At 38.3% G+C, this 60948-nt stretch overlaps 1 protein-coding gene across 1 annotated transcript; it reads left to right on the top strand.

The window, feature by feature from the left end:
- Positions 1-53281: 53281 nt before the first annotated feature.
- LOC140874470 (uncharacterized) lies at positions 53282-55357 on the top strand. Its single transcript, XM_073277761.1, has 4 exons — positions 53282-53594; positions 53714-53771; positions 53938-54290; positions 54702-55357. Exons 1-4 carry the CDS (start codon positions 53282-53284, stop codon positions 55355-55357), a joined length of 1380 nt encoding a protein of 459 aa, XP_073133862.1.
- Positions 55358-60948: the final 5591 nt, after the last annotated feature.

Here is a 60948-nt window from a genome sequence, read left to right on the forward strand (position 1 = left end):
ATTTTTAGTGATGGACTGTAGATGCTGGGACATCTAGGACATTTATTAAGGTACGAAAGTACTATTTGATATATCCTGACTGAGTATGCATGTATTATGTGTTGTAATATTTATATGACATGATTTTATCTGTATATATTATGTCACGTTATGCATGATCATCTTGAGCTTGTACCCTTGTAATATCCTGTAGTAGGGTTCTTACCCTATCTTTTTAGTGGATGGTTGGACACTTGAACTCGTGTAATGTCACCGTTATTCCAGTGTCGGCTATGGGAGTCACCTCCTCGTATGACAGAGCAGAGTGCTACATACCTAGTGCCCAATTTTGTTCTTGACCAGAGATTCTTGAACTTGAGTCTTGGTAACCCGTACACTTGCATACATGCACATATAATATTGTATACTCATACTCTCGTACTGAGCGTAGTTTGCTCACGTCCATGTTTCTGTGTTTATTGGACACCCCATTCGACGAGACAGTTGCAGGTAGTTCTTCCGGGGAATTGGAGTTTAGGTGGTGACCAAGGCAGGATAGCAGGGTTAGCCACTAGGTTTTACTTCACTTGTATTAAGATCATTCGATTGGGTTGTATTTATTTGGATTTCTTTATCGATTGTATTCTGCCTGTTTAGTAATTTGAATTGTTTCCGCAGTTAATCTGATTGTGTTTATTATAGTTTAATTGCATGCTTAAGTTTTTGATTAGTAGGTGATCACGAAGCGGGTCATTACATGACGAGAATCCTGAAGTATAGAGGGAAGAAGAGGAGAAAACTTCTCATAGTACCCACATTCAGTACACTTCATTAACAATGTGTTTGTCAGACATAATTATCATAGCTGAACAACGAAGCTTGCTACAACCTCCGCACCCAATGAAAGAAAATCCAAAACGTCAAAGATCTGAGAAATATTGTTTTCCATAAAGATCAGGGACACACAATAGAATATTGCCACAATTTACGAGCTGAAATATAGAAGTTGATTGATCAAGGACAATTGAGAGACTTTGTTGGTAAAGATAACCAACAACGAGATTACATGCATCCTGAAGATCTTTGGGACGAACACATGTCAACTGGAGGAGTAATTGCAATGATAACTAAGGGGACAGCTCGTTATAACATGACGAGTAACAGAAAATATATTTTCATAGCACAAGAATGCAGCGTGGTCCAAGAAGATTCCATGGAGAGCAAGAGTCCCAACAACTAGAACCCCATCGAATAAATTATACTCCATCTCTAAGTGGAATCGATGATGAAGCTATTCAATCAAAAACCGTTCAGCTACAGAAGTGAAAGTCTGGAAAGATAATTATAGAATTTTGCCTTAGTAATTTCATGTTTTTCCTAAATGTTTTTCTTTGGCTTTATTTATTTCAGGTTTTTCTCATACTCTCAATGTAGCCTCCGTTATTATGAGTTCAATGAAAATTCCAGTCTACATTCTCATCAAATTCCTAGCGTGCATAAAAATATTAACTCTCATATGCAATTCTTAACTAAAGAGTCATATAGACCCGTGAAGTCGGTAGTAGTTATCCATGCATAATAGGCCAAACAGCTCATGTAGGAAAACTAAACTACTGACTTTGTAAGAGGTCACGACAATAAAATTAAGTCTCGGGATACCTTACCACCCAAGAGGTAGGATTAGGACTTCTTGTGAGACAAAATATCGGAGCCTTATCAACTCCAAATTCCAATCACGTTAGGCATCGGGATGTTACTCGTAAATCAACATAATACACATCGAATCATAACAAGAGTTCATAGAAGGCAACCCTGTTGGTGATTTTTTATGTAAATTGATCGACCCCCTAAACTGATAGTATCAAGGAACTGAACTAATCGAATTGCTTTGTCAAAATAAAGTGACCAAATTAAAAATTGATCAAAAGATCTACTGGATAGTAAACTGCTCAAAGGCACGACTGCAAAGCTACAGCAGTTCACCGAGTCACATTGTTTATCTTTCGAGACTCCGTAGCTAAATTGTTTCTACATTTATCTACTCTTAGTTTACCTCCATGTCACTTAGACTACCTCTAAACAGTAAAACTGAAGATCATACCCAGAGAATATTCAAGTTGTCATCCAGTTTACCTAAACGGATAAAGTTATCAGTACACTGACATTTTTGCAAGAGAACGCCGCATATTCAGAGAGTAATTTTTGCAATAAAATGTTGACATGGCACATACAAACAGTGCAACGGGAAGAATTTGAGGATTTCAGTGTATATTTAAAATTATAACGTTTGCACCCAAGCCTATAAATAGGAATCTTGATCAGTTGAGGAACCTCTTTGGAATAATTGAATACTCACGTATTATCTGTTGTTTTGCAAGCAAGCTCTCAAATCTTTTCAAGATAAACTGATCAATAAACTCGAAACACACTTTCTTAGTTCTTATTCAATCATCTAAGGATCAATTTGTGCATTTGTAATCGAGTTGTAATACTCTTGAATTTCATTCGGTCTAGGACTTTCTTTGTGTTGTGACTAGGAGTTCTAAGATACGCGATTGTGCATAAGTCCTAGTCTTGGAGCGGGGTTTTGAAAGTTGATTGTAAAATTCAAAGTCTTCAAGTTCTATCTGAGAAGGAGGAATAAGGGGTGACGTATGAGTTTTGAAATCTCTGAACATCCAGAAACACTTGTTGTGTCATACTTTCAGTTTACCTCTTTCACTTAATTTTCGCACTCACTTTCACACATAGTGTTCAGGATCTGTTCATTGACATATTTTTGCACATTTCACATGTTTGTCAACTTACATAAACATCAAGATAGTAGGAATTCAGTCACTAAACCGACTGAATTCTATTTGTTTTGGTTGAGAAATTTTTTAGGTGTATTAACCCCCCCCCCTTTTCTACATTCAACTGATCTTATCAAGTGGTATCAGAGCGCAGGATCTTTATTGTCTCTGAACACTATTTTCAAAATGTCGTCATTCAGTAAAATTCCCATGTTCTACAAAGAAGATTTTGATGACTGTAAAATTAGAATGAAAGCTCACTTATCAGCATTAGATGATGACACGTTCTATGTCATCATCGATGGTCCCATTACCATCACTAAAGCCAACACTGCAATTGCAATCACAAGAGGAGCTCCGCAATTTATTGAGAGACCAAAGAATTAATGGACCACAAAAGACAAGAATAAAGCCAATATTGTAGTAGCTCGGTCCCATTTTACAAGATTAATTGACTGAATATGATTAAGGAAGAGATTAAGGTATTTAATTGGATTTAATTAAAGAAATTGGAAAATTGAACTCGGGTGAGATCGGAGCATCCGTCCTCAGAACGGACCGTCCGAACCCAACTCCAGCTGTCCAATGAGGTGTCAACTTTGGATCAACACGTGGCAACGATCGGACTGTCCGATGATTTCACTGGACAGATGTCACGAGATTGCGATATGTGGCAGAGGCATGCAGATCGGACCGTCTGTTCCTGCAATCGGAGCGTCCGATCGAGCTCTATAAATAGGGCATTCGAGATCTCATTTTCTTTGCCAGTTCACAAGTTCTTCTCTTGACTTCTTAGTAGATTTTAGGGTTTCCATCCTTCCTATAGCTCTTTCTCCTAACTGAGATTAGGGAGTATGCTATAGCTTATTTAAGTTTTTTAGAGCAAGAATTTAATGCATGAGAATTTTGTATTGTAGTGCGGATTATAGGCTTGGAGTTAGAGCTTTTATATCTTGCCTAGTATCTAAGGTACGAAAGTACTGTTCGAGAGACCCTGACTGAGTGTGCATGTATTATGTGTTGCATTGTTTATATGGCATGATTTTATATGCATATATTATGTCACGTTATGATGCTTCATGCATGAACATATTGAGCCTGTATTCTTGAGATATTCAGTAGTAGGGTTCTCACCCTATATGTAGTGGATGGTTGGACACATGGGCTCGTGATCAGGTCACCATTAACCACATTAGGTATATGAGCCACCTCCTGGTGTGACGACACAAAGTTCTATATAACTGAAGGCCGGTTTGAGTCAGTGAGCAGGATTTCTTGACCTTGTGTCTTGGTTTTTGTACACTTGCATACATGCACATATAATTTTTGTATACTCATACTCTCGTACTGAGTGTTTTATGCTCACGTCCTTATACTATTTTTGGGACACCCTATTCCACGGGGCAGGTTTGCGACTGGATGAGGCGGGTGGTTCCGTGAGAGATTAGGCTGCGGGTTGACAATAGTTGAAGATGTATGTGTTCTGTCTAATCTTCCAGTATTTATGATAATTGGGTTTATACATTACCTTCGATTTGTTTGTATAACTTAAGTATTCACAGATTCCTTTACTTGGAATTGTATTTGGTTATGTTTTCCGCTATTTATTCTGACTTTTATTTAATTAATTTAAATGCATGTGTAAGCTCTTGATTAGTAGGTGATCACGGTACGGGTCACTACATTTATGATATCAGAGCATGCATAGAAATCTAGGGATCTAGAATTTTCCTTAGGAATTAACCTTTTGATCATCATGTATATGGCGGGATATGATGATGAAAGTAGCCATGGTAGCGTGGGTGGACACTGGGGCATTGAGGACGATCGTGAGCATGTCGGGGCCATCATCACCATAGCCATGATAATCGTAGATGCTTCAGTATGCATTGATTCATGCATATGACCCCTAAGCCATTGGTTGGAGGTGAGTCTCTAGAAGATGCAGAGAATTGGATAGAGCGCATGGAGAACTGTTTTTGGGAATTTCGCTGCACAGAGGATCAGAATTTGGAGACTCCTAATTTCCTACTGGAGGTTCGTGCTCGGAAATGGTGGAGGTCTACATCTACACCCTTCATCACGGAACGAGGAGTAGCTACTTGGACAGACTTTCGCACAGATTTTCATAAGATGTATTTTCCTCCCGCACTCCGACAAGAGAAGGCGAGAGAATTGCTGGGATTGAAGCAGGGATCAATGTCAATTGAAGAGTACCAGCAGAAGATCATTGAGTTGTTGCCCTACTGTCCTCATATTTCTGACAGCACTGAGGCAAAGTATAGTCTGTTTTTTCAAGGTCTTAATCTAGAAATCCATGATCGTGTATCTATTGGTAATGACACGACTTATTATGGCAAAGTATAGTCTGTTTTTTAAAGGTCTTCTCCTTCCTCCGGAATGGACAAGATTGGAAGCTCCGAACCCATATCGGAAGTTCCGAACCTTGCAAATCGGAAGCACCGAAAAGATCTTGATTACTTTGGAACTAAGGCAGGATGGGAAGCTCCGATCCTGGAACGGAAGCTCCGATCCTCAGCTGCCAGCAATGTGCGATGACTCAGCCATGAGTTTTGACAAGTGTTAAACGTAGAGCAAATCGGAAGCTCCGATCGCCGGATTGGAAGTCCCAATCCTGACGTGTCACGCATGCACACAACGAGCTGAATCGGAAGCTCCGATCCCGAAATTGGAAGCTCCGATCGTGGCCGGGAGTTTTGCCTATAAATAGGGCTCATTCGGATTCATTTTGATTACGAATTTCGATTTTCCTTCTTCATTTATATAGTGTGAGATATACACTTGAGGACCCTATCGGTTATTATAGAAGTTCTGGAATAACCAAGGTGTGGTTATAGTCATTTAGGACTAGCGACTCCAAAGGGCTTACTACGGATGAAGGTATGGTCCGGAAATCTATTTAAGTTTTAGAAGTATGTATTATCTTAGTTAAGGCTTATAGAACTTGTGTAGTGATACGATGAACTTTTAATTATAGGCTTAGAACCTAGGATCCTACTAGACTTGAACTAGCCTAGAGGTACGTACACATTGACTGAGATTGCCAACGAGTATACATATTTATGTGTTGCATTTATTTGGCATTATTATATGGCATGATATATGATTTACCGCTTTTCATATTCATATGTCATTTGTATATACACGTTGAGCCTATACCTTTTTATACCTGATTATAGAGCCGCTCAGCTCTATACTTGTTAGTCTGTCACTGAGAGTACCGCTACGGCGGGAACATTTATGTCTAACTACTCTAGTGCATTAGACGAGTGTGGTTGTACCCAGAGGTTGATCCGCGAGGTTACAACACTCATGTGTAGCCTGTACTGAGCATGAATTATCAGATGACCCTTTACCAGTCATCACGGTTGCATGCATCATATACATATGTTTACTCATGTTTATGTATTGGGCGTTAGCGCTCACGTCCTAGTTGTTATCTTGGACACCCTATTCCACGGGGCTGGTCGCAGGATGGACGGAGCCGGTAGTTCAAGGCAGGACTAGGGAGCAGGAGCCTTGAAGAGTTATTTATACAACATGATTCGATATAGTTGTATAATGTTTACTTCTAGTTGTTTCGATATGGTTGTATCACTACTGATAAATAAGCTTGAAACTTTTTGATAAGTGTATTTTATACACTTAATTTATATATGATTTTAATTGTTAAATATTTGTTTCGAATAGATTTATGTGGGTATTTTGTTGTTTTTGTGCTTGCAGTGAGTTATGTAATTTTTTGGAGAAAAGAAGAATTATTGAATTAATTTGGAAAAAGGAAATTAAAAGAATTAAAAGAAAAGAGAAAAGAAAAGTAAAGAAAAGAATAAGAGAAGAAAGAAAGGAACGATCAGATCATGTGAGGAACAGTTGATGGGCTTTCCTTTAATGGGCCACAAAAGATTAGCGCTAAAGTTTAGCGCTTGAGAAGAGTGCAAACGCGCGTCTATTTTGTTGAAGTGAGAGATTTTTGGCAGACCTTTATACGCGCCTGCCTGGATTGTAAAGCGCCTGCGCGTCGCCAATTCTGAACTTGAAAATTTTTATCGGAATGAAAGTTTCTATTTTCTTGGGCTTTTTCACATGCGATATAAAAGGGAATTTTTCATCTGACTTGAGGGGAGCCGCCACAACTGATTAACAATTACATCAGATATTTTGATCGTGAGATTTCTGGGATTTTCTGGAGCTTAATTGAAGAACAAAGACGGAGTTTGATAGTCCGGACACGGCGTCGACGACGAATTTGTTTCTTTATCTTTTATTTATTTCATTCTGAATATGTCTGGATTTTTGAACATGATTTATTGTTTTCAGAATTTTATTATGAACTAGTTTTTTTGAGTCTAGAGGTCGGATGGAACCTGGTGTAGACACTTTCATGAATTCTTGATTTTATTGAATTGAGTTTCTTCTAGATTAATTGTTTTTCTAGAATTGATTGTCTTTTCAATTATCTGATCAATAATTGATTTGTTATATTTATTTGAAATCTTGCACTCGGGAGAGGAGATTTTGAATAGGACCATTGGAAAATACACTGTTAATTATTTATATTGCTCGGGAGAGTATAATTTTAACAGAGCTTTTAAAAAGAACATTGTTTTGAATTGATCACTGCAAGTAGATTCTTAATAGGGATATTGAAATTGAATTGTAGTTGATATAGTTTATTCGGCACTCGGGAGAGGGAATAATACACTTAAGTGTTCTTGACTATTAATTCCTTGAAATTCATGAAGATTAATTAATTAGGATTGATTGTTGTTGAAACCAGGTGAAATCTATACCTCTAGACCATTTTTCTCTGATTGATATTTATCTGAAAGTTGTGTGCGTGCTATCAAAAACATCTTAATTATTTATTTTTATGCAAAATTCTGAGTTATTGATTTTCTAGATAAAGTTTGGACTATTTTAATTACAAGCACTAAATATTTTCATTTTACTCCCTGTGGGATCGATATCTGATTTAATCACTATATTAAAACTTGACACTCGTACACTTGCGAGGAATTTTCACTACACTTTTTTACTAAGCTGATATGTAAATTATGAGTTTTGTTTCCACACGTTTTTCTCTGATTAGTATTATTGCTTTAATTAATCTTAATGCATAATATTAGTTGCCAGTTAGTAAGTGATTCAATGCAGGGTCACTACATTTTTGGTATCAGAGCATGCTTAGATTTTGGGAAATTAGTACTTGGGATTTAGTCTAGTCTTGAGTAATTTTTGCGCATTTGAGAATTTAATGTGAAAATCTTTTCAGATAATGGCCGAAGGAGGTAATAAAAGCCATGGTAGTGTTGGCCAGGGAGGTGGTCATCGTCACCATCGCCATCATCATGAGTATCGACATCGTCCTCACGAGGGTAGACGTCCCTATACTATTAATAAGTTTATGAAGATAGGACCGAAACCCTTGTTGCGAGGTGAGAATCCTGAGGAGGTGAGGAATTGGATGGCCAGGATCGAAAGTACTTTTCGTGCTTTTGAGTGTATTGAGGAGCAGAAGATGGAGGTTCTAAAGTTTGTTCTAGATGGACGTTCACGATTATGGTGGATGCCAAGGCAGCTCAGGCGCGTACTAAGAAAGGATGGGTGACTTGGGAGGATTTCCGCCAGCAGTTTCAAAAATTATATTTTCCTCCAGCTGTCCTTCAGGCACGATCTATGGAGTTTCTTACGCTGAGGCAGAGATCTATGACTATTGATGAGTATCATCAGAGATTCATTGATTTGCTACCTTATAGTCCCCATATCAATGAGAGTGATGCGTCCAAGTATGATATATTTCGGCAAGGATTGAATAAGGATATCTTTTCACAGGTTGTTGTCTGTGATGATCCGACATCTTACGAGACTCTGGTTAACTGGTGTCGTCAAGTGGAGAACAGCAATAGGCAGGCACTGTTGATGATGCCAGGACAGCCTAGTGGATCTCTTGGGCCTAGAGCTCAATTTTTTGTACAGTCTGGTGTTGGAGAACGAGGCGATCAGATCAATTAGGATTGATACCCGGTGCAGCGGAAGTTTAAAATTTTTGTATGGAACAATTCCATAATAGGTATCAACCTTACGATTAAATTGTGTGTGTGTAAAAATTAAATAACAATTATAAAATTTTTACCTTTAATCTCGAATCGAGATTTTGGACACCAACAGATTGCTCTGCTCTTGTTTTATATCCCTGGAACTGATGGACGAACTGTTCTTCAATCAGGTCCACGAACGGATATTTAATCCCTCTGATAGATTGCACTAGAAAATCTATCAGAAGTTTCTACGAAGAGATTAACGAATTTGATCCGTTAAACCAGACTGCAAATTCAAAATTCACAGGCTGGGTTTTTCGAGCAGAGAGGGGAGAGGGGGGCGGCGGCCACTAGGTTTCAAAACCTTAGTTAATTTCGAAAATTATGCCTGTTCTCTCTAATTTCTGTACTGCAATAACTTATTTATAATGTAGGCCACTAACAGCTTAGGGCCCATTAGTCATAAGTTCAAGCCCGACAAGCAAAGCCCGCATGTTCAGAAATTAATATAAAATTCATCGTGACTCCGATTGATAAACCGATTTCACCAATGTGCACAGAAACCATTTCTGCACCTTTTAAAGTCAAGATAAATTTTTCTGAATCCGAATTCAGTGATTTCCAAAAATGCCCATCCCTATGTCATTTTAGGAAATCTTACTCCTCTACTCATAATTAAGAAGTCCAACTCCTTTGTTCATTAAATTTAACTCTTTAAATTTAACTATCTCAATGGGGATTAAAAATCCATTACTCTGTGTGACCCTCAATGGTTCAGGGATACAGCTAGCCGTGGGCTCACAACTCCTTGTGACTCGGAACAACAATTTCCGACTTGCCCATCGAATCATGGTAAGAGCGTCTAGCAACATCGCCCCATGATTCCCTAGGTATCACTGATAGTGCCTACAAGAACCAATAGATTTTGTTTAGCGTACAGTACGGTCCCTTCATCCAAATATCCCGATCGAATCAACAACCATTGGTATATCGAGAGTCGCTCGAGATTCGATAACTATGCAATACATCTTGAAGATCAAATAGTGACATCGCATGTGCTACTAAGAAACCATTTCTTAAATAACATCATGTACTCTGGCCAGAGATTCGTCACACTAATATCTCCTCAGATCGCATAGGATATCCACACTCGCAAGTATGTGGTGAATCCTTGACAACAATGCATCGACTCCTATATGTGTTGTAACTGTACCCAATCCCGACACCTGATGACCCCAATAGAGTCGGTAAACGAGTCAAAGCACAGTACTAGCATATAGAGTCTCAATGATGTTTCAAGTAATAAGGACTAATGGTGTACAACCAAAACCGCGGACTTTATCCACTCGATAAGTGATAACCACTTGGAAAGTCCGGATAGGGTAGTTCGATCATTCATCATATGAATATCCATTTGCATGCTTCGAACATCTCTATGTTTCTTACCAATGAAACGTGGTACTCTGCATCGCAAATGCTAGTCTCAAACTCGAGCGATCCTTATCCTTATTATCGGACGGCTCAATCGACTAGGAACAGTTTAGAATATACAGTGACTATAAGATGTGTTTCATGATAGACATCTCCATGTTCTACCACATCTTACATACACTATAGTATATTCAAGGTCTTTATCAAAACAACAATGGTATATCACAATATAACAATATGAAGAAAGATAAAGTCATTGCCATTAATAAAAGTGTAAATTATATTAAACAAAAGATTGTTTATACAAAGAGTCATCAAAGCCCTTAGCCACAAGTTGGCTCACTGGGCACCTACTCTTTCATCTGGTACTACGTCTTCTTCTACTACTACTTCTTCTGGATCTCGTGGCTCACGAGGTATGTTTCGGTTAGGAAAGAAGAAGAAGAAAGATGAGTTTTGCAGTCACTATGGTGGGAAGCATTCTGCAGCTTCTTGTAGGAAGGCTTCTGGTGCTTGTTTTATTTGCGGTGAGCAGGGACATCTGCGAAGGGATTGTCCTGGGCGTACGGGAGCTGCGAGTGGATCGGGATCACAGATGGGATCTCAGGCTTCTACTCATCCACGTCAGCAGTCAGCACCACCTAGTTCTTCTAGTTTTCGTCCACACACACAGGGGCAGGTATTTGATCTGTCTCAGGAGCAGGATACCGAGGGAAGCGATCTCATGTTGGTAGGTACCTTTCTGTTATGTGGTATTCCTGCACTTGTTTTAATTGATACTGGAGCATCGAATTCCTTTATTTCTAGTCGCTTTGTTAAGAGACATAGATTACCATTTGTATCATTAGACCTGGATTTAGTTGTATCTACTCCACTGGAGCAGGAGGTAGTAACTAAGCATCTAGTTATGGGTTTTCTTCTAGAGTTTGAGGGTCATGTGTTGTCTGCTAATCTGATGATTTTAGCGATGCCAGATTTTGATTGTATTTTGGGAATAGATATGCTGACTTTGTATCACACAACTGTGGATTGTTATCAGCGTCTGGTACAGTTTTATCCGGTTGAGGGTGATAACTGGTAATTTTATGGTGAGGGAGCACGGCCTCCAATGCCACTTGTATCGGCTCTAAAGACATGTCATGTCTTAGAGTCAGGTGGGGAGGGCTACCTTATTTATGCATTTGATATGTTCACGAGTAGTTTGGGTATTGATCAGTTTCCGATTGTCAGCGAGTTTCCTGATGTATTCCCTGATGAGATTCCTGGTTTTCCTCCGGTTCCAGAGGTTGAATTTGGTATTGATCTAGTACCAGGAACAACGCCTATATCCCGAGCACCTTATCGTCTGGCACCGTCAGAGATGAGGGAATTGAAACAGCAGTTGCAGGATCTGCTTGATAAGGGATATATTCGTCCGAGTATTTCTCCATGGGGAGCACCTGTGTTATTCGTCAAGTTGAAGGATGGATCGATGCGATTGTGTATTGACTACAGGCAGTTGAATCGTGTCACCATCAAGAATAAGTATCCTTTGCCATGAATTGATGATCTGTTCAATCAATTACAGGGTACTTCTGTCTATTCCAAGATAGATATGAGATCTGGATACCATCAGATGTGGGTACGAGACTCAGATATTTCTATGACTGCTTTTAGGACCAGATACGGGCATTATGAATTTCTGGTGATTCCATTCGGTTTGACAAATGCACCAGCAGTCTTTATGAATCTGATGAATCAAGTATTTCGAGAATATCTAGATAGATTTGTCATTGTCTTCATTGATGATATTCTTGTTTATTCTCATGACAGGGATGAGCATGCACAACATCTGAGGATTGTATTACAGACGTTACGAGATAAGAAGCTGTATGCGAAATTGAGCAAGTGCAAGTTTTGGCTTGATTGGGTAGTGTTTCTCGGTCATGTGGTTTCTAGTGAAGGAATATCGGTTGATCCAAGTAAGATAAAGGCAGTGCTGAACTGGTATCGTCTGATGACGGTTGCTGAGATTCGAAGTTTCTTGGGTCTAGCGGGTTATTACCGTCGGTTCATCGAGAATTTTACGCAGTTGGCCAGGCCTTTGACTCAGCTTACACGGAAAGATGTTGCTTTCACATGGTCCTCGAATTATGAGGAATCATTTCATGAGTTGTGTAGACGTCTTACTACTGCACCTGTGCTAGATCTACCTTCTAGATCAGGAGGTTATATGGTTTATACTGATGCTTCTGGTCGGGGGTTAGGATGTGTTTTGACACAGCATGGACATGTTATTGCCTATGCTTCTCGACAGTTGAAGACGCATGAGAATAATTATCCAGTGCATGATCTCGGGTTAGCCGCCATTGTATTTGCGCTCAAGATTTGGAGGCATTATCTTTATGGCAAGAAATTTGAGATATTTACGGATCACAAGAGTCTGAAATATTTATTCACTCAGGCGGAGTTGAATATGCGACAGAGACGCTGGATGGATTTACTGAAGGACTATGACTGTTAAATTAATTATCATCCAGGTTCTGCTAATCTTACTGCTGATGCCTTGAGTCGGCAGGTGAGACTTTCTGCACTTCAGACTAGTGAAATATCTCATATGGTTCAGGAATGCTGTTCACTGAGTTTTACACTCAAACATAAGAAAGGAAGAAATGGGATTCATTTGTATACTATTTTATCTGAGCCATCTTTGTATTATCGGATAAGAGATGCTCAGATATCTGATATTAAGACTCAGCATTTGACACGTCTATCCAATGGATTTAATACATATGGATTCCATTTTCAGACATATGGATTATTGTGCTTATCGAATCGAGTGGTTGTACCTAATGATGTGGAGCTCAGGAATGATTTTCTTTCTTAAGCTCACAGAAGTCGATTATCAGTTCATCCTAGAAGCATGAAGATGTATAAGGATTTGCGAACTAGATTCTGATGGAAAGGGATGAAGCGGACTGTATATCAATTTGTTTCACGTTGTCTGGTTTGTCAACAAGTCAAGGCTGAACACCGACGACTAGGTGGTTTATTGCAGAATCTTGAGATTCCCGAATGGAAGTGGGAGCACGTGACTATGGATTTTGTCACCCACTTGCCTATGAATCCACGTCAGTGTGATGCTATCTGGGTTGTTGTTGACCGTTTGACGAAATCAACACATTTCATTTCTTACAACTGGGAGTATTCTTATGATCGCATGGCATGCTTATACATCTAGGAGATAGTGTGATTGCATGGGATTCCAGTGAGCATAGTCAGTGATAGAGACCCGCGGTTTACCTCACGTTTTTGGGATAGTTTTCAACAGGCGTTGGGTACCACTCTGAGTTTGAGCACTGCATATCATTCGGATACTGATGGGCAGTCAGTCAGAGAGGATGATTCGTACGTTGGAGGATATGTTATATTCTTATGTTATGGAATTTGGTTTATCTTCGCAGGATCAGTTACCTTTGATTGAATTTGCCTACAATAACAATTATCATCGCAGTATTGATATGACACCTTTTGAGGCATTGTATGGCCGAAGATATCGTACTCCGCTATTCTGGGATGAAGTCGGGGAATGGCAAGTTGAGGGTCCCGAGTTGGTGCAGCAGATTGTAGACAAGGTAGATTTGATCAAGAGGAGGATTAAAGCTACTCAAGATCGGCAAGCCAGTTATGCAAATATTCACCGTAGGTCATTGCATTTTGAGCCTGGTGAATATGTTTTAATGCGAGTGTCACCTTTCAGGAAGGTGATGAGGTTCGGTGTGAAAGGCAAGTTGTCACCTCGTTTCATTGGGTCTTTCCAGATACTGGAAAAGATCGGAGATGTTGCATATCGTTTGACATTACCAACATATATTTCCAGTATATATGATATTTTTCATATGTCGTTACTTTGACAGTATATAGCTGATGAGTCACATATTTCCAGCCTACTGACGTTCAGCTAGAGCCAGATTTGTCATATGTTGAACGACCACTCCATATCCTAGACAGGAAGGAGAAAGTTCTTTGTAACAAGACTATACCACTTGTGATGGTACAGTGGCAGCATCGAGGAGTAGAAGAAGAAACTTGGGAAATAGAGAGCCGTATGCAAGCTGAATATCCGGAGTTGTTTGCTTTGTACTTTTGATTACCATATATGATATAATTACAGTTATTTTAATAAAACATGGTTTGATGTTTCATATTGTTATCTTAATTTGTCTTTAAATTTTATTTCGCGGACGAAATATCTAAAGGTGGGGAGAATGTAGTAACCCAGATTCTATTTTAATATAATAATATGATAATCATGATTAAGAGTTAAGAATTGGACTTCCAAGCATGGACAAGATCGGAAGCTCCAAACCCAGATCGGAAGTTCCGAACCCTGTAGATCGGAAGCACCTGAAAGAGCTTGATTACTTCGAAACTAAGGCACGATCGGAAGCTCCGATCCTCAGCTGCCAGCAATGTGCGATGACTCAGCCACGAGTTTTGACAAGTGTCAAACGTAGAGCATATCGGAAGCTCTGATCGTCGGATCGGAAGTTTCGATCCTGACGTGTCATGCATGCACACAACGAGCTGGATCGGAAGCTCCGATCCCAAAATCGGAAGCTTCGATTGTGGCTGGGAGTTTTCCTATAAATAGGGCTCATTCGGATTCATTTTGAATTACGAATTCCCAGTTTCCTTCTTCAGTTATATAGTGTGAGATATACACTTGAGGGTCCTATCGGTTATTATAGAAGTTCTGAAATAACCAAGGTGTGGTTATAGTCATCCGGGACTAGCGACTCCAAAGGACTTACTACGAACAAAGGTATGGTCCGGAAATCTATTTAAGTTTTGGAAGTATTTATTAGCTTAGTTAAGGCTTATAGAACTTGTGTAGTGATACGGTGAACTTTTGATTATAGTCTTGGAACCTAGGATCCTACTAGACTTGAACTAGCCTAGAGGTACGTACACATTGACTGAGATTGCCAGCGAGTATACATGTTTATGTGTTGCATTTATTTGGCATTATTATATGGCATGATATATGATTTACCGCTTTTCATATTCATATGTCATGTGCATATACATGTTGAGCATATACCTTGTTATACCTGATTATAGAGCTGCTCAGCTCTATACTTGTTAGTCTGTCACTGAGAGTACCGATACGGCGGGGAAATTTATGTCTAACTACTCTAGTGTATTAGACAAGTGTGGTTGTACCCAGAGGTTGATCCGCGAGGTTACAGCACTCATGTGGCGCCTGTACTGAGCATGACTTATCAGATGACCATTTACCAGTCATCACGGTTGCATGAATCATATACATATGTTTACTCATGTTTATGTACTGGGCGTTAGCGCTCACGTCCTTGTTGTTATCTTGGACACCCTATTCCATGGGGCAGGTCGTAGGATGGACGAAGCTGGTAGTTCAAGGAAGGACTAGGGAGCAGGAGCCTTGAAGAGTTATTTATACTGCAGGATTCGATATATCTGTATAATGTTTACTTCTAGTTGTTTTGATATGGTTGTACCACTACTGATAAATAAGCTTGAAACTTTTGTACTTAGCTGATTTGTAAATTATGGGTTCTGTTTCCGCACATTTTTCTCTGATTAGTATTATTGCTTTAATTAAGCTTAATGCATGCTATTAGTTTCCAGTTAGTAGGTGATTCAATGCAGGGTCACTACAGGGGGAGCGATGCGTTTTGGAAGGAATGGTCAATGTAACCATTGTGGTAAGAATCATCCGACTGACAAGTGTCGTAAGGATGCAGGGGCATGTTTCCAATGCGGGGAGATTGACCATATGAAGAAATATTGTCCACATGCTAGGGGAGCTGGTTCTAGTTCTCAGGCCACCGTAAAGAAGAGACCACCAGGGCAATCTGCTGGAGGATCCAATCTGCAACCTCGTACTTCTGCTCAGGTGTTTGCATTAAGAAATGATCGTGCAATGGAGGATAATGAGAGGGTTATCGCAGGTACGTTTCTATTATTTGGTATACCTGTTTTTGTTCTTATTGATACTGTTTCATCTCAGTCCTTCATATCTGCTCGATATGTCAAGCATCATAAGTTAACATACATTAACCTAGACGTAGTACTTTTTGTTTCTACACCGACGGGTAAGTCTGTGTTGACTAAGCGTCTAGTGTTGGGTTGTCCCTTGGAGTTTGAGGGTAATGTTTTTTAGCGAATCTCATGGTATTAGCAATGAAGGACTTCGATTACAGTTTGGGAATTGACATGTTGACCACGTACCGAGCTTCAGTGGATTGTTATCAGAAACTTGTACAGTTTTACCCAGTTTGTGGTGACAACTGGTTTTTCTATGGTGAGGGAGCGCGACCTCCGATGCCTCTGGTATCCACTTTGAGAGCCTGTCAAGCTTTGAAGTTTGGCGGGGAAGGCTGCCTCATCTATGCAGTTGATTTGTCCACTGAGAGTGTTGGTATTAGGGGTCTCCAAGTTGTTAATGAATTTTTGGATTTTTTTCTTGATGAGAATTTGGATTTTTCCTCCTGTCAGGGAATTTGAATTTGGCATTGAGTTAATACCAGGGACTTCGCCTATTTCGCGAGCACCATATCGTCTGGCTCTGTCAGAGATACGTGAGTTGAAGAATCAGTTGCAGAATTTCTTGGATAAAATATACATTCGTCCTAGTGTATCTCCGTGAGGAGCTCCTGTTCTCTTTGTGAAGAAGAAATATGGGTCTATGCGACTGTGTATTGATTACTGACAATTGAATCGTGTTACCATCAAGAATAAGTATCATTTTCCGCGTATTGATGACTTGTTTGATCAGTTGCAGGGTACTTCTGTTTACTCCAAGATTGACTTGAGATCTGGATATCACCAGATGCAAGTTCGAGATCAGGATATAGCCAATACAACATTCAGAACCAGGTATGGGCATTATGAGTTTTTAGTGATACCATTTGGTTTGACTAATTCACCGGCTGTATTCATGGATTTGATGAATTGAGTATTTCGAGAATTTTTGGACAGATTTGTAGTTGTCTTCATTGATGACATCTTGGTGTATTCACATGACGTGAATGAGCATGCGTATCATCTGAGACTTGTATTATTGCAGACTCTTCGGGAGAAGCAATTGTATGCAAAATTGTGTAAGTGTGAATTTTGAATTTATCGTGTGGTATTTCTTGGTCATATAATATCCAGCAAGGGAGTTTCAGTTGATCTGAACCCCAGGATCGGACCATCCGAAGTGCATGAGTCCGGAAGCATAGTTTGGGATCGGAGGATCTGTGGAGATCGGAGGATCCGACCGTGTCTGGATAAGTGGATATGGATTTTATTTGACAACCTATGGAGATCGGACGATCCGAAGATTGAGATTGGACGATCCGATCATATTACATAAGCAGTTACGTTACAGCAAGGACACTTGTTTGGAAGGGGTTGAAGGGGGAGATTGGACCATCCGATCTGCGCCTATATATAGGGGCCAAGAGCAACCCATTTTTCTTGCATAATTTCCTTTCCTCTCTCCTTCTAGCTCGGTTTTAGGGCTTTATAGGTGTCCTATTGGACTTCGGGAGTGGCGGAGCGCTACGGGGATAGTAGCGGAGCTGTGCCTAAATTTGAGGTAGTCGCCATCAGGGAGCTGACAATGGACACAGGTATATCATTGGATTCATATAGAGATTAAGGAGTATGTAATAGCTTAGTTAAGGCTTTTAGAGTATTATAAGTGATATTGTGGGGACCTCGGGTGCTAATCTCATCTTAAGGGGAAAATATAAGTTAAACATAATTAAATCTTTATCATCAACCAAACATGGAAGGAAAAAAAAATTAAAAACAAAATTTTTTTTTATAAGAGTGGCTCGCTCGAGCGGGCGCATGGTGCGCTCAAGCGAGCACCACTCGGGTGAAAGTCCACCATGGCTCGCTCGAGCGCATCGAGCTGAGCTCTTCCCGGACTGCTTAAATTCTGATCTTTAGCCGATCTTTCTTGTTTTGTTGATGTGAATTCATCTATACATGCCAAATATGATGTACAAATGAAGAACACATCAAAAACACAAATTAAACATGTATTGCTACCACAATCTTTCCAGAGTTGGTACTAAATCATATAGATATGCTAGATACAAGAAGAACCAAGTGTTCTACAAGATGTATTCATCTACAAAGGGAGTTCCAACTAAAAGCAATACTGTAGTGACCTTTACCGAGATCACCTACTAAATAGAACTTAGGCATGCAATTAACTTAATCAAGCAATAAACCAGAATTAAGCTGCGGAAACAAAAACAATATACAATCCCAAGGAAAGGAATCTGCAAATACCCAAATAGTTATACAACCAAATCGAACGCTGTATCAACTTAATACAAAAGAATAAACCTAGACGAAGTTCCAGTTGGCCAACAACTGCCTAACCCCTCTTGGATCCACCCGCCTCGTCCAATCGCAAACTTGCCCCATGGAATAGGGTGTCCAGAAACACAGAGTACGAGATGTGAGCATAAAACGCTCAATACAAGAGTATGAGTATACATGCATGCAAATGTACCGTCTACTGACTGGAGGTCAAGAATCAGATAACAAAGACAGACCGGGCCCTGGTATGTAGCACGCTGTGCCGTCGCTTCAGGAGGTGGCTCACATACCGAAATACCAGTGGATACGTGTAAGGCCCGAAAATATTAAGTTCTTAATTACGGGATTTAAGATTTAAATTACGAATAAAAGTGAAAAGATGAATTTAAGAATATGGAAATTAGAGATTTCAATTTCGGGTCAGAAATATTTAATTTGAGGATTTTCGGATTTTAAGATTTTAATATCCGGAATTCTTAAATTAAAAGATTAAAATATTTATGGAATTTAAGATGTGAATTCCAAGATGATAAATATCAAGGATTTAATTTGAGGATGAAATCCGAGCAAGGACCCATTTGCAAATATTGAGCAATTCAAGGACTAAAATGCGATAAGGTTCGAAATGATTTAATTTTAATCCAAGAATATTTAATTTGAGAATATTTAGAGTTTAGAATTAAATTCTAATATTCTTAAATTATTTAGGATTGAAATTGAATTAAATCGCTTGTCCGGGGACTGAATTGCAATTAGGCCAAAGTTCAGGGACCAAACTACAAATTCCTTGAAACTTGGCTATATAAAACGTGTAATCTGATCAGATTTCAGCTAAAATCCAGAAGCAAACGTGAGAGGAAGAAGAAAGGGGTTCCAAGCCAAATTTTGATCTTTCAACTCCGATATCTTTTGATCCGCCCGGTAGAATTTCCGATTAAGCATATAATTGCGATCACAACTCCGAGTGCTACGTTTTGACGTAAGTTTTATCAAGTTCTACCATTTTTGAATTTTATGATGTTGTTAGAATTAAGATTTGATTGTATAAACATGTTTTAACATATACGACGATAGCATATTTAAGACGGATCGTGAAAAGATCGTCGTTTGAACATGTTTTAGAATTTAGAAAGATTTTTCAGAAATCTGATTTTTAGGGGATGACATTCACGTGTTATGCTGCTGGAATTGATGATGTTTTGTTGTTAAGATGATGATCATATTGATATTTAAGCTTTTGGAAAGACCGAAATCGTACCGTTACGCCGCTGGTTCAAGATTTTTAATTGTTATGCATTCTAAATGTCTAGAGCTCATCTTTAAGTTTATTGTGAATGAATTGAATATGAGATTATGTTTAGAATGAAGATATAATGATATTTGAATCGAAAGACTTATCGGACTCGGATGGTTGCGACGTCGGTTTGAATTATGATCGTATTAGCAAGATTTGAATTGTATAAGCTTTAAAGAATCATCGATTCAGATTGGAATTGATGTTTAGATATGTTATAATCTATTTCAGATTTGAATTTAAGATTATCGAAGTTGAATCGACGTGTTCGAGTTCGAATGACTTGAAGTGTTTGAAGTTGAATCAAAAATACCTTCAAGTAGCATTGATTGAAATGAGCAGAATTGTATGACTGATTTGGCTAGCATAACACGTGTTCGAGTTCGAGTTATCCTGAAATCACATACTTAGTTATTTAAGTGCTCTTATGTGATTTACTTGCTTTTGTTGCTATGAATATTGACCTATGTGTTCAAGATGTTTATCAGTATTTATTTGATTAATGCATACAGATTATGTTGCATTCATCTTGAACCCTACCTTGAATAGCACAGAGGGCAGAATGGCCTAGAGTGCATATGACGTTTGGAGGGCTGTAGTTGAGTGGCATGGAATGTAGACTTAATTCCAGATCCAGAAGACTCACTATAGTTGCACAAAAGTCAGGGGAAATGAAGTATTCAACTTCACCTCGATTGGGTGAGTGAGTGTTTGTTGAAGATTTTATTCCCCGGGATCCCAAGAACTAAGCTTATTGATATCAGATTTGATAGCCTATTCCTTGGCACATGCATTGCATTTATGCATTAACCTAGAGTTTTCTATAATTTAGAATATGCAGTTATAAATGCTAGCATGTTGTGATATGCCATTCTAGATATGCATGTTTTATTATGCTTTATATGCTATTGCTTTAGATGAATCGTTATGTGTAAGAATTTAAGAGTCGATGATGATTCTATGATCTACATGTTATTACATGTTTTATGATTTTAAAGTTTTATGGCATATAGATTCCATATGCGTTAATGATGTATATGCATGTCTTTCATACTGAGATTTATTCTCACCGGAGTTATCCGGCTGTTGCTTTGTTTGTATGTGTGCATTGCATCAGGTTGGGGCGTGATCAAGCTAGAGTTGGCTTGGATAGCTTGAGAAGAGAGATAGCATGTGGTGATTCGGGTTTTAAGCAGATGACATGTAATTATGATTTGGTAACATGTTAGAAAGCAAGAACCTTTGTATAGGTTGTTTTTGTCAAGTATTGATTTATACTTGAGAGTTCATATATTCTAGATCACTTGATATTAGTTTGAATGCATGTAAATTATCTAAAAGCATGTTTAGAAGTTTATATGAAGTGTGTATGAGTTTTGGAATCACATTGTACAACAAAGATTCATTTTATTTTTCTGGACAGGGTGCCCGCTCGATCGGGTGAACTCCACCGATCGAGCGCGGCCTGTGAATTTCCAAAGCAGAGAAGTGAGTTTTTGGGCTCGCTCTATCGGGTGATTTCCACCGATCGAGCGAGACCAATATGGATTCAGACCCGAGAGCTGTACTTTCTTGCCCGCTCGATCGGGTGAATTTACCCGATCGAGCGAGGTGATGGTTTTAAAAAAAAAAAAAAATTGGCTCTTGGTTTATTATTCATGTATTGTTTGATTAATTGTTAATTAATCGTTAATTGCCCTAAGATGAGATTAGCAACCCGGGTCCCCACAACAGGTGGTATCAAAGCATAAAGTCTTGGACTTAGAAAGAAGTTGAGCGGGGGTAGATTGAGTCGCATGCATTTATAGTATGGCATGAGTATGCTTTACTTGATTTACAGAATTGTATGCGACTATGATTGCTTGATTGAACACTACTTGCTTTATTGAGATAAGAATTACATGCTTATATGCTGATATGCATACTTGAGTTATTGAATTCATTAGAATAAGTGAATTCGTTGTAAGCATGTATTATGTGAAAAGCATGACAATTTGCAAGCATGTGTTCTATTCAGAAGCATGAGAGTATATGTATGACATTTATAATCTCTGCCATATATATTGCCATATATATTGCTTCTGTTATCGAATAAGACAGACTATGCAGATAGCATGAGAACCTCAGACAGAACAGAACCGCAGATAGAACAGAACAGTGTTAAGGTATGTTTTTGAGCCGATTGCACTGAGGAGTATGTTAGTTGAACAACTTCAAAGCTATGAATCATCAACTCAGAAAGATACAAAATATTCTATGTCTAGAAAGGAGTTGATTTGAAGAGCTGGATCAGTTGTTCAAGAGAAGCATATTCAGATGAACATAGAACCAGCCTGATTTTATATCAACTCCAGGACTTAGCAGGAAGTTGATGAAGTTACCAGAAGTAGTACTGAAATTGTTTGGCAGGTAAGTAAAGAGAATTGTTTCTTTCCGTATATGCTAAAGAAGATAGAACAGCAGAGCAGAATAGAAGTATAAGTTGATTTCAAGCCAGAGAAGAACGAAAGCATGAACCGGTAGTACGAGGCAGAGTTGAATTTTTATTCATGCATCAGTCATTGTGAAAACCTATGATCATCACCTTCCCTATAACTTCCATAGCAGTATAGTTATGAAGCAAGAGATAGTGATAATAATAGCAAGATCGATTCAGTCTAAATGCCAGCAGATGAAGACATATAAGCATAGCTTCCTTAGCTGAAACAGATCGAGAGAATATGTGAATGACAGATAAGGTCATAGGCAATGCAAGTACAGAAAATAAGGCTCAAGTTGTATCAGATAAGAATATGACAGGTAAGTGAGTTAATTCTAGTTAACCGCTTATATCATAGCATACATTCATAGATCAGTGATTTGTTATGCTATAATCCGTATCTGATGAGCCTTTATTTAATAGTATTTTATGAGATTTTGCCTTTGAGTAGAAGAAATGCATTTGAATGATTAGACCGAGACGATGAAATACAGACTTGAAGAAATAAGATTGAATATGCTAATATCAGACTTAAGATATTAAGCTAGAATGCATTATAGATATTAATGCAATACCTGAGTATCAGATAAGAATTGATTGATTCTGTGCAGTGATTAAGTTAGATCAGCAATATCAATGAGTAGAGATCTATTTGATATGATTTTCAGAAATAAATTTCTATTATGTCGGTACTGTTGATATCACGATGACCGTGGAAGAATGTCAGTAGAAGTCTAGTCGATATATTGAACTAGTACAGAATTAACCTAGAATTGACAGATATGTCAGTGGTTAGAATGTACAGAAATAGTTCAATGCCATATTTCGACCTTTCTACGACATGAATGAAGTTCTATATAGAGTGGTGTCTAGTACAAAAGTATTATGGCAACTCGTATAGAAGAGCATTACGTGAACTGAAGAACTTCAGAAACAGCTAGCAGATTGCGTATAAAAGAGTTATGTAGTACCGAAATGATGATTAATTCTATGACAATGAGTTAAGTCGAAAAGAGTATATTCGACTATTGTCAGCTGAGAATTAAGAATTAATAAATGAACTCATATCAATAGAGAATAAGAAAAATCAGTTACAGTTGAGCTTTTTCTTCAATTTTGCTGAAGCTATTACATCATAGAAATCGTGATTCTTGAATTTCTTGATATCGATTCTGAGGTTTTTGTATTCGACCTCGATCGAGTTTGATGGACTCTTATTTTTTTTACTAGAGTCTGATTTGATTCATTCTTCTTGAGTTTTATGATGCAAGTGAGTTGGTATCACTTAGCAGATTTTATCATTCAGAATATGTAATTTTGGATGATCTTGATTTGAGCAAGTTCCTTTGAGCTGAGATTTGAGAATTTTGATTATTTGATGTATTTATTCAGTTTATCTTGAAGTATTTGGCTCGTAACTGATAGAAATTCAGATTCATAATACTAGCAAGATTTATGGGTTTTAGATAATTGCTGGATTTATTGGGTACAGATCTGTACTTGTGGTATGTTTATGCTTGACAGATACTTAAACGATCAGAATTGTTGCGATCCAAGTTAAACTCGAATTGTTTGGAAAGATGAAAGCAACATTAATTTTAAATCAAGCAATATAATATTGATTGAGAATGCAAGATTAAGATATGAGATAAGACAGCAGAGCAGAACAGATGAATGTTTGTAGTGATTAATCGTTTGATTATGCCAGATATTCTAGATATGGAATATCAGATTCTGAAAGAGGCATATGACAAAATATTTAATATTTATTCAGTTGTCTAAACATGTATGACTTACATATAGTCATTACTTGGAAATCAGTATTGGTGAAAGAATTGAAAGCAGATACGACATAATTAGCAGTACCAATACGAAAATTCCAGTAAAAGAAGCTGAAAAGAAGAACTCATGTGGTTTATGTAACAGATTAGTTACATAAGAGTTGAAATCAGATCAACTTTGTGAACGACTTTAGTTCGAATCTGCTCGAATTGTCATGATTTTGAAATTTAGATTGTAGTAGATTTTGACAGATTCATGAATATGTTGTATTAGACATGATACAAACATAAAAAGATACTGGTTATGCATTTAGCAAGATGATCAGATTACAGGAATTATTGAAATCTATTGTCGAGATAGAGACTTTAGATTTGTTTTCTAGATTGTGGCATTGATTGTCAGATGTTCTGAGTGTTTGGTTGTATGATATTTCATTATACCATCCTCTGATTAGTGGATTATCAGATGTGATTATCTAGATTTCCGAGGATATTCTCAGAACGATAGTACTAGATTCGGTACTAATTGATTGATTATTTACCACTTGATTACTATGATTCCTGTGACAGCTATTTGATAGATATAAAGACAGTATTTTGATGATTGATTGATCAGAAACACAGAATTGTCTTTATATTGAAATAAAATTTCAGAAATATCAGCTATCAGACCAGCTATGAGTCACGAAATGATAGCGAATGTGAAGATGGATTTGAACAGAATAAGAACAGAACAGCATAGACAGAATGAGCAAATGAGTAACAGATAGAAATGTGAAGCCTGAACAGAATGATCAGTTAAGAATTTCTTTTCCAAGCATCAATAGGTTCATAAAGAGATTTCAGAATTGATTCCTATGAGTATTTGATCTAGCTTATGGAGTCATACTCGAATTGTCAGATAGATGAATTATTATCCATATGCATTGGCTGAAGAATATCAGCTAGAATATGTAAGCCAATAAGATTGGAAGCAAGGCAGACTAACCTAAGCAGAGGTAGATCACGAGAAAGAGCAACTTAGATATAATTTGACTCAGTGATTATATGTATTGCCAAAGCAATCAGAAAGAAGATTAAGATACGATAGAAGAGAAGATATCAGAATAGATATCGAAAGTTCAGAGAATTGAAGTCAGTATTACTTCAGTCAGCTATACAGCTTACGAGAATCAGCAGTAAGATCGAATGCGATTTCGAGGACGAAATCATTCCTTAGAGGGGAGGAATTGTAAGGCCCGAAAATATTAAGTTCTTAATTACGGGATTTAAGATTTAAATTCCGAATAAAAGTAAAAAGATGAATTTAAGAATATGGAAATTAGAGATTTCAATTTCGGGTCAGAAATATTTAATTTGAGGATTTTCGGATTTTAAGATTTTAATATCCGGAATTCTTAAATTAAAAGATTAAAATATTTATGGAATTTAAGATGTGAATTCCAAGATGATAAATATCAAGGATTTAATTTGAGAATGAAATCCGAGCAAGGACCCATTTGCAAATATTGAGCATTCAAGGACTAAAATGCGATAAGGTCTGAAATGATTTAATTTTAATCCTAGAATATTTAATTTGAGAATATTTAGAGTTTAGAATTAAATTCTAATATTCTTAAATTATTTAGGATTGAAATTGAATTAAATCGCTTGTCCGGGGACTGAATTGCAATTAGGACAAAGTTCAGGGACCAAACTGCAAATTCCTTGCAACTTGGCTATATAAAACGTGTAATCTGATCAGATTTCAGCTAAAATCCAGAAGCAAACGTGAGAGGAAGAAGAAAGGGGTTCCAAGCCAAATTTTGATCTTTCAACTCCGATATCTTTTGATCCGCCCGGTAGAATTTCCGATTAAGCATATAATTGCGATCACAGCTCCGAGTGCTACGTTTTGACGTAAGTTTTATCAAGTTCTACCATGTTTGAATTTTATGATGTTGTTAAAATTAAGATTTGATTGTATAAACATGTTTTAACATATACGACGATAGCATATTTAAGACGTATCGTGAAAAGATCGTCGTTTGAACATGTTTTAGAATTTAGAAAGATTTTTCAGAAATCTGATTTTTATGGGATGACATTCACGTGTTATGCTGCTGGAATTGATGATGTTTTGTTGTTAAGATGATGATCATATTGATGTTTAAGCTTTTGGAAAGACCGAAATCGTACCGTTACGCCGCTGGTTCAAGATTTTGAATTGTTATGCATTCTAAATGTCTGGAGCTCATCTTCAAGTTTATTGTGAATGAATTGAATATGAGATTATGTTTAGAATGAAGATATAATGATATTTGAATCGAAAGACTTATCGGACTCGGATAGTTGCGACGTCGGTTTGAATTATGATCGTATTAGCAAGATTTGAATTGTATAAGCTTTAAAGAATCATCGATTCAGATTGGAATTGATGTTTAGATATGTTATAATCTATTTCAGATTTGAATTTAGGATTATCGAAGTTGAATCGACGTGTTCGAGTTCGAATGACTTGAAGTGTTTGAAGTTGAATCAAAAATACCTTCAAGTAGCATTGATTGAAATGAGCAGAATTGTATGACTGATTTGGCTAGCTTTGAGATACTCAGCATTGGAAACAGATTCAAGATGTTTGAATCGCGATAAAAGGTATGATTTGACATTATTCTTGCCAGGTAGAACAACTCGAGAACGTGGTGATTTTTGAGTTATCCTGAAATCACATACTTAGTTATTTAAGTGCTCTTATGTGATTTACTTGCTTTTGTTGCTATGAATATTGACCTATGTGTTCAAGATGTTTATCAGTATTTATTTGATTAATGCATACAGATTATGTTGCATTCATCTTGAACCCTACCTTGAATAGCACAGAGGGCAGAATGGCCTAGAGTGCATATGACGTTTGGAGGTCTGTAGTTGAGTGGCACGGAATGTAGACTTACTTCCAGAGCCAGAAGACTCACTATAGTTGGACCAAAGTCAGGGGAAATGAAGTATTCAACTTCACCTCGATTGGGTGAGTGGGTGTTTGTTGAATATTTTATTCCCCGGGATCCCAAGTACTAAGCTTATTGATATCAGATTTGATAGCCTATTCCTTGGCACATGCATTGCATTTATGCATTAACCTAGAGTTTTCTATGGTTTAGAATATGCAGTTATAAATGCTAGCATGTTGTGATATGCCATTCTAGATATGAATGTTTTATTATGCTTTATATGCTATTTCTTTAGATGAATCGTTATGTGTAAGAATTTAAGAGTCGATGATGATTCTATGATCTACATGTTATTACATGTTTTATGATTTTAGAGTTTTATGGCATATAGATTCCATATGCGTTAATGATGTATATGCATGTCTTTCATACTGAGATTTATTCTCACCGGAGTTATCCGGCTGTTGCTTTGTTTGTATGTGTGCATTGCATCAGGTTGGGGCAAGATCAAGCTAGAGTTGGCTTGGATAGCTTGAGAAGAGAGATAGCATGTGGTGATTCGGGTTTTAAGCAAATGATATGTAATTATGATTTGGTAACATGTTAGAAAGCAAGAACCTTTGTATAGGTTGTTTTTGTCAAGTATTGATTTATACTTGAGAGTTCATGTATTCTAGATCACTTGATATTAGTTTGAATGCATGTAAATTATCTAGAAGCATGTTTAGAAGTTTATATAAAGTGTGTATGAGTTTTGGAATCACATTGTACAACAAAGATTCATTTTATTTTTCTGGACAGGGTGCCCGCTCGATCGGGTAAACTCCACCGATCGAGCGCGGCCTGTGAATTTCCAAAGCAGAGAAGTGAGTTTTTGGGCTCGCTCGATCGGGTGATTTCCACCGATCGAGCGAGACCAATATGGATTCAAACCCGAGAGCTGTACTTTCTTTCCCGCTCGATCGGGTGAATTTACCCGATCGAGCGAGGTGATGGTTTTAAAAAAAAATAAATAAATTTGGCTCTTGGTTTATTATTCATGTATTGTTTGATTAATTATTAATTAATCGTTAATTGCCCTAAGATGAGATTAGAAACCCGGGTTCCCACTATACATGAGACCCAAATCGATGGAATTCCATCCACTAACAGGATAGGGTAAACCCTACTAACAGACATCTCAAAGAGATAGCTCAAGATGCAAATGTATGCAGCATAAAATCATGACATATAAATCATGTAGTCACATAATACATTCATACTCAGTCAGGATGTAGTGACCCATACCGAGATCAACTACTAAACAGAACTTAGGCATGCAATTAACTTAATCAAACAGTGAACCAAAAATAAGCTGCGGAAACAATAAACAATAATACAATCCCAAGGAAAGGAATCTGCAAATACCCAAATAATTATATAACCAAATCGAATGCTGTATCAACCCAATACAAAAGAATAAACCTAAAAGATTCTCCAGCTTGCCAACCACTGTCTAGCCCCTCTTGGATCCACCAACCTCGTCCAATCGCAAACATGCCCCATGGAATAGGGTGTCCAGAAACACAGAGTACGAGACGTGAGCATAAAACGCTCAGCACGAGAGTATGGGTATACATGCATGCAAGTGTACCGTCTACTGACTAGAGGTCAAGAATCAGATAACAAAGACAGATCGGGCCCTGGTATGTAGCACGTTGTGCCGTCGCTTCAGGAGGTGGCTTATATACCAAAATACCAGTGGATACGCGGGACCCAAATCGATGGAAGTCCATCCACTAACAGGATAGGGTAAAACCCGACTAACAGACATCTCAAAAGAAATAGCTCAAGATGCAAATGTATGCAGCATAAAATCATGGCATATAAATCATGCAGTCACATAATACATGCATACTCATTCAGGATATCACGAATAGTACTTTCGTACCTCAAATACTAGGCGCGCTTTACCAGCTCTAGGTCTACGCCTATAATCCGCACTACACTGCCAAATGATACTAATATCATTATAGTGCTCTAAAAGCCTTAACTAAACTATTTCTTACTCCTAAATATTTTTAGGAAGTAAAAGCTATACCTTCGTCCGTTGTTATCCCTTTGTTGTCGATTGCCTCAGAACTAGGCCACAGCTCCGCTACGATGCCTGGATCGCTATGCCACTTCCGGATTCCCAATGGGACGCGTAGAATGCCCTAGATCTAAGCTAGAAGGCTGAAGAAACGAGAAAGAAAAGGTGCTTGGTGTGCTCAAATTTGAATCTCGGCACCCCTATTTATAGGCCACGAACGGAACGTCCGTTCCTCATCGTTGCGTCCGTTCTGCCTGACGAACATTGCTTCCGTTCACCTTCGTTGCTTCCGATGTCCCATGAAGTGCGTAAGCAATGACGCATTTCAGATGGTACGAACGTTGCGTCCGATCCCCGAACGTTGCGTCCGTTCCTTCTGACCCTCTGGACCATTTCTGATCATTTCGGGTCCAATCCCGGACTCCGTTAATCCATTAAGAGTTCCCTTAATCATGTTAATTGGATTAATTAGCAATTACTCACTAAAACTGGGTTCGGGCTAGTGCATTCTCCCCCACTTAAGATATTTCATCCTTGAAATCAGATCTTAAGTACTGAATGTAAAACAAGATGCATAAACATTCTTTATTCAAATTAAACGTTTACAGAGTTTACAATTGAATACAACTCGAAAAGGATATCAAAATAAATCAGGATGTTCTGTACACATCCTACTTTCCAGCTCCCAAGTGGCTTCTTCAGTGCCTCGGCACTGCCACTGAACTAAAACCAAAGGAATGACTTTATTCCGTAAGACCTTATCCTTATGATCCAGGATACGAATAGGTCTCTCAACATAAGTCAAATCCTTATCCACCTGAACCTCAGACGGCTGCAGAATATGAGACGGATCTGCCACATACCATCGTAACAGAGATACGTGGAACACGTCATGAATACTAGACAGATACGGTGGCAAAGCCAGATGATAAGCCAAATCGCCAATTCTCTCTAAGATCTCAAACGGACCGATAAACCTGGGAGACAATTTGCCCTTGAGGCCAAATCTGAGAATCCTGCGGAAAGGTGACACTCTCAGAAACACTTTCTCCCCAACATCAAACTGCAGAGGCCTACGCTTAGTATTAGCATAGCTGGCCTGACGATCCTGTGCAGTCTTAACCCGTTTCTTTATCTGATCAATAACATCTGCTTCCTGTTGGATAAACTCCGGTCCCTTAGCCTGTCTCTCCCCCACTTATTCCCAGAAGAGTGGAGTACGACAACGTCGCCCGTACAACGCCTCAAAAGGTGCCATCCCAATGCTAGTATGATAGTTGTTGTTGTACGCGAACTCAATCAATGACAAATGATCCTGCCAGGCTGAACCAAAGTCCATAGTGCACGCTCGAAGCATATCCTCCAAAGTACGGATAGTGCGCTCTGACTGACCATCTGTCTCCGGATGATAAGCAGTACTCAAACTGAGAGTAGTGCCCATTGCACACTGAACATTCCCCCAGAACCTAGAAGTAAATCTGGGGTCTTGATCGCTGACAATGCTCACACGCACTCCATGAAGTCAAACGATCTCCTGAATGTACAACCGCGCCATACGATCTACAGAGTACTCTCGACTATAGGCAATGAAATGCGCTGACTTGGTAAGTCGGTCCACCACAACCCAGATAGCATCACAATTCCTCAAGGATACCGGCAAATAGGTCACAAAATCCATCGTGATAAGCTTTTATTTTCACTCAGGAATAGGCAGACTATGAAGCAAACCTCCAGGTCGTCGGTATTCTGCCTTGACCTGCTGACAAACCAAGCATCTCAAAACATACTGATACACGTTGCGTTTCATACCCTTCCACCAAAACCGAGTATGTAGATCTTTGTACATCTTGTTGCTACCCGGATGAATACTCAACTTAGTGTGATGTGCCTGAGACAAAATCTCCTCTCGAAACTCTACATCATCCGGAATCACAAGCCTACCAGACAAAACAAAGAAAACCATCTAATTGATAGTGAAATCAAGACATGCTACCCTCGTTAGCTAGACGAGCCAAACGCTGGGTCTTTGAATCAGACATCTGAGCATCCCGAATCTGCGAATACAAAGCTGGCTCAGATAATATCGCAAACATCTGGATACTCTTCATACCTTTCTTGTTCTTGAAGGTATACCCTGAAGAACAACAATCACCGATCGCACTAGACATAGAACAAATCTGAAGTGCGGATAAGTCGCACCTTGCGACTCAAGGCATCAGTGGTGAGATTAGCGGCTCCCGAATGGTACTTAATCTCGCAATCATAGTCCTTAAGCAAGTACATCCAACGTCTCTGCCTCATGTTCAACTCTTCCTGAGTAAAAAATACTTGAGACTCTTGTGGTCGGTGAAGATCTCAAATTTCTCGCCATACAGATAATGACGCCAGATCTTCAAAGCGAATACAATAGCTGCCAACTCCAAATCATGAACTGGATAATTGTCCTCGTGCAACTTCAGCTGTCTAGAAGCGTATGCAATCACATGCCCATTCTGGGTCAGGACACAACCTAACCTCTGAAGAGAAGCATCTGTGTAAACCACGTACCCTCCAGATCCTGACGGTAATGCCAACACCGGCGCAGAAGTCAACCGTCGTCGAAGCTCACAAAAATTCTCCTCACACTCTGAGGACCAGTCGAAATCAACACCCTTACGGGTAAGCTGCGTCAACGGTCAATCTAGCTGAGAGAAGTTCAGAATGAAGCAACAATAATATCCTGCTAGACCCAGAAAACTACGGATCTCAGCAACCGTCGTCGGACGCGACCAATTAAGCACAACCTCAATCTTGCTCGGATCAACAGAAATCCCCTCCCTGGATATGATATGGCCAAGAAAGACCACTCGATCCATCCAGAACTCACACTTACTCAACTTGGTGTACAACTGCTCATCTCGAAGAGTCTGCAGTACCAATCGCAAGTGTGAAACATGCTCGTCCGCATTACGCGAATACACCAAGATGTCGTCAATGAAGACCACGAAAAATTTGTCCAAAAACTCCCTAAAGACACTGTTCATCAGATCCATAAATATATCCGGCACGTTAGTCAATCCAAATGGCATCACTAGAAACTCGTAATGCCCATAGCGAGTACGGAATGCAGTCTTGGCTATGTCCTGATCTCGGACTCTCATCTGATGATACCCAGATCTCAAGTCAATCTTGGAGTAAACCGAAGTACCCTGCAGCTGATCAAACAAGTCATCAATACAAGGAAAAGGATTCTTGTTCTTCATAGTAACTCGATTCAGCTGTCGGTAGTCAATGCACAACCGCATTGACCCATCCCTCTTCTTCACAAAAAGAACAGGAACTCCCCAAAGAGATACACTAGGACGAATGTACCCCTTGTCCAAAAGATCCTGCAACTGATACTTCAACTCTCGCATCTCTGACGGAGCCAGACGATACGGTGCTCGAGAAATAGGCGAAGTACCCGGCATCAACTCTATGCCAAACTCGACTTCCCTAGCAGGAGGAAAACCCGGAATCTCATCTGGAAATAAATCTAGGAATTCATCAACAACAGGAATACTCTCTATCCCAATACTCTCAGCGGACAAATCAACTGCATAAAAAAGGTAGCCTTTCCCTCCAAAATCTAGAGCTCGACAGGCTCTCAAAGCTGATACTAGTGGCATCGGGGGTCGCGCTACCTCACCATAGAAAAACCAGCTATCACTCCCATCCGGATGAAAGCGTACTAATCTTTGATAGCAGTCCACTGAAGCTCGATAGGTAGTCAGCATGTCTATTCCCAGAATACAATCAAAGTCGTCCATCGCCAGAACCATGAGATTCACTATCAAAATGTTCCCTTCGAACTCTAAAGGGCAACCCATCACTAGACGCTTAACCAAAGCAGACTAACCCATCGGAGTAGAAACAAAAACTTCTACGTCAAGTGCAATGCATTTTAACTTATGCCTCTTAACAAAACGTGCAGAAATGAAGGAATGAGATGCACTAGTATCAATAAGTACAAGAGCAGGTATACCATATAACAGAAATGTACCTGCGATGACCTTCTCGTTCTCCTCCACTGCCTGATCATGTCTCAAGGAAAACACCTGGCCAGAAGCCCGCGGCCTCAAATGAGAACTCCCAGCAGACTGTCCCTGCGACCTCTGCTGAATGGTAGCCTGAGAACCAGATCCTGAACAGGAACCACCTCCCCCAGATAGTGGGCAATCCCTCCAGAGATGACCCACCTCTCCACAATGGAAACAAGCTCCAGAAGCTCTATGGCACTTGTCTGACGGATGGTTCTTCCCGCAATGGTCGCACTTCTCCATCATCTTGCCTTTCTTATCTAATAAAAACTCCTTCTCCATGAAGGTGGCATTCCTCGAAACAAACACTTTTGTTTCAGTAGGATGATAGAAATTATATCCGATTGAATTCTTCGGATATCCTACAAAATAACATAAGGTGGATCGACTATCCAACTTATCTCCCACAGTCTGCTTCACGTAAGCAGGACATCCCCAAATCCTCAAGTACGAATACTTAGGAGCTTTGCCATTCCATAACTCGTATGGAGTTTTATTCACTGCTTTGGTGTGAACATTGTTCAACAACAACACCGCCGTTTCAAGTGCATAGCCCCAAAATGAAGGAGGGAGCTCAGTGAAGCTCATCATAGATCGAACCATGTCCAACAAAGTTCGATTGCGATGCTCCGAGACACCATTCAGCTGAGGTGTCATAGGAGGAGTCCACTGAGAGAGAATCCCATTCTCTTTTAGATTGCTCAAAAACTCGGTACTTAAGTATTCTCCACCTCAATCCGATCGAAGTGCTTTAATACTTCTACCTTGTTTGTTTTCTACTTCAGCTTTGAATTCTTTGAACTTTTCAAATGATTCAGACTTATATTTCATTAAATATAAATACCCATACCTAGAATAATCATCAGTAAAGGTAATGAAGTAGGTGTGACCAAATTTAGTACCGATACTAAATGGTCCGCAAACATCTGTATGGATCAAATCCAACAGATTTTGACTACGCTCAGGCTTCCCTTTGAAAGGAGATTTAGTAATTTTTCCTTTTAGGCAGGACTCACAAGTAGGTAGAGAGTTAATATCAGACATATCAAACATACCCTCTCCCACTAGCTTGTTCATCCTCCTTGAGGAAATATGACCTAGTCTAGCATGCCAAAGGTTTGTCGGGTTTTGACTATCGTTTTTCCTTTTATTTGTTGTTACCGGTTTATCAACATAATTAATTGGAACGTCTTTTAATTTTAAGTTATATAGATTGTTTTCAAGTTGTCCATTTCCAATCAAACATTCATTCTTTGCAAATTCCATTTACAAAATTACAAGAAAAACCATCTCTATCAAGCATAGAAACAGAAATAATATTTTTAACTAAATCTGGCACAAATAAAACATCTCTCAAAAATAACTTAAAATTTTTCTGCAAAACTAAATAAACGTCTCCCACTGCTTTGGCTTCAACTCTGGAGCCATTTCCGAGCCTCAGCTGGGTCTCACTCATCCTAAACTTACGACTTCTTGTCATCACCTACAAATCATTGCAAATGTGAGATCCACATCCGGTATCCAATACCCAAGAAGTAGTATTAAGTGAAACATTTATTTCAATGTAAAACATACCCTTTGTAGTTCGCAACTGCTCGAGGTATTCCTTGCAGTTACGTTTCCAATGACCGGGTTTCTTGCAGTGATGGCAAACATCTCCAGATATGTTCACGTTTGAAGCTTTTGTCTTGCCCTTCTTCTGTAGTACAATTTTCTTGGGTGGGGCAGAACGTTTCTTACCCTTTTCAATTGGCCCCTTCTTGGAGTAAGAAGAGAAGCCAACCAAGAGTACCGGTTTATCCTTATTTAATGTGGCCTCATAAGACACAAGCATATTGACCATCTCTTCAAGGGTGGCCTCTATCTTGTTCATATTGAAGTTCACCACAAATCCGTCAAACGACGAAGGAAGAGAAAAAAGTAACAAGTCTGCGTTTAGTTCATGCTCCAAAGTCAAATCGAGTATTACTAATTTTTCAATGAGCCCAATCATGTGTACCCCATGCTCACGGACCGAAGTCCCATCTCGCATGCGGCATGTCATGAGCTCTTTGACGGTGGCATACCTCTCCGACCTTGACTGAGCTCCAAAAAGTTCCTTGAGGTGCATGTGTATGTCAGCAGCATTCACGGCATCCTCAAATCGCCTCTGGAGTTCATCAAACATTGAAGCTTGCATATAGCATTTAGCCTTGATATCATGGTCCCACCATTGATCAAGTTTTGCCAATTCTTTAGGACTTATATTAGCCGGTGCTTCCTTTGGAGGATTCTTTTCTAACACGTAGAAAATTTTTTCCGAGTTTAGAACAATCTTTAATTTATGAAAACATTCCGTATAGTTTGCGCCAGTCAATTTGTTTTGTTCGAGAATTGAGTATAATGGATTTCGCGAATTCATTGTAATGAAATACTGAAAAGAAACAGACAATAATCATTGATTGTTTAATTAATTTACTAAGACATAAAATATGGCGAGATTTAATTTTATGAATTTCACTCCCACTATTTTAACGATTTCACTACCCTCTAGTGAAAACGGGAAACTTGTTTCCTTAGTGGGAACATGGAGTCCAATTGACAAACTATAGTCCCGAATAATATCAGCCAACCATAATTTTCAAAAGGTAGAGCCCAATTGCTTCCAAAGAAACCCCTATGTTTTTACCTCATGTCCAATAAGGGCCCAATAATATGACGCCGTTTAATGTGACATGTCAAGATGACCCATCAATATTAAGTTGTGATGGACGGTCGCCATGTGGATCCCCAATAATATGAGCCAATCCCATGGGAGTTCCACCCAACTTACAACATGTGTCGATCCAATGTACAGCTTTCCGACGAACGGGCCCCCCCAATAATATGAGCCGGACCGTGCCCGCGGGTAGCATCTCATACATTGATCGTTGATGGAAGGTAGGAACATTTAAACAATATTTAAATTCCCTTTTGTTTATCTTGATATCAATTTTAAATCATATTTAAAATGAGGGATTTTTAATTTTGAAAATTGTCTCATAATTCAATATTTGTATGCTTGCGGGATTCATACAATTTAGTCTAAACATGCATACAACAATAATATCATATATTATTTAAAGGATGATCGATCCCAATCACTAATTGACCCGTGGTTTCCAATCACGAGTCTAATTCCAATCCTAGGTGATATGCAAGTATGAAATGCAATCCTATTACATTGAGCTTCCAATTTACATTTCTTCGATTTTTATTGTCTGCTAGGCCCACCCTTGTCTTCAAATCTTTATCTCCCACTAAGTCTAATAAATTTACAATAAATTTCGATGACAAGTAAGGGATACATATTTAAGGGTGGGAATGGGGCATAAACCAGGCCCACTTTTTATTACAAATGACAATTCAAATTGGGCCATAAACCAAGCCCATTAATAAAACCCAACAACAATAAAAGCAAATGTAAACAACCTAACATACACCTATAATATTAGTCATGGCAATCGATCATCCTTTTATCCAATAATTAATTCAATAATTAAATAATTGGATAACACGCAATGAAATCATAATTAAAAAGACAAAATCAAATTTTATCTTATCCTTTCATAAGATCATATCTTATCATCAATTGTACCAAAATTTTATAAAATCTAATTTAACGGATAAAATTTATAAATTTTCCAAAAATTCAAATTTATCCAAAAATCAATTTTAAAATTTTCGGACTCAAACAATTTGATCCGATGCCTCGTGGACCAATCAAAAACAATTTTCGATCGGACCAAAAACTAAAATTTCAAAAATTTCAAAAAATCCAAAAAATCAAATTTTAAAATTTTCGGACTGTCCGGGACATTCCCGGGCAGCCCCGCCTCCACGTGGGACAGGGCTTCCCACGTGGAGGTGGGCAGCTCGTCGCTGCCCGATTGCCCTTGTTTCCCTTCAAATTTAATTTTAAAAATTTTTCGTTTTGTTTCAAAAAAAACCGAGGCTAAAAATTTTGTACAATCGATTAATTTTAATCGTTTGATCAAAGTTTACGACCTGTCTCTGATACCACTGTTGGAACACACGTTATCTGATCACACGGATGTGATACCCGGAGCAGCGAAAGTTTAAAAATTTTATTTTTCGATATGAAACGATTCCATATCGTGGGTATCAAATCCAAACGATTAAAATCTTGCAAGTAAAAATATAAATTCACAATTAAATATTTTTACCTCTTCAAGCTAAGGCTTGATTATGGACTCCAACAGAATTTAATCTACTCTTCTTGTAAATCCCGGAAACCGATGACTTGCTCGATCAATCTCCGGAATTAGGTCCACGAATAGAAAACAGAAACCCTCTTATTGATTGCACTAGAAATCAATCAGATGTTTATCGTAAAGAATAAACAGATTTGATCTGTCAATTCAAAATGCAATTTTTCAGAAAAATCACAGACTGAATTTTCTCAAAAGGGACAAGAGGAATTCGAAATTCCCCTAAGAAAATATAGAGTGTGATTTGCGAAAATTGCTTGATAAAGTTATTATTTTCGAAACCTACACACACACACATATATATATATATATATATAATTTCTAGACTGGATTAAGTTATAATTGTATTAGGACACTAACTCCTTAGGGCCCACAATCCATAATTTAAGCCCAACAAGCCAAGCCCGTTATTATAGAAATTAATATAAAATTCATCATGACTCCGATTGATAAACCGATTTCACCAATGTGCACAGAAACCATTTCTGCACCTTTTAAAGTCAAGATAATTTTTCTGAATCCGAATTCAGTGATTTCCAAAAATGTCCATCCCTATTTCATTTTTAGGAAATTCCACTCCCTTTAGTTAAGAAGTCCAACTTCTCTTTCATTAAATTTAACTCTTTAAATTTAACTATCTCAATGGGGTTTAGTAATCCATTACTTGTGTGACCCTTAATGGTTCAGGGATACAGCTAGCCGTGGGCTCACAACTCCTTGTGACTCGGAACAACGATTTCCGACTTGCCCAACGAATCATGGTAAGAGCGTCTAGCAACATCGCCCCATGATTCCCTAGGTATCACTGATAGTGCCTGCAAGAACCAATAGATTTTGGTTAGCGTACAGTACGGTCCCTTCATCCATATATCCCGATCGAATCAACAACCATTGGTGCATCGAGAGTCGTTCGAGATTCGATAACTATGCAATGCATCTTGAAGATAAAATAGTGAAATCGCATGTGCTACTAGGAAACCGAGTAACCTAAAACACATCATGTACTCTGGCCAGAGATTCGTCACACTAATATCTCCTCAGATCGCATAGGATATCCACACTCGCAAGTATGTGGTGAATCCTTGACAACAAAGCATCGACTCCTATATGTGTCGTAACTATACCCAATCCCGACACCTGATGACCCCAATAGAGTCGGTAAATGAGTCAAAGTACAGTACTAGCATATAGAGTCTCAATGATGTTTCAAGTAGTAAGGACTAATGGTGTACAACCAAAACCGCGGACTTATCCACTCAAATAATAATAATCACTTGGAAAGTCCGAATAGGGTAGTTCGATCATTCATCATATGAATATCCATTTGCATGCTTTGAACATCTCCATGTCCATTACCAATGAAACGTGGTACTTGGCATCACAAATGCTAGTCTCAATCTCGAGCGATCCTTATCCTTATTAGCGGACGGCTCAATTGACTAGGAACTGTTTAGAATATACAGTGACTATAAGATGTGTTTCATAATAGTGATCTCTCTTTATTCACTATCTCATCTTACTTACACTATAGTATATTCAAGATCTTTATCAAAACAACAATAGTATATCACAATATAACAATATGAAGAAATACAAAGAAAATGCCATTAATAAATGTAAATTATATTAAACAAAGATTGTTTATACATAGAGTCATAAAAGCCCTTAGCCACAAGTTAGGTAACCGGGCACCCACTCTTTCAGTTAAGCTGTTGGTGATTATTGGCAGAGCATATGGGATGCAAGGGGATTGTTCACGCATGAGTGCAGCAGCTGAGACATGTGATTGCTCAAGAGGAAGACGCTGATGATGGCTTGCGCTAATGGGGACTAGGATGCGCTATCGCGCTAGCTGGAGGGCAGAGATTTGCTGCGCTGTTGGAGGGTGGGACGCGCGATGGTGCTTAATTGAAGCGCAGAGGAGGAGTTGTAGCGCGATAGCACTTCTGGATGCGCTAATCAGGGTGAGTTGGTGGTGGTGGCACGATGGCTCTTAGGTAAGCGCCCTTCAGGAGTGCGTTAGCGCTATGGCATGCACGGTTGGTGATATCTGTTGGCATAGAGAGTGCGCGGGCGCGCATGAGCCTCTGTTATCAACTCCCAAATCTTGAGCGGGTGCCCTCAAATCTTGGGCGAGCGCGCATAAGCCGCTGCCAGAAGACCAAAATCCTGAAAAAAATACACATTTATAAAATCAGGCCTCCAAAATTCCCAATAATAAATTTAAAAAATAAAATTAACTGAAGAACAAAAATAAAAGTAAAATCATAAAATAAAAAAAATAAAAAATAAAAAAAATAAAACAAAAATTTTTGGTTGCCTCCCAAAAAGCGCTTGGTTTAGAGTCGTCAGCCCGACTTTCACCGGTGTTAAATCTTCCCTTTTTCTTTCACACGCCAAATAAATTTCACGAACCGCCTTTTAAATTTTGCTTTCTTGTTCTTCGTGGTTTTCTTCGTCGATAAATTTGGCGCTTTACTCTTTGATTCAACCTCAAAATTGGCTCTTGGACAGCTCTCAAACTTCACAACCGGTTCAATTAAGCACAATTCTTCTATGGGTGGATTGGGTGCTTTCGTGAATAAGTTGAATACCACTCGTTCGTACTCCACACCCATCGATAATTCACCCTTCTTGACATCAATTTTGGCATCAGCAGTAGCCAAAAATGGGCGTACAAAAATCAGCGGAGCACCATGATCCTCTTCAATATATCCAATATCACAAAATCCGCTGGGAAGATGAATTTATCTACCTTGACTAGAACATCTTCAACAATTCCCAATGGATATGTAATGCATCGATCCGCCAACTGCAATGAAATCATAGTCGATTTCATCTCTCCCAACTCCAAGGCCCTGTAAATAGATAATGACATTAAATTAATACTGGCCCCTAAATCAAAAAGTGCATTATTAAAATGAAAACCACCAATAGAACAAGGAATAGTAAAACTCTCTGGATCCTTAAACTTTTGTGGCATTTTCTTTTGTAGCACCGCACTGCACTCTTCAGCTAGATTCACCACCTCTTTCTCTAGCAGTCTCCTTTTCTTGGACATCATCTCCTTGATGAATTTTGCATAGTTCGGCATTTGTTCCAAAGCATCAGCAAAGGGAATGTTGATGTGAATTTTCTTGAAAATCTCCAAGAATTTGGAGAACTGCTCATCTAAATCTTTCTTCTTGAAACTCTGCGGGTATGGGAGTGGAGGCTTGTACATCGGTTTCGGCTCAGTTTCAGGCTCCTTCTCTTTCTCCTCGATTTCCTTCTCTCCAATTACAGCTTTTTCAGTCCCTTCAGTTGGCTGAATTTCTTTTCTATCCACTTGCTTCTCACTCCTCAACATGATAGAATTGCACTGCTCCTTGGGATTTACCTCTGTGTTGCTCGGAAACTGGCCTCTGTTATTATTTTTCAGTGCGTTCGCCAACTGCCCTATGCTATTTTCCATGGATTGAAGTACAGCACCCATGTTGGCCATGTGCGTCTCCAAGCTATCAAGGCGAGACTCAGTTCTCGCCATCCTCTTACCTGATTCCTGCACAAAGGTACTAACCACGTCCTCCAAAGAAGGCTTACCCTCATCCTTGTTTGTATTGAACCCCGGAGGATTCAACACATTTTTATTGTTAGCATACAAAAATTTTTCATGATTACGCAAGCTAGGATGGTAAGTATTGGGAACAGGATTACCTCTGTAAGCTCCATAACCTCGGTAGCCATTAGGATTGATATAATTAACTTCCTCTGGTGTATGTGATCCTTCAACTCCAATTGAATCTGCAACATTAATCTTATTTAAAGAAGCTACCTGTGTAGTCAGTGCAGATAATTGAGCAGTGATGGATGTGAGAGGATCCACAGCATACACTCCAGCTGGCTTCTTGACTCCCATACGCTCAGATGGCCATTGAAAACTATTGACCGTCATCTGCTCCAGCATATCATAGGCCTGCACATGGTCCTTAGCAAAAATGGTACCTCCAGCCGCAGAATCCACATTCATCCTTGTAGGCGCATTCAGTCCATTGTAAAACCACTCGATCTGTTCCCAATCTGCAAAATTGTGGTTAGTACAACGTCTAAGTAATTCTTTGTACCTTTCCCATGCCTCGTATAGCTGTTCAGTGTCCATCTGCCGGAAGGTGCTGATCTCTATCTTCAACTGGGTGGACTTGGCAGGTGGAAAATATTTAGCAAGAAATTTTTCTGCCATCCCCTCCCAAGTAGTGATGCTTCCAAACGGCAGTGATTGCAACCAACTCCTTGCTTGATCCCTGAGAGAAAAAAGAAACAAGCGTAAACGAATAATATCCTCAGATACACCATTAATTTTTACCGTATCGGTTATCTTCAAGAAAGCGCATAGGTGTAGGTGAGGATCAGCAGTGGTGCTCCCATTAAATTGGTTCTGTTGAACCATATTGATCAAGGCCGGCTTCAGCTCAAAATTGTTTGCGTTGATAGTTCCACGAGCTATTCCAGAATATTGAGCCTGGATTACTGGCCTGAAGTGATCTCTAATTGGCACCAGGGGAGCTTGTTGTGCTTCTTGTTCAGCCATTCTCTCAATTTCTTCTCTTCTAGCTCTTCTTAAAGCACGTGCAGTTCGTTCGATCTCTGGATAAAAAATTAGAGAATTCGCACTTTGAGATCGTCGCATATACTGCAATTAAAAATAAGAAGAAATTAATTAGTAAATTAACATAAAATAAAAAAAAACTCTAAATTAAAATCTAGACTAATTGGTAACAAGACTAAAAAATAATCAAAATTTACTCCCCGGCAACGGCGCCAAAAACTTGTTGTGAAAATTCTCGCAAGCGTACGAGTGTCAAGTTTTAATATAGTGATTTAAATCAGATATCGATCTCACAGAAAGTAAAGTGAAAATATTCAGTACTTGTAATTAAAATAGTTCAAACTTTATCTAGAAAATCAAACTTTGAGAATTTTGCAGAAAAATAAAATAATCAGAGAGTTTAAAAGTACGCACATGCACAAAACTTTCAGATAAATATCAATCAGAGAAAAAATATTCTAGAGGTTTATATTTCACCTTGTTTCAACAACAGTCAATTCTAATTAATTAATCTTCATGAATTTCAATGAATTAATAGCCAAGAACACTTACGTGTATTATTCCCTCTCCCGAGTGCCGAATAAAATATATCAACTACAATTCAATTCCAATATCCCTATTAAGAATCTACTTGCAGTGATCAATTCAAAACAATGTTCTTTTTAAAAGCTCTGTTAAAATTATACACTCTCCCGAGCAATATAAATAATTAACAGTGTATTTTCTAATGGTCCTATTCAAAATCTCCTCTCCCGAGTGCCAGATTTCAAATAAATATTACAATTCAATTATTGATCAGATAATTGAAAAGACAATCAATTCTAGAAAAATAATTAATCTAGAAGAAACTCAATTAAATAAAATAAAAAATTCATGAAAGCGTCTACACCAGGTTCCACCCGACCTCTAGACTATAAAAATTAGTTCATAACTGAATTCAAATAAAACCAAAATATATTCAAAAATCTAGACATGAATTCAGAATTAAATAAATAAAATATAAAGGAACAAATCCGTCGTCGACGCCGTGTCCGGTCTATCGAGCTCCGTCTTCGTTCTTCAATTAAAGCTCCAGAAATCCTCCAAAAATCACCCGTTCAAACCCAGAAATCTCTTCTCTGATATATCGTGTATGTGTGGCGGCTCTTTGTTTTGTCAGATAAAAATCCTTTTATATCGCTCAGCAAAGCCCAAAAATAAAGCCCATAAAAATAATTGCCCGATTTAATAAAACTTTCCAATCCACGATCGGGGCGGGCGCTCTAGGAACGGCGCGTGCGCGCCTTAGTTTCGTAGAATTATTTCTCAATCTTGACAGCACTAGCGCGTTAGCTCTTTCCTCAGCGCTAAATAGAAGTGCTATCCTTAGGCCCATCAAAGAAGCCCATTGCTGTTCAATCTCTTCTTTTATCTTTACGTTCCTTTTCTTCTTATTTTCTTTTCTCAGCCTCTTCTTTCTTCTTTTCTTCTTTTTCCTTCCTTTTATTATTTTCTTCCATTTTCCAAATAAATTCAATAATTGTTCTTTTCTCCACAAAATTCCATAATTCACTGTAAACATAAATACAACAAAATACCCACATAAATCTGCTCGAAACAAACAATTAATAATTAAAATCATATACAAATTAAGTGTATAAAATACACTTATCACAAAGGCTATCACATCTCCTTCTAAACTGATCATTTCTGTAATTCCCAAACCGACTGATGTAGCCTCAACTGAAGACACACACTCTTTTGATGAAGAAGTTGATGAGTTAGCTCAACAAGACAAAACTGATCTCAAAGGAAAAAGACCTTTGATGGTTGAACCAATTTAGAGTCTCCAACCTTCTCAAGAAACTCCATCAAATGAGGATTTGAAAGCATTTGTTAAAACTCAGAAGGCTCCTTTGCAAACTATCTCCCCGCTGATAATCTTGCCTCAAGCTATACCAATAGGTGGTTTATCTTCTAAACAACTTGTTGAGTATACTTATTCAGGTCTGGACTTGGCAACATGAATTTCTCAAATTACCTCTTCATCAGATCCTGACAGGCCTACAAATTCCATTCAAGTTCAGATTGACTTGACCATGGATGAGGTACTTGAATATGCTGAGAAGCGCACTGATGAAATTTTTTATACTTGGCATAGATACAAGACCTCTACATTGGCCAGACATCTCACCAAAAAGATGAGTTGTCTAAATTTTTCAAAATTGAAGAAATTGTGTTGAGGATAGTCAAGACTGCCAATATTCAAGAAGCCTTGTCAAGAATAAAATAATTCTATGATCTTTTGAGAATCAAGAAACTGAGTGAAATTGTTGCAGACTTTCAAAGGAATTATGATCCACGTGCCAGAACCTCTTATGGAGATCGGTCCATTTTCATTCAACTTCAAACTGATCTCATTAATATACAAATGGAAGTGCAGCTTTGGGAGAATGATAAATAATTGGAAATTCCAGAACCTTTTGTTTGGAAGAAACACAATTCTCATTCCAAGTCTCGATCCAAAAACAAGAAGAGCAAAAAGGGTCATTCTACCACTGAATCTTTAAACCATTCAATTGATCAGGTGTTTGAAGAGCTTCAAAAAGAAGCATCAGTTGCTCACATTACAACAGATACATCCATTGAGCAGCAACTTCACACTTCAGGAATTGAAACTACACTACCTGAACTCCAGTTAATGAATATTGATGAAGTGATCTCTAATGTTGAAGAAGGAGATCAACAACCTCCTCTCTTGATAGCTACATCTATGAAAGAAGATTATCCTTCTATCACTCTTCAAGAAGAACCTGAAGAACCTCAACCGATCACTATGGAAGCATCACCTTCTCCATCCATTGAAAATAAAGATGAGACATTACCTTTGTCTCATATGGAATCTACAGAACAACAAACTACTCAATTGGATGAGTTACCTTCTCCAGCTCCTATTGAACAAGCACTGACAGATTCAAGGGAAATCTTAGTGCCTCTGGAGACTCCTTCTCAAGTTGATGAAATTAATGATTCATTAAATTTTCCTAGAGAAGAAGTACCTCGGCCATCCAGTACAACTGTTGATCCACTAGTCACACCATCTCTTATCACTGATGACCAGATACAAGAACCATTGAATAAAGCACCAACGCATTCACAAATCACCAAATATCCATCTCTTGATGTTAAAACTATTGAGGTTGAGACTATGTCTCAAAATATAGCAATGGTTGTTCATTCATCCCCTGGATCATCATCTCATCAGAGCAAAGGAAAAAGAGAAAGATGAGATGATCTCAACTGCACCTCCATCTCCTCCTAAAGGACAGAAGACAGACTTTTCAAAGGAAAATCTTTCATCTAGTGGTAAAGAACTCCCATCCCCCACATCCACTTATGATGATGATTGGTATCAGTTGATCTCTCAGATCGAAACTTCAGTCTATGCTATATCCAAGACTGTCACTGGTCTCAAAGACAATCAACAAGAAACCAACAACAACATATCTTTTTTGAGACATTTAATGAGTGCAAAACTGATCCAACTTCAAGAAAAACTTGCACTACTGGATAAAGTACTATTGGACTCAAGTCAACTGACCAATTCTTTGTCTTAACTGCAAAATTCTCAAGTCTCTGGAGAAAAAAGTTGACAACCTGAATGAATTTGTTAAATCCTTCCATACATCAGTCCAATCAAACTTTCAAGGAATATCCAGGCAACTCATTAACTTGACAAACCTATCTCAAAATGTGCTGCGTATTCAGCATGATGCTCAAGCATCAAGTCGTCATACTTCAGCAGCTCATCTACCATCTCGCAGTTCTTCATTACACAGAACATCATTTGATCGAAGATGATTCATCTTGTGATATTTCCAGCTTCTTATGTAATCTAAACTTATATCTTCACCTCAAGCTCTTTATTGTTTGTTTATCAAAAAGGGGAAAGATTTAGAAGAACTTGTAACTGGATATTGTTGACAAATATCAGTTTATGGTGGAAGATTTAGAAGAAATTGTAACTGGATATTGTTGACAAATATCAGTTTATGGTGTATATCAGTTTATCTCGTTATATCTCAAAATTTTGATAAACACCAAAATGGGGAAAATTGTTGGGAAATTTAGTTTTGGTGTTTACAAATTACAAAGCTTAAAAGAAGGCCAAACTAATAGAAGCAACTAAGAAGTGCTAAACTGATATCCAGAGCTAACCTACTTCACGCTCAACTTCGCGCTCAACTGGCCAGAGATGCTAAACTAACTCCATCAGTTTACACTCACTAAACTGACTGCATTAGTTTACCTTCATCAGTCTAATACCGTGTCATTTCTGGATAAGATCATCCATACTCTGACACACTCTGTAGAACGTAGTGCCGCGATACGAAAGGCAATGTCGGCTCTAGAATTCGTTGATGATACTGACAAATCCAACGGGAATAATTCAAACCCTATCTGAAAATTCAATTTAAATTTATGACCGTTATCAATCCAAGGGTATAAATAGAGTTCTTGATCGATCAAATGAGCTCTCTCACGCTCTGTAAACTTTTCTATCTTACGAGAATATTCGAAGTCTTACACGCTCAAGATTTGATCAAGGAACTCGAAGCACAAACGCTGAAATATTATTCTGATCATTGCAGGATCAATTTTTGTGCTAAGGATTTCGAGTTGTATTGACTTTGTTCTATCATCAGTCTAGGATTGAAACTGAAGTGTTGTACTAGGAGTTCTTGTTTAGGCAGTGTCTAAGTCCTAAAATGGATCGGGGTTTTGCAAATTGCTTGTAAAATTCAAAGTCTTCTAGTGATATCCTTCCGAGGTGGAAGAAGAGGTGACATAGGAGTGTTTGAAATCTCCGAACATCCATAAACAATTGCTTGTGTTATTTCATTTTATCCATCATCACCACCTAACCTAAACTGATACTCTCTCAGTGTTTCAATCTGCAATTTGACATATTTTCGCACATTCACTTGTTTGTCAAATTTCATCAGACATTAATATAAGATTAGAATTCAATCACTAAACCGATTGAATTCAAATATTTTTTACTAAACCGTTTTACAAGTGCATTCACCCCCCCCCCCCCCCTCTACACTTGTAACCGATCCTATCAATATATGTATGTATGTATAAAGGAAAATAAAATAAAAAAGAAAAATAAATCGCCCAAAACAAATTACTTTAAATAATATTATCAATAAAAATTAAAAAAACTAAAAAATATGCATCATTATATCTCATGCTTGCCTCTTCAATTTTCGTGCATCTATCTTACTAAAAACTTATAAATTATGGGATGCCTTTTGGGTAGTATTATAAAAAAAACCATTAAAAATAACTCAAAAATACATAATTTATTTTTTTACTATATCTATTAAATCTACATACATACATATATATATATATATATATATATATAAATATACTAAAAAAAAGAACTATCATTTTCCCGTTTAAAGTTTCTTTCCAAAAATATTTATTTAAAGAAAATTTAAAATATTTATTTTCGTGATGAAACAAAATTTAATTTTTGTTTTTAATAAGCTAGTTGTTTCGCCAATATACAATTATACATACACGCAAAAACATTTTTACAAAAAAAAATGATATTATTTAAAATAACCGTGATCAAACAAAATTTTATTTTTTCTTTAATATGATGGTTGTTTTGAAATAATTGCATTATTATGAGTAAATTATAATTTGATAAGATAAAATTTTATGCTATTTTTCATGTTTTTTGTAAATTTCAGTTGGTGTTAGAATGTCGAACCTATAAATATTTCATATCGCATGCATATACATTAGATATATTATAAATTTTTTTCAATCATACTATATTAGTTTATTTATTTAATTTTATATAATTTTCATATTAAATTTTTATTAATGTAAGAACATTTTATCAAACAAATATGGAATTTAGTGTAACTTCATCTTATAAAAGTATTGTTATGTGATTTCTATTACATTAGTATTTTTGGATTTAATTTTTCAAAATTTCTATTCAAATTTTATTTAAGCATTTAAAAATTTATTCAATTTTTTAATAGAAAACAAGTATTGCATATGACAAATTTATAATTATTAGATAAACAAATCTCTCGAAAAAATTAACAAAATATATGAATTAATAATATTTGGAAGAATATTTACATATTTGTTTGCAACAAATCAAATCAAACCAAAATATCTTCATTTTTAAAAAAACAAATTAGAACTTAATGTGCAGAAAAATTAATTCAGATGAAAAAAGATATCGAAATATAATAATTTCTCCCTAACTATGTGTACAAAATAAAAATAAATAAATTGTAAAAGAAATATGACAAAAAATTTATAAAATAAATTTTACACGCTCATTATTATATACATTTTTAAAAATAAAATGTTAAAAGAAATCTAAAAAAAACATATTATCTCGAATTTTTTTAATTCAATATGTCATAATGGTTTTTGGTACATTATAAATTTATATTGATTTAATTATTATTATTATTATTATTATTATTATTATTATTTTATCAAAACTTTGTACGAATATTTATTCTAACAAATACATTATTCTTTGTTGGCAGAGTAAATTTGTTAATTGGGTGCAATAATTGTGCTTGTTGGGTAGAGCAATCGAACCATGACGCTTGGTAAAACGACTTAAAAACTAATAGTGAATTTATATATATATATACTTTATACTTTATACTTTAATTTATTTCTTTATTGTAAAATAATAATATCATATATATATATATATATTTATATGCCTATACATATGTATACTATACTTAAAATAATTTTTCATAAAATATTATACATAATAAAAATACATCACATGCACTTAAATAAAATCAAATTAAATTATATACTTAAACTTAATAAAATACATGCATGCAAAATCCCTAACAGAAAAACGTAAATCATATATTGTCAAAACTCTCATGAAAACTTAAACATAAATTCGTAAGATCCAAAATCCAAGCATACTTAAAATATTTCATACTCATACAAATCATGAAATTAAAACATGAATAAATTCTAACATGTGCGGAAATTAAAACTGTTTAAAAATCCCATAATAACAATAACTCAAATTAAGCTATGGTCACGGGTACTAGCTGCTGCCATGAACTCTCATACGTCCTCGCCGCCAATCGGGATCACATTTTTTTCAATAAACTCAAGCTCACATGCACCATTTAAATTTAGTGAGCCTAGAGGGTCGACACGTTCTACCCTTACATAACGACATGAAACCACATGCAAGCACACATAATATAAAAATATCGTGAATATACTTATATGTGCATGATCTTAAAAATATATGCATATAAACATGTATAGCTTAATCATGAACATTATTATCATAGGTAACTTAAATAAGAGATAAAACTGAAATTTTTTTTCGAATTTTCTCTCATGTGCGCCAACCCTATTATCGATCCTGCCGACGGTGATGATGTTTCGGCGGCCAATCTAGAGCCACCGGATAGGGGTCGGATCTCTTATGCTGCTGCCTTTATGGCTTCTTCCCCAAGGAAAACTCGTAAAAGTTTCGAGGGAGGAGATGGGACGGTTCAGGGCAAGCCGATGGTTCTATACAAAAATAACCCTGGAATTTTCTTTTTCGAGGAAGAGACTGTCGTTATGGAGAAATATTATCCACATGCATTGATCGGAAATTTCTCTGTGGGATGGCCTTCGAAGGAGAGAACTCTTCAGGCGTTTGCAGGAGTAGGGTTTTCGGGGCCTTATTCTGTGATGTTTCTCCGGACGGGCTATTTATTCATCGATTTCAAACTACAGGAGGACATGTCTAGATTCTGGGGAAAAGGGCGTTGGTTTCTCCATGGTCACTTATTGCGAGTGTTTAAATGGACGCAAAAATTTGATTATCAAAAAGAAAGCTCCATTGTGCCGATTTGGGTAAGATTTTTGGATTTACCAATTTCTTTGTTTGATAAGAAGCACCTTTACTCAGTCGCTAATTTGGTTGGAAAACCTTTAAAAATGGATGAATTAACCTCTAAATCTGAACGACTCACTCTGGCTAGAGTGTGCGTGGAAGTTGATCTTCAGAAACCTCGCCCTGATGAAATTTATATTGGTCTTGGTGATAAGATTATTCTACAAACGGTTGTTTATGAATCTCTGCCAAAGTATTGTACAGATTGCTGTCACGTTGGACATGGAATTGAGGATTGTTATGTGAATGGTCGTGTTCCACGGCCTCCATCCAAAAATAAAAAACCAACAGATTTACGTGATGTTATTTCTGTAAAGAGATCGAAAGAAGCAACCCCTTTGGAGCATGACTCGCAGGTGAATACTGAGGAAAATTGGATTAATTCAAATGGACCTCGGATGGTTTGGAAGCATGTGAGTTCGAATAAAGGTAAAGAGAAAGTAGTTGAAGATGAGGGTCATCCTTCTCAACCTCATGGGTCTTCGTCGAAGGCAGATCAGTTTTATCTTGGTCCTCGTAGCCCGTTTCTTGGATACGGTGTGAAGACTTCTAATCGTTTTGATCCTCTTCTTGAATATCTTTATGAGGAGAACTTGGTGACTCATTCTCCCGGTGCTACAGGGTTGGTTTCGACTCCTTCAAATGTCCAGCATGGAGATTCTTCAGAGAAATTTAATCCTCTGGTGGATAATCTTGCTAATGACCCGGTGCTTGCGAGGGACTTGGTTATTCCTGAAAAGTTAGTAGGAACCGAAAAATTCGATGGTTTATGGCATGGATCTTGGATAGATGGGGTGTTTATTCAAGATGGAGTGAAACGTCTTGAAAATCCTAATTTTGTAGAAGAAAACGGTGAACAAGCTGGAGGGGATGTCCAGCAGGAGCAGAATATTGGTGATCCTAGCTTGGAAAATTGTGATTTTAGTGAGCAGGAGACTGATCAAGAAGAAATGCTTAATAGGTTGGTTGAGCGGTCTTTGGAGGCTCTTGTTCCTAATTCCGAGAGGGGTGCAGATTGTATCTTGTCTATTACAGGTTTGGAAGAAGAGGTGGTGAAATGTGTTACGATAATTGAATCTGGGGTTGGAAATCAATCTTTGCAAGGAGCTGCCTCGAGTAAGTCCTGGACGTCTTCATAAAAAACATAAATCGGTGCCACCTTTGGGGTCTCGAGGTTGACAAAATAAACCAGCTTTTGACTCGGAAAATATTTCTTAATGTTTAACGATCACATTTGGAATATTCGAGGGATTGGGAATAAAGCAGCTAATCGTAGGATTAAATTCTTGAAAGATTCTAATCATCTTTTATTTTTGGCTATCAGTGAACCGAAGAGGCAATTTGATCAGGAATGGCAGAATAAGAAATTTGCCTTTGATTCGGTTATCTCAAATTTGAGTAATAAAATCTGGTTTTACTTCTCTCATGATATTTTGGTTTCTGTGGAGAAGGATCATGAGCAATTCTTACACCTTAAGCTTGCTTCTGGTTTATTTCCGCGAGATATTTATTTGTCGGTGGTTTATGCAAAATGTGATCAGAGTTACAGATGTCTGCTTTGGGAGGACTTGTTGAACTGTCAACCATTGGATTGTAGTCCTTGGGTGGTTGGTGGAGATTTTAATATTATTACTGTGGCTAGTGAACATTCTCTTGGTACTTCTCATAATCCTGGGGCCATGCAGGAATTTTCTACATTTATTACAGATGCTGGTTTTGTTGATGCAGGTTACATTGGGTCCAAGATTACTTGGACAAATAATACCATTTGGAAATGGCTTGATAAAGTGCTCATTTCTACCTCATGTTCGACTAATTTTGATTCCTTTATGGTAGAGCATTTGCATCGGGGAACTTCGGATCACTGTCCTTTATTGATCTCAGCACCTACTATGCCTCGGCCACAAAGCTCTTTTCGGTTCCAAAATATGTGGCGCCTTCATCCGGGATTCCTTCAGACTGTCAGATTGAATTGGAATAATCCCTGTGCTGAAAGGGGTTTGACCCGATTGGTGATTAAATTAAAAAGACTCAAGGGTCATCTTAAATGGTGGAATGCCGAGGTTTTTGGTAACATTCATGACAAAGTGAAGGTCCTTGAGGCAGCTGCGTCTATTGCGGAATCGACATTTGATTTGGTGCCTTCGGTTCAAAATAGGCTGGATCTTTCTCTAGCTCAGGCTAACCTTTCTCTTGGGATAGCCATGGAGGAATCTTTTTGGAAACAGAAAGCGGCTGCTAGATGGTTTGTGGATGGCGAAATAAATACCAACTTTTTCATAACACGGTTAATAGGCGGAGATCAAAAAATAAAATTTTTTGTATATGGGATGATGGAGTGGTTTTGGATCATCAAGCTTTGATTAAAGAGTCTGGGGTTCGGTTCTTTGAAAATTTGTTAACCGGTGAGAATGCACCACTCAATCGAGCAGATTTTGGCCATTTTCCGTCACTTGTTACTGTAGAGGAAAATGATTTACTTTTGCGTCCTATTGATGAGGATGAAGTTCGCGAGAGTGTTTTTTCTATTCATGAAGATAGTGCCGCTGGGGAAGATGGTTTTTCTGCAGGTTTTTACAAAGGTTGTTGGGAGATTATTAAAGGAGATGTCATTGATGTAGTTCAGGATTTTTGGAATGGTTCGGATCTTCCGAGGAGTATCACTGCCACTACTATTATTTTGATTCCAAAGAGTGCGGATGCACAGACATGGTCTGAATTTAGACCGATTAGCCTCTGCAATGTCAGCAACAAAATCATCACCAAAATTATCACCTTTCGGATGCGCCCGATTTTGTCTAGAATTATTTCTCCTTCTCAGAGCGGTTTTATTTTCGGCAGAGTAATTTCTGACAATATTTTTATGGCTCAGGAGATGGTTCATCATCTCAATTATGGGACCAGAGGAGGGAATTTGATTGTGAAAATTGATATGGCTAAAGCTTATGATCGAGTTCAGTGGAGTTTTTTGCTACAGATGATTAGAGCCTTAGTGTTTTCTGATGGGATTGGCAGTAGGATTTTTCAGTGCATCAGTAATTGTTGGTTCTTGATTAATTTTAATGGAAATCTTTCTGGCTTCTTTGTGTCTAAGCGAGGTCTCCGACAGGGATATCCTCTGTCTCCTTTGTTATTTGTTATTGTGGCGGAATATCTTTCTTGAGGGCTGTATTCGCTCTTTCATCGGTACAAAAGCTTGGTGTTTAATTCAGGGCGGTCGTTTATTTTATCTCACCTAGCGTATGCTAATGATCTTATCATTTTTTTGAATGGAGCTATTCCGAGTGTTAAAAGTTCGAAATTTCCTATATCATTATGAACAGTGTTCGGGCCAGCTGATTAATAATGCCAAGAGTGTTATCATCACTGCTAATGATTGTTCGGAAGCGAAAAAGGGGTTGTATTACTCGATTACTGGTTTTGGAGAAGGGCAATTTCCATTGCATTGTCTTGGTGCTCCTTTATACTTGGGTCCTCGTAAAATTCTTTATTTTGATCATATTATTGCAAATGCCAATAGGAGACTTCAAGGTTGGGAATCTAAACTACTTTCCTTCGGTAGTAGGCTGGTTCTCATTAAAAGTGTGTTGTGTTCTATGCATATCTACCTTTTTTAGGTTTTACAACCTCCGGGAACTGTGCTTCGTCGGTTGGAAATGATTTGTGCTAACTTTCTGTGGGGTTCGAAGTCTGGTGAACAGAAAATTCATTGGATTGCTTGAAAGAAAGTGTGTCTCCCTGTTTCGGAAAGAGGTCTTGGTATTAGAAGATTGAAGGATACTGTTACGGCCTTCTCAATTAAATTATGGGTCCGGTTCATAACAGTTAAATCTATCTGGAGTGATTTTCTACATATCATATATTGTAAGAAGGCTCCCCCGACTGATTTTTGCATTTTACAATGTGTTTCTCCAAATTGGAGAAGGTTGATGAAGATCAGGCAGAGAGCAGAGAAGGAGATTGGATGGGTTATTGTGGAGGGGGAATTGCATTTCTGGTTTGATTCATGGTCGCCAGATGGGCCGTTGGCTTCGAGGTGTCCGATTCAGGGACTACCCAACAGGATGGTTAAATGGTTTTGTCATGGGAGAGAATGGAATCTGGAAAGACTCCTATCGGTCGTTCCTGCGGATGCGGAAGCACAAATTATGGAGGTTCATATTCATCCTTCAGATGTAGATAGAGCAATTTGGATTCCTACGCCTAATGGTAGATTTTCTGTTAAATCTGCCTGGGAGTTTGTGAGAAATAAAGATCACTCGAATGGGTGGTTCATTGGTTGCTGGTCTAAACTCTAGAGACCATCCATTTCGATTTTTTGCTGGCGTTGGTTCTTTCGGAGACTACCTATTGATGATATTTTACAGGCTAGAGGGATTTATTTGGTTTCGTTGTGTCAATGTTGTCAGGGTCAGGAAACATTTAGACACGTTTTTTTATAGTGATCCGGCTACAGCTGTTTGGAATCATTTTTCTCGAATTTTCAATGTCCAGATCCCTTATAATTTTAATCAGTGGATAGTGGGATCGACTTGGAGGAAAGATGGTCATATCAGGGAACTTTTACCATTCCTCATTGTTTGGTTTCTCTGGAAATCCAGAAATGAACAAAACATAGAGGAATTCGTATTCTGGCCAGCAGGATTATTCGTCAAATTGATGAATTTATTCTATCGCTTGCTCATGCAGGTTTATTGAAGGCGGTGAATTGGAGTGGGTTCGATCATGTGGCGAACCAGTGGGGGTTGAATCCACGTTCCAGTCGGAAAATTACTATTCGAATGGTGTGTTGGATTCCTCTTTCAGTTGGTTACTTCAAACTTAATTCAGATGGATGCTCTAAATTGGGAGGAGTTTCGAGTATTGGAGGCATTGTTAGAGATCACTCGGGGCAACCTATAATTGCATTTCACGAATCCATAGGGCAAGGGTCGAATACTCGGGCGGAGTTGATGGAAATTCTAAAGGGATTGCAGATTTGCAGGTTGTTTAATTTATTTCCTCTCTGGTTGGAGGTCGATTCTATGGTTGCTTTGAAAATTATTGAGGCTAAGAATACTAGTTGGAGCTTAAGTCCTATTCTTTCACGCATTCTTCATATTCTGAATGTTTCCATTGTGAGGAAATCTCATATTTTTCGGGAAGCTAATGCAGCTGCTGATGAACTGGCGAACATGGGGATTAATTCAGGGTCAGTTCTATATCCTGATGATATCCATGGGAAGCTGAAAGGGATTTGTAGGCTTGATAGGATTGGCCTACCTTATATAAGGTTGAGTTTGAATTCCACTACTTCAATCATTTGTTTGCTGTTTCTTTTTTGCATAGATCTTATAGTTTCTTGAGAGGTCTTGGTATAGTATCCCTCTCTTGTATTTCCCTTTTTCAGCGAATAAACGGGTAGGGGTCTGCCTAACCCCCCGCCACAACAGGCGGCTTTTTGGAAAAAAAATCATCATACTTCATCATAAGCATTATACTTAATACATTTCATAAAATGGCATGTCTTAAATTCTTAAATCTCAACATATCGTATCCATGTCGGTGGCCTCATACTTAACGATTGATCAATCATAAAAAACCAACGTACGTAGCGGTGGGGTTTCCACCTGATAGGTTACACCTAAAAATTCAACTGGGCCTAAGCCCAATCATGAAGGTCCACTCCAAATATTTTTGAGGCCCAAGATTATTTAAATATTATATATATTTAATTCAAGCAGGCCCTGAATTCTACACAAACCCATAAGAGTCTCAAGCCCATGAAACTCTCTGAATATCTATAAATAGCTCAAGTCACCTCATTATTAAGGTACACACTTTCTTTAGCACTATAAGGCTCTACTCTTGATTATTATTCCTTGAATAATCACTGACTTGAGCATCGGAGTGCCTTCGGCGGGAATCCTCCCAGCTCCTCTGACTTTGTTTTGTGACGTAGGAAAAACCCACTGAAGATTTTCATTGGGAACATACAAGAATTTGTTGATACTCCGGACTTTGCGAAAGCAACGTGTCATATACAAGTAATTTTTTGCTACATCATCTTGGCGCCGTCTGTGGGAACTTGTTCTTTACGTCATTGAGAACACATATTACCTTAAAAATTTCTCAAGGAAATAATAACAATGGAAACGCACCACCAAGCATTACTCTCACCCATGAAGCCTTGACCGCACTAATGGAAAACACATCAGCACTCGGAGCAAAAGATGCAGTTGCTCAGTATCTAGAAACCCGTAAGCGCAAAAGCAGCAAGAAAAAATCTCAGACTGAAGGCTCATCATCTCTTGACCCTAATAACGAAGACCCAAATAAAGATAAGTCTAAAGTGAATGATAAAGATCAAGGGGGGACCAAGAAAAATAATACACAAGAAGACGGTGAAGCAAGTGTTCACACAGTTCATGACACCTCTGGCGAAAACAAAACCACTAATCCAACCCGAAAGGATGGATCTCGCACACATGTAACTGGAGAGAATTTGTCAGCAATTTTGTCGTCACGTTGAATCCCCTTCACTCATGACATCCTATCTGAAGCGTTACCAAAGGGAGTCAAAATCCCCAGCTTACCTGAGTTTGATGTAACGAGAGACCCCAAGATCATATTGATAAATTCTACGCGAAAGCGGATTTTTATGATATCACAGATGCTGCATACTGTAAAATTTTCCAAACAACATTATCAGGAAGAGCACTCGCATGGTTCAATAAGTTACCCTCTGGATCTATTGCCAATTTGGAGCAACTTACTGACTGTTTCATACATCAATTCTCAATTAACAATAAATACCCAAAAACAGCAGCGTATCTGTTCACAATCATTCAGAAAGAAGGGAAAGTTTGAGGGACTATGTTAGGCAGTTTAATCACGCGGTTCACGAAGTCTTACACGTGAATCATGATTTTTTAGCAGGAATAATGCAGCAAAACTTGCGCCATCGGAAGTTCAAGGAATCAATAGCAGGAAGGCCGCCCAAAAACCTAGAGGAATTATTGGAAAGAGCTGAGAAATATTTACGGGTTGAAGAATCCGTAGAGCCACACTACTTGAATAAAAGAAAGAGAGAAGAAGATAAACAAGATATTAGAAAACGAGACGAGAAGCGAACAGCACAGAGCCCCCGCCTCCAGAATATACCCCTCAATGCACGTCTGACCGATATACTGGTAGTGGCTGAAAAACAAGGATTGTTGCGTCCCCTTCGCCCAATGCAGAATAATCCAAAGCTCCAACGTTCGGACAAGTACTGCCATTTTCATAAAGATAAAGGTCATACTACAGAAGATTGCTTTAGTTTGCGAGCAGAAATTGAAAAACTCATAAAGCGCGGACATTTGGGGAATTTTGTGGACAAGTCCCGCGGTGAGAAGCGAGATGACAGGCGTCGGGACGAACAACCAAAACATGACTATCAAAAGCGGCATGATGAAACTGGGAAACAACATGAACGAGCTGATGAAAATTTGCCCACTGGAGGAATAATCGCCGTAATCACTGGGGGGCCTGCTTGTGGCGACTCGAACAATGCAAGAAAAGCCCTTCCGCGGGCAGCAAAAGGAACCAACAATTTTTCTAGCCCCACTTCCTTGACAATGTATGAAATTGGAACTATCCAAGATGTATTATCAATCAGCGACAAAGATATGGAGAACCCTCGGGGTGCCCATAACGATGCTTTAATCATCTCAGCCACAATCTCCAATTTTTGGGTAAATAAAATTCTAGTGGATTCAGGAAGTTTGGCCGACATAATTTTTCATGATGCATTTGTCAAGTTAGGTATTAGTAATGCACAGTTAACTCCAGTCAACACTCCACTAGTCGGATTTTCCGAAGAAATAGTTGAAGCTTTGGGCGTAGTAACGTTTCCTCTTTCCTTGGGTTCTTACCCCAAACGGTCTACTAAGATGGTGAAATTCCTTGTAGTAAAGTCTTCATCTGCATACAATGTGATATTGGGATGACCAAGTCTCAATATATTCCAAGCCATCGGATCGACATATCATATGAAGCTGAAGTTTCCGACTCCAGGAGGAGTAGGAGAAGCCATTGGTGATCATCGTCTAGCTAGAGAATGTCATGCTTTGACATTACGGGGTTCATCAGGAAATCGTAAAAGACAAGTTTCTAGTGAGTAAAGAGCACCAACGTGAAAACAGAATACATTTGGTGGATGAGAAAGCCGAGAGCAAAGAAAGAATAACAGCAATCGAAACTCTGAAACACGTGGAAATCATTCCAACTGATCCCAAAAAAACCTTGAAGATCGGGACCGAATTACCTCATGAGTTGGAAGAGATGTTGAAAAATTTCCTCAGTCTCAACTTGGATGTGTTTGCCTGGGGAGATGAGCCTCTTCCCGGAATACCTAATGAACATGAGCTCCATGACCTCCGTGTTGATCCAAAAATAAAACCTGTAAAGCAAAAGAAAATAGCATTTGGTCCAGAGAAAAATCGGCATATAGCCGCTGAAGTGGAGAAACTCTTAGCGGCAAAGTACATCAGGCCAGTTACATACCCAGATTGGCTTGCAAATGTTGTCTTAGTTCCGAAACCTGGAGGAAAATGGCATTTGTGTATAGATTTCACTGTTCTCAACAAGGAATTCCCCAAAGATCCATTTTCACTCCCACGAATTGACCTATTAGTAGTTAATTCGATAGCAGGATGCGAGTTGCTCACTTTTCTTGATGCATATCAAGGATACAATCAGATCGGCCTAGTGCCAGAAGACCAGGAAAAAGCAAGTTACATCACTGATCGGGGAATTTATTGTTTTGATGTTATGTCGTTTGGGTTGAAAAATGCTGGAGCTACCTATCAACGTCTGGTAAATACCATGTTCGAACACTTGATCGGGCGTAACATGGAAGTTTATATAGATGACATGCTCGTCAAAAGTATCCAAGCGTCTAATCACTTGGAAGATCTTGAGGAATGCTTCAGTATACTCAGAAAATACAAGATGAAACTTAATTCAGATAAATGCACTTTTGGTGTACGAGGAGGCAAATTCCTTGGTTACATGGTGTCAGAACGAGGAATAGAGGCCAACCTTGAAAAAATCAAAGCAATTTTGAATATGAATCCCCCGAAAAGTGTGAAAGGCATTCAAGAATTGACAAGACGTTTTGCCGCCCTCAACCGATTTATCTCAAGATCTGCAGACAAGGGTTTACCATTTTTCAAAATGCTGAGGAGTGGGAAAGGTTTTCAATGGACAGAAGAGTTTCAGTAAGCATTTGACGAGTTGAAAGTACATCTGACCTCTCCGTCGCTGTTGGTAAAACCAAACGTAGGTGACACCCTGTTGATTTATCTGGAAATATCTGCGGAGGCGGTAAGTGTAGTGTTGGTCTCTGAAGTAGGACGTGAGCACAAACCAGTTTACTATATCAGCCAAACTTTACACGGAGCAGAACTAAGATATACAAAGATCGAGAAACTGGCACTGGCTTTGGTAACTGCAGAAAAAAAACTACGTCCTTACTTTCAGTCTCATCCAATAATTGTACTCACCAATCATACTCTCAAACAAATTATCTCGAGTCCTGAAGCATCAAGAAGAATGGTTAAGTGGATTGTCGAATTGAGCCAATAAGGAATTGAATTTCTCCCATGTCCAGCGATTAAAGCACAAATTCTGGCTGATTTTCTAGTAGAGATGACAGTAACTCGAGAAAAAAGCTCCACCCCGACTTGGATGGTTTATGTCGACGGGTCATCAACCTCTACAGGAAGCGGTGCAGGTATAGTTGTAGTAATCCGTATCCGGAATTTATGATTAATGAGTAATTAATCATGCGATCATGTTTTGATTTATTAATACATGATTAAGGAAGTTTCTATTGGATTAACGGACTTCAGAAATGGATTCATAATGATCGGAAATGGCCCGAAGGGTGACCAAGAACGGAAGCAACGTTCTGGCAGTGATGTCATCCGTGACGTCAAAAATATTACGTCATTGCTTATGAACTTGATGGGACATCGAAAGCAATGATGGGGATCGGAAGCAATGTTCTTCAGGCAGAACGGACGGAACGTTGAGGAACGGACGTTCCGTTCCGTGTCTATAAATAGAGGGTCCAAGAATTCATTTCTTGCACCTCTTTCCTCTATTCTCTCTCGATTCCTTAGCCTTATAACTCAGATCTAGGGAGATCTAGGCATCCTATGGGGAATCCGGAAGTGGCACAGTGATCCAGGCGTCGTAGCGGAGCTATGGCCTATTTTTGAGGCAATTGCCATCAACGGGCTGACGACGGAAGCAGGTATAGCTATGGTCTCCTTAAATTATTTAGGAGTATGCAATATCTTAGTTAAGGCTTTTAGAGCTTAATTAATGATGCATGGGTATTTGCATTGTAGAGCTGATGTAGGCTTGGAACCTAGAGTGGGACTGCTAGGACTGCCTGTAAAAAGGTACGTAAGTACTGACTGAGATAGCCAATGGGTTTTGCATTCTTATATGTTGCATTTATGTGTCATATTATTATGCAGCATGTGCATATCATATTGTGCATGTCCATCTTTTGAGATGAGCCATGTAGGGCCGCTCAGCCCTGTTCGGACGGTTGATGTCGAGCGTTCCACGATCGACGGGTTAGCCAGCACTGACATCTGTAAGACATGGTCTACGTCCGTTAGGAATGAGCAGTGTACACAGGGTTTCCTCCCCGGTTTGTACCACTCATGTCCTAGGCGCCATTACTGAGCAGTTGTATACAGTTATCCCAGATATGGATATCCTGTCATTTGCAAGCATCATATTTGTATGTTTTACCCGTGCTTTCTTATTGAGCTTAGAGCTCACGTCCAGTCTTTTCTGTATATCTGGGCACCCCATTCGACGGGGCAGGTGTAGGTGCAGGATTGAGCATCAGGAGCTTGGAGTAGCCAGTGACCAGTGAAGACAACATGATTAG

Source organism: Henckelia pumila, chromosome 1 (assembly GCF_033568475.1).
Source record: "Henckelia pumila isolate YLH828 chromosome 1, ASM3356847v2, whole genome shotgun sequence".
NCBI lineage: Eukaryota > Viridiplantae > Streptophyta > Magnoliopsida > Lamiales > Gesneriaceae > Henckelia > Henckelia pumila.

Coding starts and splice junctions, on each gene's coding strand:
- LOC140874470 (XM_073277761.1), top strand. CDS start 53,282: ATGGAGCTATTCCGAGTGTTAAAAGTTCGAAATTTCCTATATCATTAT. Junction 53,772..53,937: donor TGTTTCGGAAAGAGGTCTTG/GTATTAGAAGAT, acceptor AAATTGGAGAAG/GTTGATGAAGATCAGGCAGA. Junction 54,291..54,701: donor CTCGAATGGGTGGTTCATTG/GTTGCTGGTCTA, acceptor TTGCTCATGCAG/GTTTATTGAAGGCGGTGAAT.